Source organism: Schistocerca nitens, chromosome 2, assembly GCF_023898315.1.
Source record: "Schistocerca nitens isolate TAMUIC-IGC-003100 chromosome 2, iqSchNite1.1, whole genome shotgun sequence".
Classification (NCBI taxonomy): domain Eukaryota; kingdom Metazoa; phylum Arthropoda; class Insecta; order Orthoptera; family Acrididae; genus Schistocerca; species Schistocerca nitens.
Window position 1 is genome coordinate 1,059,287,037 of NC_064615.1, and position 72,089 is coordinate 1,059,359,125.

General features: G+C 42.0%; 1 long non-coding RNA gene across 1 annotated transcript; it reads right to left on the minus strand.

Annotated features, from left to right (window-relative positions):
• Positions 1–34,468: 34,468 nt before the first annotated feature.
• LOC126234787 (uncharacterized) lies at positions 34,469–46,859 on the minus strand. Its single transcript, XR_007544775.1, has 2 exons — positions 46,730–46,859; positions 34,469–34,775 (listed from the first exon to the last, which is right to left on the minus strand). It is a non-coding gene; the product is annotated as an uncharacterized LOC126234787 (long non-coding RNA).
• Positions 46,860–72,089: the final 25,230 nt, after the last annotated feature.

Sequence of the window (72,089 nt, forward strand, 5' to 3'; positions counted from 1 at the left end):
AGCCGAAATAGAAGGAAAAGAAAACCTGGCCTACGTTTCTAACCCCATTCAAGTGAAGTACGGGCGGCGCGTTGCGTACATGCGACTGTGTCGGGAGAGGAGACAACGACAGCGGTTGCTGGCTCCTGCAACTCCCCTGGAAAGAGACGAGTGTCGCAGGCGTTCATTCGTTCGTTCGCTCGCTCGCTCTCCTCCGCTGCTTCCCGTTACGCCGGCGACGTGCAGTTACTACTCACTACTTGTCACAGAGATTCGGTATTTTTATGTGGTTTACAAAATAAATGGTGTTTAGTATGTTGTCGACACTTTGCGTTTCTTGTTTTTGAACATTTTGTTTGGATTCGAGTCATGTGTGATTCAGAAATAACTGACAGCGACAGTGAAAAAGTAAAATACAAAAAGTGTAAACCGATGTGTTCCAACCGGCAAGAGTTGGAGAATTCGCCCCCTTTTTAGAAAAAATTGATACAAAAGTGCGTAAACCTTTTTGCAGTGTGTGTGTGTGTGTGTGTGCGCGCGCGCGCGTGTGTGTGTGTGTGTGTGTGTGTGTGTGTGTGTGTGTGTGTGTGTGTGTGTGTGTGTGTGTGAAATCATTTGTGATCTCGCCTCTCAAGCGCGACATATTGCCGACAAAAAAAAATGGCTCAAATAGCTCTGAGCGCTATGGGACTTAACTTCTGAGGTCATCAGTCCCCTAGAACTTAGAACTACTTAAACCTAACTAACCCAAGGACATCACACACATCCATGCCCAAGGCAGGATTCGAACCTGCGACCGCAGAGGTCGCGCGGTTCCAGACTGTAGCGCCTAGAACCGCTCGGCCACTCCAGCCGTATTGCCGACAGAGGAGCAAAAAGTGACAGCTGCAGAGTTGACAAAAGATTCCCATGACGTAAACCACAACGTGTCGACGAATTCTATGGACTGCGATTCAGAGTTACGCTCCGTGATATTTAATGATTGCCTAATTGCATCAAAAATATCGCTCGGTAGAATTAAGGCGTCCTCTGTAATTTAAAATATTTTGACTCCAGCATCAGTTGAAGATAGCGTGGACAAACTAATGTCAGGCTTGTTTTGCAGCAATTAGACAGATACGTCAAATCACGGACATATACAAGTGTCTACAATAATTGTCAGATTTTACCCTCCATAGAATGGATTCAGCACCTCCTGCTTGATTTTTATGAGAACGCGGATGAAAATAATATAAAAATAATATAAAAATAATATAAAAAATAGGCTCAATGCAATGGATTTAGATTTCACAAATGTATCTGCTTGCTCAGTCGATAACGTCACTGTTAATTCTGGTGAAAATACTGCAGTTTACATATTACTTTCTTAAGATAAAGCCAACATCTTGGCTGCAGTGTGTTCATCGCACATTGTACGCAATTCCGCAGCTCATTCTATGGAGAATTGCGAGTTTGACGAGGAGAATTTGTTCTTAAAGTGTATGGGCACTTATACTATCACGCCCAGAGAGTCCAAACTTTAAAGGAACACTTTGCTTATGCTGGAACAGAACACAAAGTATTATAAGACATGTTACAACAAGGTGGCTGTCATTGCTTCCTGCTACTGGTAAAATTCTACGCGGGTTTCCAGCGTTGAAGTCATATCTTGTAACTCTTGGAGATAGCTGTCCAGTTGTATCAGGTAAATATTTTGACGACAGTGACGCAAAGAAAATAGAAAGTTTTCTTGGATTTCTAGATAATTCTTTAAAAATATCTCAGAATGCCATCATGTTTTTGGAAAAAGATAAGACTTTATCTTGCGCAACCTACGACATCCTAACAGATTTAGGCCTAAAAATAGAGCAAGGAATTAACGACTAATTCTTTGGATTCATTTGCTCAAATGTCTTCAACAGTTTCATAACTAATGAACAAGCGTCAACCAAAATAGTTTTGATAAAAAAAATGCATTGAAATACCTGGACAATCGCTTTAATTTTTTCGGAAAATAATAATTTGACAATAATGCGAATATTCGCTTTGGAAAATACATTTATTTAGAAGGGTATGTCTTGCGAAAAATTATCACTCACCCATTCATAAACACGGACGAACTTCCTAATGAGTTCTGCAGTGTTAAGGAAATAGTAAATAAAATACTGAGGAGCGTAAACGAACACAATTTTCAGATGAAAAAAAAAATGTGAAACTTGACATGAGGTATTTCAGCATTCGAATATAGCGAACTTATTAAATATTTTCCAGTTTGTTGTGTACGTTCCATGTTCTAAGTCCGCTGCTAGAGGGCAGTTTCATTTTGTGGAAACGCCTGGACTGATTTGAAAAATAGACTGCGTGTTTAACACGTAAAGGAGGAACTGCAAGTACAAATGCAAAGATTTTTCTACTTATGTTTTGAAGAATAATACATTTCTCAAATGTGACAAATCTCAAGACAAGAACTTCTTCAATAACAAAAACTAATTGACTGATCGAAGTGCCTTATTTACAGATTTGGGTTGAAATTTTTTTGATGGTTACTTTGTAATAGCGAAGAGTTTGTTTTATTAATTTTGTTTCAAATTTTAAATAAAACTGATAAGAAATGATACCTGCCGTTTTTTCTTGTTTCTGTATTTGGAGGTAGGTGCCTTTTTTGTTGTCAAGTTTCGCACATAATTTTTCGGTTTCCCGCATATGCCTGAATAATAGTTGGCAACCCTATTTCCAACCCTCCTCTCGCACCTTGTACGAGCTGGGCATGGTAGGCCACTATCAATGTCTTGTTTCCTTTCAATATAATAAAGTGATGAAAACTGGTGTTTAATCACTTTCTTACTGTGCTTTCACTACCATTATTGAATATAAAAAATTCTGACATTATTGCGTAAGCAATAATAAACTCGCGCGCATTTTTTGTGGTGGTAAGTTCGTATGGGACCAAAGTGCTGTCATCGGTTCCTGAGCTTACACACTACTTAGACAACAGACACACACCCATGCCAGAGGGAGGACCCGAGACTCGAACCCCAACGGAGGGATGGGGAGGGGAGCTGCACCCACTGTGGCAAGGCGGCTATCCCGCGCGACCCTCGCGCGCAATTCGAAAACAACAGAAACAACAATCGGCACAAAGCATTGGAACCCGAACCAAAGGAGACTCTATTAGCCAGCACCCGCACATCACCTTGCTGATGCGCAAATCCTCCCGGTAGCTGGCAATCGATGCACCAGGCCTTTCGGTACCTGGCAAGCGCACCTCACTGCTGGCGATGGACCAACACGGGTTCACGTCAAACCGAATTAACCGAGTTGAATGCTTGCATAAACCGAATTCAAACCAAGTTGGGACTAGAAAACTAAGACAACATTTAATGCTGTTCACTATTTCATGTCCGTTCAGATTACGATTCAGTTCAGTTAGCCAACCCAAGCTTCGTGGTTTCCCAATAAATATATAGTCTCAAGCTTCATTGATACTACATATGGCGCTATGTTTGGTCTTTCGGAGTGAAGTTTTGAAGGTAGACATGTCAGAAACCTGTAACATGATGCCTAAGTTAGCCAAATGGCTGTTCACGATCATATTCTTTTGGTCTGAAACTTTGAAAATAGATTTGTTGAAACATCCAAGATTCACAGTATAGGTTTTGACAGCCGTTGGTGTATTGTAAGGTGGCCAAAAGCCTTTTCACGAGTATTATTACATACTGCGTGCAGGCCGCAAATTGCGAGTCTTTTAACATCAAATTTTGAAGAGGGTGATACACCAACAATTTGCTATAAAAGTCTAACCTGACGATCTTAGGTTAGCCAAATGCTCTGCATGAGCACATTACAGGCTGTAATCAGAAAATACACTCATGAGACACTCTGCTGTCAGAGTTGTACGATGATCGGTCGAGCTTAAGGTAGCCACATGCCTCTTCAAAAGCCTTTTCACGCTAATGTTTTGTATAGACCCATTTGTAAATAACACTTATGAAACGATTCTCGAATGTCACTCAAACGAAAGAAATCATAATAAGTACTGCACTTCATCTACATCTACATGTACATGGATACTCTGCAAGTCACACTTCAGTGATTGGTAGATGGTTCATCTAACCACCTTCACAATAACTCTCTATTATACTAATCTCAAACAGCGCACAGAAAGGAACGGACTCCTATGTCTTACTTTTAAAGATCACAGTGAGCGATGTCCCTTTTTGTAGGCACAGACTGAATTCGCTTTAGCTCGGGTACAGTCGACGCGGCGGCTGTGAATTACAGCCTAGTGCAAAATCGCGTGAACACAACTTGAGTTGGTACTAGTCTACCTCGGGTTGACTTGACATACCGTCAAACCGAGCTATTCCGGTTTGGTAATTCGAGCTGACCCATCTCTACTCACGGCTGTTATAGGCGCGCCGATGTTCAGCGCGTAGTCCTGTGGTTACAGACGTCAAATTACAATGCCCAGCAAAAGTTATCGTCTTAGGTTCCCGCCCAAACACACACTCGGACATCGCAATATATTTCGAAGTAAACAGCAAATACTTGTGAAAAGGAAGGAATTATAAATATGTCACCGCTGTTCGTTTCTCTCGCAGCGATTCAAGTAGTACTCTTATGTTCCTGTCTAACCAAATCCTAGGATATATATATATACAACAGAAAGTCAAAGCAAGAAAAATTCCATATTTTAGACATTGCCTAGGCATTGTATACTTGGTCGCATTGTCTGCTGGCAAAATGTATAATAAGCCTAATCCCGCTATTTTTTCTCGCTGCCTCTGTTTCCTGTGGCGTTCGAGTCTTTGTTTAATGGCTGCGAAGACAGCGTATTGCTGAGCGACGTTCAGTTATCTCGCCACGGGTATCGCCATAATAGTTTTCCATTGTATAGTATCCGCCATAATAATTCTCCAGCGTATAGTATCCGGATGAGGTTTCACAGACACTCTCCCGTCATCCTTTCTCGTTGTTCTTGTACCACCATGTCGGAGGGGTGTGTAGTGATAGGACAGGAATCATGCCATGCTGACATGCAGCGACGGTTCCGGGATGAATTACATCAATGAAGAGCCAATGCAGATACAAATTGTATTTTTCTAATCGAAACCAGTCGCCATAAGTTAGTCAACGACGTGAAAAAGTTTAAGACGACCATGACGAAGGAACTATGGGACTATTGGCTGCTGAAACACTTTGACGTAATGATGGTCGGGAATACGACTAAGTCGACCTATCCTGTTATAGAAGGTACGAGTGATATTCAATTTTACATGTGTGCGAGTTCTTTGACATACTCCAAGAGGCCCATTTGGCTGTTAGTCATGGAGGGCGGGACAGGATGTTGAACAACTTTCACCCAACTATAAGAACATTACCCGCCATGGTAGCGAGCTGTACACTCAACTTTGTCAGCCTTGTCAGAAGAAGCAAAATGTTGTAAAGTGGCTATAATTTCGCACTTCACAAGAACTCATCCACATATTTTGCCGTGATATACAAACACAATTAGGTATCACGTGATAGATTGTACATCGTATATATGAATATATAAAGGAGACTGACATTGTTACGTACATCTTGTAAATAATTGTGAACGCTTATTGCATGAAAGGTGACGGAGTGTCTTTATTATAAAAACGGCTTAATCAATGATTGCCTATACTAGTAGAGGTTGGAACGCCAATGGAGATGAAACGGCAGGCAGAACTCAAGCTCTGGGTGGAAGGCCCGCAATGGTGTTCGTCCTGCTTAAACACAGGAAGCTTGAACTCTGGAGCACTGGAGCTCTGGAGCACAATAGGGTGACGGCTGGCCGCTATTGTAGTAGGGGTCGGAAGGATAACCAGATAATACTTCCGAACACTGAAAATCTTGGACGCAGGTGAGAGGAACGAAGAAGCGGCACCTCGGAAACCACGAAGGCAGGGGTTATTTCCAAGGATTTTTACTCAGAAGCGTACCGTCGTACGAGTATAGGTTGTTCCTTGCGAACTTTCCGTGCTGGACGACAAAAGACTAAAATATGGTTTGTCGGCGTTCAGAAGAATCTGTAGAGAGGGAGAATATTCCGTGGTTTCGGGAATATGATTCGATAGGATCAAGCAGGAAATAGTGGTGAGCAGAGACTTGCAGGTTTCAGGGTTCCGTAGTCCAGTGAAGTTTTTCGAAAACTTAACCAAGAGAAATCAGTATTTGGACGACCCATGCACACAAGCTGAGATTATAAGATTATGTTACATGAAGTTGCCAATTTCCTACCAGTAAACGCTCGTCGGCCAATGTGGCAGTGATACAGAAGGGTTCAAAGGTATCCTAAGAGAGTTGGAGTACGCTTTCAACGGGCAGAACGCGCGAGAAAAACTTAGGCAGAAAGACGTGTAAGGTGAAAGAAGGGAGAACAACGGAGGGACTAACAGAGGCCATAATTGGCAGATCAATTTAAATCGTCCGCCTCACCAAAACATGGACCAGAGAGATCGTAGTGGGAATAATGGACAGTGGAGGAAGTATGGCTGAGAATGTAGGCAACAAAATGACCGGAGATGGGAGACACAAAACAATGGCGCAACATGGGGCGACAATAGAGATACTCGTCAACGGTCGGACCAAGGATAGGGAGGAGTGAATAGCAACAGGAATTGGGAACACTCAGTTGGAATTAGACCATCCAACCCTGGGAGAGTGCGCCAAAATAGCGTAGAATAAGGAGGAAGAATGAAAGTGAGTTGGTATGGCGAAAGTAAAGTATTGTATATAGTTAGCAATTAAGTTAAGTATTACACTGAAGGCATCTGCAGATGTATCAAATTTTCTATAATATTATTATGTTAAAAGAGGCACTACAGTACATAAAAGAGCAGGATGTCGTGGGTAAGAAAATTAAGGTATGTTTCTTGATAGGTTATAACTATGTGCACAGCAAGCTGAGTGTACAATTTTAAAAGCTGTTTAGAGTTCAAGATGTGCTATCTGTCCATGAAGAAATAAAGTGAAGTTGAGAGACATGTGGTACTGCAAAAATGTTGTAAAGATGTGTGAATAGATAAAAAATTTTAACCAATTGATGCGGAACGTGTGAGGAGAGAAAGTAAGCAAAAAAAAAAATTGAAATGAGTGTCTATTTTACATGTATAGCAATCGGATCATAAATGAGTGACTTGCTAATAAGGTTTGCGGTGACACGCTCGTGTGTCGTCCAAGTATAATTTGTCTCCATTCAAGTAAAACGGGAGTTCAATAGGTGGTCAGCTCCACGCGTCTACGCGAGAGCGTATCGTTATTTGTATGGGAATGTTGTATTTATGCTGTCCAAAGAGACGGAATAATTGCGTACATGGTGGCCAGTTCTGCGGAATCCGAAATATTATTTGAGTGCTAGAGGATCATGAAACAGAAGTGTAATAATGGGATATAGACATGTAAAATGTAATAAAGGAAAAGTACGATCAAAGCACAGGACAGAGGGTAATACATAAGGACATGGAAGTCTTGTTGATGAGCAGTGATTTTATATGTTGTTGTTGTGGTCTTCAGTCCTGAGACTGGTTTGGTGCAGCTCTCCATGCAACTCTATCCTGTGCAAGCTGTTTCATCTCCCAGTACGTATTGCAGCCTACATCCTTCTGAATCTGCTTAGTGTATTCATATCTTGCTCTCCCTCTACGATTTTTACCCCTAGTGAGATAAGCCTCTGGGTCCTTAGATTTGTCCTCTATCCATGCCTCCATAGCCATTTCGCACTCCCTGTCGATCTCACTTTTGGGATGTTTGTATTCCTTTTTGCCTGCTTAATTTACTGCATTTTTATATTTTCTCCTTTCATCAATTAAATTCAATATTTCTTCTGTTACCCAAGGATTTCTACTAGCCCTCCTCTTTTTACCTACTTGATCCTCTATTGCCTTCACTACTTCATCCCTCAAAGCTACCCATTCTTCTTCTACTGTATTTCTTCCCCCCATTCCTGTCAATTGTCCCCTTATGCTCTCCCTGAAACTCTCTACAACCTCTGGTTTAGTCAGTTTATCCAGGTCCAATCTCCTTAAATTCCCACATTTTTGCAGTTTCTTCAGTTTTAATCTAGAGTTAATAACCAAAAGATTGTGGTCAGATTCCACATCTGCCCCTGGAAATGTCTTACAGTTTAAAACCTGGTTCCTAAATCTCTGTCTTACCATTATATAATCCATCTTAAACCTATCAGTATCTCCAGGCTTCTTCCACGTGTACAACGTTCTTTTATGATTCTTGAACCAAATGTTAGCTATGATGAAGTTATGCTCTGTGCAAAATTCTACCAGGCGGCCTCCTCTTTCATATTGTACCCCCAATCCATATTCACCTACTACGTTTCCTTCTCTTCCTTTTCGTACTATCGAATTCCAGTCACCCATGACTATTAAATTTTCGTCTCCGTTCACTATCTGAATAATTTCTTTTATCTCATCATACATTTTTTCAATTTCTTCGTCATCTGCGGAGCTAGTAGGCACATAAACTTGTAATACTGTAGTAGGCGTGGGCTTCGTGTCTATCTTGGCCACAATAAGGTGTTCACTATGCTGTTGGTAGTAGCTTACCCGCACTCCTATTTTTATATTCATTATTAAACCTACTCTTGCATTACCCCTATTTGATTTTGTATTTATAACCCTGTATTCACCGGACCAAAAGTCTTGTTCCTCCTGCCAACGAATTTCGCTAATTCCCACTATACCTAACTTTAACCTATTTCCCTTTTTAAATTTTCTAACGTACCTGCCCGATTAAGGGATCTGACATTCCACGCTCCGATCCGTAGAATGCCAGTTTTCTTCTCCTGATAACGACGTCCTCCTGAGTAGTCCCCGCCCGGAGATCCGAATGGGGGACTATTTTACCTCCGGAATATTTTACCCAAGAGGACGCCATCATCATTTGACCATACAGTGAAGCTGCATGCCATCGGGAAAAATTACGGCTGTAGTTTCCCCTTGCTTTCGGCCGTTTGCAGTACCAACACAGCAAGGCCGTTCTGCTTAGTGTTACAAGGCCAGATCAGTCAATCACCCAGACTGTTGCCCCTGAAACTACTGAAAAGGCTGCTGCCCCTCTTCAGGAACCACACGTTTGTCTGGCCTCTCAACAGATATCCCTCTGTTGTAGTTGTACCTACGGTACAGCTATTTGTATCGCTGAGGTACGCAAGCATTCCCACCAACGGCAATGTCTATGGTTCATGGGGGGGGGGGGGGGGAGGTACTAAAATCTTCATATTTCCAGGTACCATCAATAAAATAAAATGTAACTTTATTAACATGAAAAGATGAGACCACCAGAGAAAGGTAACAGCAACAGACCGGAGAAAGGGTTACGGGGAAGACAAGGTATTACTGAGTAAAACCATGAGAAAAGGTACGTGAAAGCGTGACTAAAATAAGAGATATCAGTAAATGCACTAAACTTGCTATGTAGTACGATTGTCCACAGGAAGCACGCCAGAAGCATGAAATGAAGAAGAGACCCACCTAATCATTCATTTGTGTATGTTTGTGTGTGCAGATGTGCACTTTATTGTTCACAGATATTCACAGTGGCATAAAAAATGTAAGCCAAGAGCCATGAGGTCGGATGATCTTGTGATACCCATGACACTGTAGTAGTTAGACTTTTATAAACATCTTACTGACCATTAGTTAACAGTAATTTAACAAGTAGTTACGCAAGTATTATTTGCAACTATTAACATTGAGATTTGTTGAGGATTAATTCTATTAGTATATGAACAATTAAGTTGTTGTTGTTGTTGTCTTCTGTCCTGAGACTGGTTTGATGCAGCTCTCCATGCTACTCTATCCTGCGCAAGCTTCTTCATCTCCCAGTACCTACTGCAACCTTATTGCTTCTGAATCTACTTACTGTATTCATCTCTTGGTCTCCCTCTACGATTTTTACCCTCCACGCTGCCCTCCAATACTAAACTCGTAATCCCTTGATGCCTCAGAAAATGTCCTACCAACCGATCCCTTCTTCTGGTCAAGTTGTGCAACAAACTCCTCTTCTCCCCAATTCTATTCAATACCTTCTCATTAGTTATGTGATCTACCCATCTAATCTTCAGCATTCTTTTGTAGCACCACATTTCGAAAGCTTTTATTCTCTTCTTGTCCAAACTATTTATCGTCCACGTCTCACTTCCATACATGACTACACTCCATACAAATACTTTCAGAAACGTCTTCCTGACACTTAAATCTATACTCGATGTTAACAAATTTCTCTTCTTCAGAAACGCTTTCCTTGCCATTGCCAGTCTACATTTTATATCCTCTCTACTTCGACCATCATCAGTTATTTTGCTACCCAAATAGCAAAACTCCATTACTACTTTAAGTGTCTCATTTCCTAATCTAATTCCCTCAGCATCACCCGACTTAATTCGACAACATTCCATTATCCTCGTTTTGCTTTTGTTGATGTTCATCTTATATCCTCCTTTCAAGACACTGCCCATTCCGTTCAACTTCTCTTCCAAGTACTTTGCTGTCTCTGACTGAATTACAGTGTCATTGGCGAACCTCAAATTTTTGTTTCCTCTCCACGGATTTTAATACCTACTCCGAATTTTTCTTTTGTTTCCTTTACTGCTTGCCCAATATACAGATTGAATAACATCGGGGAGAGGTTACAACCCTGTCTCACTCCCTTCCCAACCTCTGCTTCCCATTCATGCTCCTTGACTCTTATAACTGCCATCTGGTTTCTGTACAAATTGTAAACAGCCTTCCGTTCCCTGTATTTTACCTCTGCCACCTTTAGAATTTGAAAGAGACTATTCCAGTCAACATTTTCAAAAGCCTTCTCTGTTGTTGTTGTTGTGGTCTTCAGTCCTGAGACTGGTTTGATGCAGCTCTCCATGCCACTCTATCCTGTGCAAGCCTCTTCATCTCCCAGTACCTACTGCAACCTACATCCTTCTGAATCTGCTTTATTGATCTCTTGGTCTCCCTCTACGATTTTTACCCTCCACGCTGCCCTCCAATGCTAAATTTGTGATCCCTTGATGCCTCAAAACATGTCCTACCAACCGATCCCTTCTTCTAGTCAAGTTGTGCCACAAACTTCTCTTCTCCCCAATCCTATTCAATACCTCCTCATTAGTTACGTGATCTACCCACCTTATCTTCAGCATTCTTCTGTAGCACCACATTTCGAAAGCTTCTATTCTCTTCTTGTCCAAACTATTTATCGTCCATGTTTCACTTCCATACATGGCTACACTACATACAAATACTTTAAGATACGACTTCCTGACACTTAAATCTATACTCGATGTTAACAAATTTCTCTTCTTCAGAAACGCTTTCCTTGCTATTGCCAGTCTACATTTTATATCCTCTCTACTTCGACCATCATCATTTATTTTGCTCCCCAAATAGCAAAACTCCTTTACTACTTTAAGTGTGCCATTTCCTAATCTAATTCCCTAAGCATCACCCGAGTTAACTCAACTACATTCCATTATCCTCGTTTTACTTTTGTTGATGTTCATTTTTATCCTTCTTTCAAGACACTGTCCATTCCGTTCAACTGCTCTTCCAAGTCCTTTGCTGTCTTTGACAGAATTACAATGTCATCGGTGAACCTCAAAGTTTTTATTTCTTCTCCATGGATTTTAATACCTACTCCGAATTTTTCTTTTGTTTCCTTTACTGCTTGCTCAATATACAGATTGAATAACATCGGAGAGAGGCTACAACCCTGTCTCTCTCCTTTCCCAACCACTGCTTCCCTTTCATGCCCCTCGACTCTTATAACTGCCATCTGGTTTCTGTACAAATTGTAAATAGCCTTTCGCTCCTTGTATTTTACCACTGCCACCTTCAGAATTTGAAAGAGGGTATTCCAGTTAACGTTGTCAAAAGCTTTCTCTAAGTCTACAAATGCTATAAACGTAGGTTTGCCTTTTCTTAATCTTTCTTCTAAGATAAGTCGTAAGGTTAGTATTGCCTCACGTGTTCCAACATTTCTACGGAATCCAAACTGATCTTCTCCGAGGTCCGCTTCTACCAGTTTTGCTATTCGTCTTCTCTAAGTCTACAAATAATAGGAACGTAGGTTTGCCTTTCCTTAATCTTTCTTCTAAGGTGAGTCGTTTGGTCAGTATTGCCTCACGTGTTCCCATATTTCTACGGAATCCAAACTAATCCTCCCCGAGGTCGGCTTCTACCAGTTTTCCTATTCGTCTGTAAAGAATTCGCGTTAGCATGTTGTAGATGTGACTTATTAAACTGATAGTTTGGTAATTTTCACATCTGTTAACCCCTGCTTACTTTGGGATTGGAATTACTATACTCTTCTTGAAGTCTGAGGGTATTTCGCCTGTCTCATATGTCTTGCTCACCAGATGGTAAGAGTTTTGTCAGGAATGGCTCTCCCAAGGCTGTCAGTAGTTCTAATGGAATGTTGTCTACTCCCGGGGCCTTGATCCGATTCAAGTCTTTCAGTGCTCTGTCAATGAACAACTAATGAACATGTACTTTTATAGGGATACAGGTGCCGACTGATATTTAATAATTCACTGACATAGGTGCCGGCCGCGGTGGTCTCGCGGTTAAGGCGCTCAGTCCGGAACCGCGCGACTGCTACCGTCGCAGGTTCGAATCCTGCCTCGGGCATGGATGTGTGTGATGTCCTTAGGTTAGTTAGGTTTAAGTAGTTCTAAGTTCTAGGGGACTGATGACCACAGATGTTAAGTCCCATAGTGCTCAGAGCCATTTGAACCATTTTTTTGAACTGACATAGGTAGAGGCATATTCCTTTATAAGTAACATTAACTCAGTATATAAAAATATTTTCAATAAATAATAGTAAATACGTGTCTTGGCTAATAGTACAAATAGAACAATAATAAATGTAAAGGTAAATGACCTCACTAGTGAGTGCATCTTAAAATTTTATATTTCATAAATATCAATAAATTGTGTTACGTATTGTATATATTTTGATGTAAATCGGAAACTAATTGTGGGCATTAGTGAGGACAAGATGCGCAAAATTCTTGGCGAGACACGCTGGCAGCAACAACACCGTTAGTGGACGGAACGGTCCAGAAGCAAGGGGCGCGGTGGATGTGAGGACGTGAACTATTCATCGGCGACCTGAAGATCTCGGGCGGCAGACAATGACGGCACAGGTAACAGGCGGCAGCCACAACAGCCCTGCTCGTTCGGGGCAACATGGGTATTTAAACGGCCACTGATGACTTGTCTCAACTGTTGTACTGCACGATGGAGACAAGATAAGCCAATTGTACACATAATACAGTCAAATAAGCCTACAGCAACTGCTAATAGCTGTGCGGAACTGTCAACTGTGTTAGCCTTGGCCGGCCGGTGTGGCCGTGCGGTTAAAGGTGCTTCAGTCTGGAACCGCGTGACCGCTACGGTCGCAGGTTCGAATCCTGCCTCGGGCATTGATGTGTGTGATGTCCTTAGGTTAGTTAGGTTTAATTAGTTCTAAGTTCTAGGTGACTGATGACCTCAGAAGTTAAGTCGCATAGTGCTCAGAACCATTTGAACCATTTGTGTTAGCCTTGTTCTGCGGTCCTCCGCCGTCTTCTGCAGTCACCTGGCATTGACTACTGAGGAATCTGAGTCACACACTACGACTCAAGTTCCATGTATAGTGTCACTAAACAGATAACCTACCTGTGCACAATTACCAATAACCAAAATACAATAGTTATATGAACAGAACGAAGCGACATTAAGAACAGAAGAGCAGAAACACAAATATAGTAAAAAAAGAAACACGAAGAACTGAAGACCAGATACAATTACACTTCTCTTAGCCGACGCAGAAGAATTATAGCTGATTGTACCTTCCGCATACTGTATGCAAATTCGACAAAAATCTTGGCTGTTTCAAAACATTCACCCACTTACCTGGCTGTATATTCCGAGGACCCTTCCGTATCATCAGCTCTACGAGAGGCTAGTAACCTGACGGGATCAACAATGGGCTCAGGGTCCAAAGACTGACTTGCAAAGGAAACCTGTCCCATCTCGAACAATCTTTGCATCCTAAACTTCACAAAAAAACTGTAGCTTTCATCCCCGTACACCAATGAAGACGAAAGTGTGTTGTAAAATCCGAATCAGTGTGCGACTCTTGATAAAAAAGGTGCTTAATATAGTGAACACTGAACAGTTACACCCACAAACTAACAGTTTTCGATATCTATCATTTCTGTGAAAATTTTATACTTATTTTTCAGGGAAGTCTTAAGAAAATTTTTGTGTATTTATTCATGTAAAATATTGTTTGACATTCTCTTTGATAAATATGGGATGTCCTTCACTGTTTTTATATATTTGTGTATTTCCAGAATTTTGTTTTGTGTATGTATTTATGTAAAATTATTGTCTGTCATTTCTTTGTTAATGATGCTATGAGTTGTTAATGTTTCTGTGTATTACATTTTACACACTGTGAACAAACACATTAGTTAAAATTGGTGGTCAACCCGAAATCTTATTACAAATATTGATTGTCACAGTAAATGTAAATGCAGTTTGTCAAACAACGCTTTCGAACACAAGAGTTTGGAAATATTAAAAGGGTATACACGTTAAGGAAAAAAACTAGTCTTGGTCAATCAGTTTGTGAAATGATGTTTTCTTTTGTAATGTAAGCCAAGAGCATAAATATGACCAGGTGAATTTACGTAGGATGTTTCACAGATTTTTATATAGTTGTATATTGACCAATAGATAACCTCTTGAGTAATTGACATAACTGCTTATTTTTGTATATCAATGGCTAAATGAAACGCATGTAATTTATTGGGCGACCACTTTGGATAGATTAGGATACTTTACTTTAATATTTCTTACCTCAACCTATGTCTTAGGTATGGATGAATGACAGAGAGCGTGGGCCCTAAGTCAAAAGAAAGATGGGAACTGCAATTTTTGAAAGAGCATAAAAAAGTTTTGTAATGTTAGTTAAATGTCTTTTGATATTGTATAATCCAATTGTCACGCGTCGGAAAAATGTTCCGAACATAAAGGGTAGACAGATTATAATAACCATGTAGTAAGTAAATTTATGACAGTAAATCCATGAATGAATGCAGAATGACTGTAGAAGAACATATAATGATTCAAGTGTTCCTCCGCCCTCGTATGCTTACAAGTTCGCTTGTACAGACAATAGATGGTTATATGATTTTGTACTGGATGAGATAATTCACTAAGAATTACTCCATCCTAGTACAAAATAGTTCGTTAGGTGGGGATACTGTAAGGTGGCTACAATTTCGCACCTTACAAGAACTCATCCACATACTTTGTCGTTATATACAAACACAATTAGGTATCATGTGATACGTTGTAAATCGTATATATGAATATATAGACTGGCATTGTCACGTACGTCTTGTAAATTATTGTTAATGCTTATTGCATGAAAGGTGGCGGAGTGTCTTTATTATAAAAACGGCGTAATCAATGGTTGCCTATACTAGTAGAGGTTGGAACGCCAATGGAGATGACGTGGCAGGCAGAACTCAAGCTCTGGGTGGAAGGCCCCCACAGGTGTGTGTTTGTCCTGCTTAAACACAGGAAGTAGCTTGACGGATGTCGTGGCACCTGAGCTCTGGAGCACAATAGGGTGACGGCTGGCCGCTATTGTGGTAGGGGTCGGAAGGATAACCAGATAAAACTTCCGAACACTGAAAATCTTGGACGCAGGTGAGAGGAACAAAGAAGCGGCGCCTCGGAAACCACGCAGGCTAGGTTATTTCCAAGGACTTTTACTTAGAAGCGTACCAGTGTACGAGTACAGGTTTTTCCTCGCAAACTTTCCGCGCTGGACGACAAAAGACTGAAATATGGTTGGTCGGCGGTCGGAAGAATCGGTAGAGAGGGAGAATATTCAGTGGCTTCGGGAATATGATTCGTTTTAGGAATTACGATGTTGGGGAGCAAGCCTTGCTGGGAGGCCAGCGCTAGAGAGACGTGGTCTTCCGTTTTGAGCTCCCGTGTGTGACGCTCGCTCAGCTTCTTGTTGGTACAGACGGACTTGCTGTCTTTGCTCTCACGACATTTTATAGTTAGAACGATTAGGCACTGTACTGTTGTGAACTTATACGTTTCTGGACTTCGCTTACTGGTTGGAAGTCGTCGTTGAGTACGCAGCGTTCAGTGACGGAGAGCACTTCTTTTGCCTATACTTACATTGAAACGTTATCTGAATTCCGTCCTTGTGGCTGGGAGTTCGAGTTTCTCGTCTGTAGAACACAGAGAGGAGAAGACAGTATTATAGTAGTCAGAGGACCGCCTTCAGCCGTCCTATTCCTTGAAAGAGTTTATTTTGTGGCTGGAGTTCTTCTATCGTCGCAGACAACATTTGTATTAAATGTTGTTTTTAATATACAATAATGTATAAGCTGCAACAACGTTTATCATTTAGTATAATTAGTTCCTTAATCATTCATTTCTGTTTAGGTTGGAATTTATATGTTAAAGAGCATTGAGAGATCCTAAGATCTGCTTCAGGGGGTAGTCAGACATGGCCAACTCTTCGTTATAGCGTTTCTTATTTTCTGTTGCGCACAACCCGTAAACACCCGCCTGGAGTAGCATCTTGGAGGGTTTAAAAAAAAAAAAGGATTTGCTGTCAAGCTAGTGGTTTTTTCGGAGTTCAGTTCCCGTAGTCATGCCGATCTCATCGATTTTCAGTCCCATCCTAATAAAGAGTACAAGTTCATAATGGTCTTCCAAGATCATCTCACTAAGTTTGTTGTTCTCAGGGCTCTGAAATCAAAAGAAAGCGGAAAAGTACCCTACAACCTTATCGACGAATTTACGTTGCTTGGTGCTCCAACGATTCTACAACCTGATAACGGCAGAAAATGTGCAAACAACGTGGTAAAGATGTATTGGTCCGCCTTGAAGATCACCCATAGAAACCGAGCCACTAACAAAGTCAGTGAAGCGTCAAAAGGGCAAACCAGAACGTGGTAAATATGCTGTGTGCTTGGATGCAAGGTGAAAAACCTAGCTGCTGGAGTGACGGACTGCAGTTCGTCAAACTGGGATTAACAGGTCACCACACAAATGTCTGTTGGACTGCAAAGCTAGAGTAGGTCTGTTGTGTACATACACTCCTGGAAATTGAAATAAGAACACCGTGAATTCATTGTCCCAGGAAGGGGAAACTTTATTGACACATTCCTGGGGTCAGATACATCACATGATCACACTGACAGAACTACAGGCACATAGACACAGGCAACAGAGCATGCACAATGTCGGCACTAGTACAGTGTATATCCACCTTTCGCAGCAATGCAGGCTGCTATTCTCCCATGGAGACGATCGTAGAGATGCTGGATGTAGTCCTGTGGAACGGCTTGCCATGCCATTTCCACCTGGCGCCTCAGTTGGACCAGCGTTCGTGCTGGACGTGCAGACCGCGTGAGACGACGCTTCATCCAGTCCCAAACATGCTCAATGGGGGACAGATCTGGAGATCTTGCTGGCCAGGGTAGTTGACTTACACCTTCTAGAGCACGTTGGGTGGCACGGGATACATGCGGACGTGCATTGTCCTGTTGGAACAGCAAGTTCCCTTGCCGGTCTAGGAATGGTAGAACGATGGGTTCGATGACGGTTTGGATGTACCGTGCACTATTCAGTGTCCCCTCGACGATCACCAGTGGTGTACGGCCAGTGTAGGAGATCGCTCCCCACACCATGATGCCGGGTGTTGGCCCTGTGTGCCTCGGTCGTATGCAGTCCTGATTGTGGCGCTCACCTGCACGGCGCCAAACACGCATACGACCATCATTGGCACCAAGGCAGAAGCGACTCTCATCGCTGAAGACGACACGTCTCCATTCGTCCCTCCATTCACGCCTGTCGCGACACCACTGGAGGCGGGCTGCACGATGTTGGGGCGTGAGCGGAAGACGGCCTAACGGTGTGCGGGACCGTAGCCCAGCTTCATGGAGACGGTTGCGAATGGTCCTCGCCGATACCCCAGGAGCAACAGTGTCCCTAATTTGCTGGGAAGTGGCGGTGCGGTCCCCTACGGCACTGCGTAGGATCCTACGGTCTTGGCGTGCATCCGTGCGTCGCCTCGGTCCGGTCCCAGGTCGACGGGCACGTGCACCTTCCGCCGACCACTGGCGACAACATCGATGTACTGTGGAGACCTCACGCCCCACGTGTTGAGCAATTCGGCGGTACGTCCACCCGGCCTCCCGCATGCCCACTATACGCCCTCGCTCAAAGTCCGTCAACTGCACATACGGTTCACGTCCACGCTGTCGCGGCATGCTACCAGTGTTAAAGACTGCGATGGAGCTCCGTATGCCACGGCAAACTGGCTGACACTGACGGCGGCGGTGCACAAATGCTGCGCAGCTAGCGCCATTCGACGGCCAACACCGCGGTTCCTGGTGTGTCCGCTGTGCCGTGCGTGTGATCATTGCTTGTACAGCCCTCTCGCAGTGTCCGGAGCAAGTATGGTGGGTCTGACACACCGGTGTCAATGTGTTCTTTTTTCCATTTCCAGGAGTGTAGTTCCGCGTAGTCAGCGCGTACACAACTTTCCCACTAGAGCGCGCTCCACTAAGCACAAACCGCGCTGGCGCAGCGCTCGTCCGTCTCCGCACTACGAGATGGCGCTGTCTTAGAGACGGACCAAATTCTGCTTCCGCCGATCCGCGTATTAATATGTCACGCAGCCAATGAGATTGCTGCTAACGTAGGACCTTTTCTCCTCGCGGATCACACTCGCGCAGTGATACCTGAACGCGCGAGGTATTATAACGAGTGTACAGACCTCCGATTAGTCAGTCTGCATTGGTCTGTACCAGTCTGCATTAGTCTGCATTTGTCTGTACCAGTCTATAGTCAAGTTTCAGTCTGCGCCTAATAAGATTATTATATTCCTGTACATAACCATGAAGAGAAATGTATAGACACTTTGTCAAGTATCAGAGATATGTGAGAATAAGATTAACGTACCAAGACCAAAGGAACTTCAGATTGTCAATTGTAAATAGCATCCAGAATCAAGTTGAGTTATTTTTATGCTTGTTATTATTTTAATAAATGTATTTGAAAATTAATCAAGTTCTGCTAAAGTTGGTCACCGTCAATCTGCTACTCTAAGCGTGCAAGTGGCATTTCTATTGTCTGACCTAACGGCAGAAGATAAACACGCCACGATAAGACCACGAGACATATTGCTGACACTCCCCTACTTCGCTAGAGCGACAAGTCAAATAATCTGATGGTGTGTGTACCGAAGGTCACACCACAAGGTCTCATGACGTTGTCCCTACTTGACGACGATTTAGAAGACGTAGAGACTGAGGCAGAGCTGGGAGAAGAGCGTACAAATAACACAACAGCAGAAAGAAAGCCATTAAGTGTCAGTGCAAGAGGCACAGCCCCTTCAGAAGACATAGAATAGAATGCGATCCATGATCGAGGAAACCAAAACAGAGATGAAGCCATGTTGCCGGCCGTTGGTGGCCGAGAGGTTCTAGGCGCTTCAGTCTGGAACCGCGCGACCGCTACGGTCGCAGGTTCGAATCCTGCCTCGCGGATGGATGTGTGTCATGTCCTTAGGTTAGTTAGGTTTAAGTAGTTCTAAGTTCTAGGGGACTGATGACCTCAGAAGTTTAGTCCCATAGTGCTCAGAGCCATTGGAACCATTTTGAAGCCATATTTACCGAAGTGTCTTCCATTTCTGTGGTTACCGAAAATCCTTCTTCGGATATCTGTAGCGTCTGATTAAAAGAAGGTAGCGGTCCTCTTACATGCCAAAAGTGTGGCCGAAACGTTCATGCACCTGCGGACATTCTCCTAAAGACTACGACGGTGACGAACTAGAATGTTATGGGGTTCGCATTTTTTGCAATGTTTGCTTCAGTACTGAGAAAGCTATCCTAAGTAAAACAGAATTGCAATCGAACCTTGAGATTCAGGCCAAAAAAATGAAAAGGGATTCTGACAAAAGATTCCTCCTGCATCTTTGGGTGCGACAGTGCGAATTCCGATTTTCGACGTCGACAAAGGGCGGAATGGGTAACGTAATCTGCTGCCAGTGGTTATGAACGTGACAGAAGATGGTTTTTACCGACTTCCAACTGCAGAAGGAATCTTGAAGCAGCTCTATGCAAGATCAGAATTCACCGTATGTTCAAAGAACTTAATGAGAATTGTCCACGAAATACCTCTCCGATCTGCAGCTACTTCGTAGTACACAGGAACCGACCGCTTATTTGTCATGTGTATGTGTCACACGAAATGCTAAAATATGAGGTGCCTTTCCGTGAAAAAGAAAAGTAAGTGCAATTCAAAGCGTCACTCTATCCTTCCATGCTGCAAAAAGTAGGTCATGACAGTTGTGCTTGGTGTTTTACCTGTTACAATATTGTGTTCGGATTCGTCTTTAAGAAGTGAAATTTATGTACAACATCAAACTGCCAAAACATTAAAGTTTTTTGGGGTAGAAGAAAAGAAACTACTTACTGTAACAAGTACTTAAATCACAGTTTTGCTTTCATGGTTTTCCGGTAAGCATAACCTGTGCTTCATGTCGTAGTTTTGTGTTTTGCCGTTTCAAATGCGTATTAATTAATAAAGGCTTCTGACCTTGTGTCCTTTTAACACTTTGCATAAATGGTACTATTCATTCTGTGTAGTGCCTAGAAATTGTATAGAATGCGTAGGAAAAGTATGTAACATTTTCAGAAAAGAAGTAGATACCATGTTTTGCGTAAAACCATCAGGCATTCTAAGAAATGTCGGTAAGATATATACGAGTGAAAGGAAATATCCTGACTGACTAATCATCGCCTAGCCCAAACAACCGAGGATAAAAACTTGAAACTTAGAAAGTGTATTTACCTTATACTGTAGCCATCGTTTAATAAGGTAGTTTTTGAACTTTCACCCCTAAGGGGGGAAATAGGTAATGAAAGAATTCTTTGAAAAATATCACTAATAAGTCAATTTTTAAGCCATAACTATCTGAAAGATTTTTTTAAAAATAAATCTTTAATAAAGAACTACTAAAGCAATTTAAAGCTATATCTATGGATACTGATATTTGACTTCTCGGTTAGAATTAAAAAAAAAATACTTATTTTAGTGTTTTTAGAAATTCAATGCCTAACGAGGTGAAATAGACGTAGAAAACTCTTTTGAAAGTATTTCGTTATATTAAAACATGGAGGGTGCTGATCTTACACTCTAGGCATCATTTAAGAGGGAATTTTTCGAAATGCCACTCCTAAGGGGGAGTAATTGGGATTAATGGTTTTTTGAAAATGTGTCACTACCAGGGCAATTCTGAACTAGAACTACGAAAATTAGTATTTGAATTCACGGTCAGAAATGAAGAAAGTACGTGTCAGCCAGTAAGGAAAGTGCGTGAAAAACTGGATCAAAGTTTTGTTTAAAAATAAATCATTACTAAAGTACTATTAAGGCATTGTGAAAGCTCTGTCTACGACAATCGGTAGCTGACTTCTCAGAAATAAGAAATACGTCTATCTCTATTTTTGGAAATTCAACTTCAAAAGGGGTGCAAGAAAGCACAAAAATTATTATGAAAATTATAATTTATATTAAAACATTGTAAATGTAAGTCTATGAAAATTGGTTTTTGACTTCTCGATAGAAACAAAAAAATATGTTTTGGGATGAAAGTTTCTGTGTAGATATCACCACAAGAATTCAAAAGACAGACTTAACAGAAACCTCCGACTCCAGCTACCAAAATCGCTATTCGCTCAGAATTACATTCGGAGGAGTCTGTGCTTGTATTGCCTTAATCTGCTTGAAAAGTTTAGAAAGTTTTGCAATTTGTGAACTAAATCAAAGAAAGCGATTTAACACTCACCACCAACACACGACTTTGTCATAATTGCATAGAACAAGAAAATTTAACAGTCACCACCAAAAATCGACTGTGTCATAATTGCATATAACAATAAATGATACTTTAATACACTAATTTTTCTGTAGGATAATATACGTTTATTATTTATGTTGTTGTAATATCCACGCGAACTAATCATTACTGATGACAACAAAGATACCACGTTTAAATACAGTTCCACGTATAGGAATATCCGTTTCAGAAGATCAGGTGCACTGTTTCTAGACGGTGGATTTCTATATGAACAACGTGGTTACGAATATATGAAATAAATTAAAATTTTCTTATGTGTGCAAGTCTTACACGAAGAATTGCTTTATTAAATTTTTATACTGCGCCTACGGCTTAGTCTGCATAGACTACATGCACTCTTCACAGTGTGTAGACTTGCACATGCGGAATCGGTGTGACAACATACAAATCTGATTAAAGTATATATTGTTGTTGTTGTTGTGGTCCTCAGTCCAGAGACTGGTTTGATGCAGCTCTCCATCCTACTCTATCCTGTGCAAGCTGCGTCATGTTCCAGTACCTACTGCAACCTACATCCTTCTGAATCTGCTTAGTGTATTCATCTCTTGGTCTCCCTCTACGATTTTTACCCTCCACGCTGCCCTCCAATACTAAATTGGTGATCCCTTGATGCCTCAGAACATGTCCTACCAACCGATCCCTTCTTCTGGTCCAGTTGTGCCACAAACTTCTCTTCTCCCCAATCCTATTCAATACTTCCTCATTACTTATGTGATCTACCCATCTAATCTTCAGCATTCTTCTGTAGCACCACATTTCGAAAGCTTCTGTTCTCTTCTTGTCCAAACTATTTATCGTCCATGTTTCACTTCCATACATGGCTACACTCCATACAAATACTTTCAGAAACGACTTCCTGACACTTAAATCTATACTCGATGTTAACAAATTTCTTTTCTTCAGAAACGCTTTCCTTGCCATTGCCACTCTACATTTTATATCCTCTCTACTTCGATCATCATCAGTTATTTTGCTCCCCAAATAGCAAAACCCCTTTACTGCTTTAAGTGTCTCATTTCCTAATCTAATTCCCTCGGCATCACCCGACTTAATTCGACTACATTCCATTATCCTCGTTTTGCTTTTGTTGATGTTCATCTTATATCCCCCTTTCAAGACACTGTCCATTCCATTCAACTGCTCTTCCAAGTCCTTTGCTGTCTCTGACAGAATTACAATGTCAACGGCGAACATCAAAGGTTTTATTTCTTCTCCATGGATTTTAATACCTACCCCGAATTTTTCTTTTGTTTCCTTTACTGCTTGCTCAATATACAGATTGAATAACATCGGGGAGAGGCTACAACCCTGTCTCACTCCCTTCCCAACTGCTGTTTCCCTCTCATGTCCCTCGACTCTTATAACAGCCATCTGGTTTCAGTACAAATAGTAAATAGGCTTTCGCTCCCTGTATTTTACCCCTGCCACCTTTAGAATTTGAAAGAGAGTATTCCAGTCAACATTGTCAAAAGCTTTCTCTAAGTCTACAAATGCTAGAAACGTAGGTTTGCCTTTCCTTAATCTTTCTTCTAAGGTAAGTCGTAAGATCAGTATTGCCTCACGTGTTCCAGTATTTCTACGGAATCCAAACGGCTTCTACTAGTTTTTCAATTCTTCTGTAAAGAATTCGCGTTAGTATTTTGCAGCTGTGGCTTAATGAACTGATTGTTCGGTAATTTTGACATCTGTGAACACCTGCTTTCTTTGGGATTGGAATTATTATATTCTTCTTGATGTCTGAGGGTATTTCGCCTGTTTCATACATCTTGCTCACCAGATGGTATAGTTTAGTCAGGACTGGCTCTCCGAAGGCCGTCAGTAGTTCCAATGGAATGTTGTCTACTCCGGGGGCCTGGTTTCGACTAAGGTCTTTCAGTGCTCTATCAAACTCTTCACGCAGTATAGTATCTCCCATTTCATCTTCATCTACATCCTCTTCCATTTCCATAATATTGTCCTCAAGTACATCGCCCTTGTATAGACCCTCTATATACTCCTTCCACGTTTCTGCTTTCCCTTCTTTGCTTAGAACTGGGTTTCCATCTGAGCTCTTGATATTCATACAAGTGGCTCTATTCTCCAAAGGTCTCTTTAATTTTCCTGTAGGCAGTATCTATCTTACCCCTAGTGAGATAAGCCTCTACATCCTTACATTCGTGCTCTAGCCATCCCTGCTTAGCCATTTTGCACTTACTGTCGATCTCATTTTTGAGACGTTTGTATTCCTTTTTGCCTGCTTCATTTACTGCATTTTTATATTTTCTACTTTCATCAATTAAATTCAATATTTTTTCTGTTACCCAATGATTTCTACGAACCCTCGTCTTTTTACATACTTGATCCTCTGCTGCCTTTACTACTTCATCAAATAGATTGTGGTCATAACCAATACATTGTGGTCAGAGTCCACATCTGCCCCTGGAAACGTCTTACAATTTAAAACCTGGTTCCTAAATCTCTGTCTTACCATTATATATTCTATCTGATACCTTTTAGTATCTCCAGGGTTCTTCCATGTATAGAACCTTCTTGCATGATTCTTAAACCAAGTGTTACCTATGATTAAGTTGTGCTCTGTGCAAAATTCTATGAGGCGGCTTCCTCTTTCATTTCTTAGCCCCAATCCATATTCACCTACTACGTTTCCTTCCCTCCCTTTTCCTACACTCGAATTCCAGTTACCCATGACTATTAAATTTTCGTCTCCCTTCACTATCTGAATAATTTCTTTTATTTCATCACACATTTCTTCAATTTTCCGTCATCTGCAGAGCTAGGTGGCATATAAACTTGTACTATTGAAGTAGGTGTGGGGTTCGTATCTATCTTGGCCACATTAATGCGTTCACTATGCTGTTTGTAGTAGCTTACCCGCATTCCAATTTTCCTATTCATTATTAAACCTACTTCTGCATTACCCCTATTTGATTTTGTGTTTATAACCCTGTAATCACCTGACCAGAAGTCTTGTTCCTCCTGCCACCGAACTTCACTAATTCCCACTATATCTAACTTTAATCTATCCATTTCCCTTTTTAAATTTTCTAACCAACCTGCCCGATTAAGGGATCTGACATTCCACGCTCCGATCCGTAGAATGCCAGTTTTCTTTCTCCTGATAACGATATCCTCTTGACTAGTCCCCGCCCGGAGATCCGAATGGGGGACTATTTTACCTCCGGAATATTTTACCCAAGAGGACGCCATCATCATTTAATCATACAGTAAAGCTGCATGCGCTCGGGAAAAAATACGGCTGTAGTTTCCCCTTTCTTTCGGCCGTTTGCAGTACCAGCACAGCAAGGCCGTTTTGGTTATTGTTACATGGCCAGATCAGTCAATCATCCAAACTGTTGCCCTTGCAACTACTGAAAAGGCTGCTGCCCCTCTTCAGGAATCACACGTTTGTCTGGCCTCTCAACAGATACCCCTCCGTTGTGGTTGTACCTACGGTACGGCTATCTGTATCGCTGAGGCACGGCAAGCCTCCCCACCAACGGCAAGGTCCATGGTTCATGGGGGGGGGGGGGGGGGGGGCGGGGATTAAAGTATATAAAAAATAAAAAATATGAAGACAGTACTCGAGCGAAGTAGCGGGTGCTAAGCTAGTCACAGTATATTAGGAACAAACTGCCAAATGTGTCTGACAAGAAGGACTACAAATGTCATCGAGGGTTCCAGAACCTGTTAGAATCTCGAAGATAAAAAAGAAGTTATCATACAGCAGGATGTGAAACTTCTTCCTTCAGATCCGTAACTTCGACATCTGTAACAGCATGACAACGATGAATAAGGATAGTTGGGTAAAGTAATATTATTAATCTCACAATTCCCTGAAGGCCTTTACGCCATCATGAACTGACATTAAACTTTAAAAAATCTTACAAAGAGTGCACCAAAAACAACTGGGAGTCGCGGGTGTTGGGTACCAAGAGACTTACCGTATGAGCAACGTGATGTGCGGGTGCTCGCTGTACAGTCCCGTCCGAACCAACGCCTTGGGCATGTTTAGCGTATGCGCTGTTCCAGGGAGTGAAGCAATCGAGGTGTTGGAAACAGATCAAGCGCCCTGGAGGCTGACATGGCATGTGCTTAAATGCTTCGCAGTGCTGCGTGGCGAGAGGGTACGCAGTGACGTCACAGCTCGCAGGCTGCCTGCGCGTGACCCTTACCGTTTGTTCTAGTATCCGTGGCAGTAGTTGACGATTCCGTACAGTGCGGAGAGTAACTATAGTATATGGAGAGGAACAATGAATTATAATGAAAGGAAAAACACTAGATACAATGAAACATAATAATTTTTTTTTACTTTATTTGGGCGTTGACATATAAAAGAAAGTGATCTGTTTCGTTTCTCACAAGGTTCCCCTGAACAGATGCGTAAAAAAAGGTATGTAAATGTATTATTACATTGTCTTTTTTGATGCAGTTTCATTGTTTCTCATTCTTATTTTACTTCAGAGAGGATAGGCCTATAATTATATTTTAAGAAAATTACAAATATAAGACTCTCCTAACTGTCGAACTTTGTGACATACGTTTTTATGTACGTCTGTGTATAAAACAAAACTTATAGAGACTGAACACATTTGTAACAAAGTTATACGCATGTGCCATAAAGAAACATTAAGTCATCTTTGTGAAAGATGAATTTAACTTTACCATATCTGTCTTAGCCATCATCTCACAATGGCGTCCTGAGTTGGTGGAGGGGGAGTGACTTTGTGAAATATAGATTAGATTCTTTTTATATGTTTTCCTGTTGAATTCCGTGTCAATTCCTACTCGTCTTTTTAATTTATAACGGTGAAATCAATATATTCTCAAAAAATGAACGGTGACAATGGGTATGCCTTACATTTTTTATTGTTTTGAAGATGTTCGCTTGTCTGAGCACTGATAACTACGAAAATTCTGGATTTAACACCGTTTGGCTAGTTTTTAAGGTTGTCCACTATCTTTTAATGTACACAACAGTTTATGGAAGTACATATTGACGAAATAGTTTTCGAAACCGAAGAAAGCTATGTGTCTTTCGATTATATTCACGTAGTTCCTTTCATATATGATGAAAAATAAATACTGTATCACGAGTAGTGCTGAGTAAAATCTGATTTTTCCATGATGTTAGATCTCAGTTTCATTATTTGCATGTACACAGTGTTCTCAAGTAATTTCTGAGATTTATTCCTCTGTAAATATTTTAATATTGACATGTAGTTTTCAATATTTTAATTACACTCTTTCAGCACAGCAGCTAGTCATTATCTATTTTATTACGTGATTTCTTATTTTCGTGTTTTCAATCAATCTTTCAAATCTTCTGAGATTTTTAGATGCATTTCCACGCCAGCTCGTTGTTCGTTAAGTAACATGAGGCAGTAATATAAAAACTTTAATTGAAATAGAACGGTACTACTGTGCTACTAACCACTCTAACAGCGACACAAGTCATCTGTTGATAGGAGCGAAGGTATAGACGCAGACTATGAACAGATATATCATGGGACGCATAATGACTTCTGTTTGTGTAAGGAGTTACTGGTGTACAGAATTAACACTAAAAACATAATGGGACATAAGTTCAGTCTTACGAATTCCCCCATTACATAGGCTATTCTCAGCAGAAACAATGTCTAAACGTAGCAATTACGCCAAACGTACGTAGTAGGTTATTAAACAGATTTTCGTGATCTGCTTTACTATCTTTGATGTTGTGTAAAGAATCGACGCTAGAAGAATGAAGATGCCAGTTTAGTTGTTAGCGTGGAGGTTATCTGTTTTCTCAACATCCTGGCTCAAAATGCAAGCAAAAACTATCACTACTGACAAATGGTAAACGATAAATATTTCACTATTTACAGTGACTGTGTTTGTAAGTACTTTTTAACAAGTACATCGTAATTTGACAGAACTGGCTCCTTTTTTAATGGGAACATTAGGGAAGGTAATTCGTACCGTAGCAGTCTTTTATGTCTGTTACAATTTCTAAAACAGGCTGACTACGATTTCCACGACAAGTTCTCGAAAGAAACTTCGGTGTGAAAACTACGTAGTCGATAGTAACTTCTCCAGAGATAGATATACTTTTTATTTCGATGGACATACTAATATCTGTAATGGGTGTACATCTGGGTCAGAAAATTCCCAAGAGAGACGATGCCGCAAAACTGAATGAGCTGTGGGCTGCATAATGATGAAATGTAGACAGTTCTGCTTATGCTGAAAGAAGAATGACCGTATTTGCTTAGCTTGACATCTTTCGACTGAAGCTCGCCAATACGTGATGGATCAGAGAACTTTATTGGGTACCAAGATAATATGTCTCGCGACTATCATTACTTTCTGCGACGTCAGTTAAATAACGTCTAAAAGAGTCGGAGCTGCTTACTCGTTTAACGTCTCATTTATCTGTTTAAGCATATTAGATAATTTAAATTGCTGTATTTCTTGAAACACTGTTTCTAATGCGAAGAACGGTCCTTGAGATGGAGTTAAATGTAAGAAATGTCCTGTCGCGTCACAGGTAACACCTGAGTCGACTTGAAGCGATAATCCCTCGTGGGAGCAAAATACATAATAAGGAGAACGTGTCTGCGCAGGTGCTTCTCTTCTTATTGCTCTGTCTGAGTGTGGTTCATTGCTGCCTTTTCAAATTCAGAGTACTACTACATTTCTCTTCCCTTTCAGCTTTCCGAGAACCTCATGCACTTACCTATCTCATGTAGGAACTTACCTCATATGTACGATATAACAGCTTCAGCCTAGGATCATGAGATGTTTCAGGTAACATGATAATCTTAGATGCATAAATTAGAGCTTCAAATGTAGCATACTGATAGGCAGTGTAAAAAAGTTAAATGTAATGAGGTAGGTGTAAATAATGTAGTGCAATGACTTACTTCTTGTTAAGTTAAGCAGAACAAAATTATTCACTATAGAGTAGTTGGGAAAACGTTGGTTAAATATCGAAATTCTGAAAATGCTAAATTCTAGTCAGGCATTCTGCTGGTATTCCGTTGACAACATTCTATTCCGAAGTGTGACAAATACATTAACAGGGACAGAAGTCTGTCTTCCCATTAAGATGAGAGAAGCATGTGTACACGAAACTTGAGGCTGTTGAAGACGCGAAAACATCCATTCATGCAAAGACCCTTTCAGAAGTACATAAAGAAAACCGTCTTCATGTACATGAGTATGGTACGCGAAAGAAGGGAAAATGCAAAATCCGATGCCTTCTCTAGAAGGACAATAAGTCATTCGTCCAAACATTGTCATCGTAGGAACGAGTGATCATGTGTTATTTGCAACATTGCACTCAAACTATTGATCAAAAATTGTTAGCCATAAGCTCCGCTAATAACATTGACGTCATAGAAACTTCATTCACGCCCGAGAATCTAACCTGACATCTCGTCATAGGTAACATCGAACTAGCTACAGAGTTGTTGAGGAATTCTTCTCCTCGTGATTTACAGATTTTTCCACGCTTCAGTTAACTGACAACCTTAAGCTCCATGCAAAACTATAGACGTTGCCTTGTAAACGTTTTTAGGTTGAATGACATGTATTAAGGAGAGTTTGCGTAACAGTGTAGTAAGGAAGAAAACTACTCTTTGTGGAATCTCTGGTTTCTGTGTTCGTTTGTGTGGTGACAAGGTTTGGTGCTTTGAAACGGTAAAGTTCTCCTTAGCAAGCTCAGATCGATTTCAAATACGCCTGTCTGGTGGTGAAAGGCATTTGCGGAAGCACGTCCTAGGGATTGTAAAGCATGTCATCCGACATAACCTTCGTTTCCGCTCCCTTACCTGTACCCATAAACATTGCATTTCTCGATTTTGAAGCTTACCAACGCCCCCCACCCCATCCCCCCACCACCACCAAAAAAGAAAAAAAAAAAAATCGGACGATTCTTCTGTGACAACTGGAGATAGAGGCGGTAGTACCCCACGGATGACGAAATATTCGTTTACTGTGATTAAAGCGCCACTGAAAGTAAGTTGTAGCTCCATATGCTTTCTGCGACACTATGAATCGTATAATATTTTACTTGTTATTCTTTCCGTTAATTAAAAGACAAAATCCCGACCTTCATTTCGAATGAACGTTGGTTCTGTAATCGACTAAGTTCAGGTTCGAATTTTGCTGTTGCTGTGTTAGTATACTCTCACCCTTGTCCACAAAAATTTCAGGTTGAATAACAGTAAGGTATTAATCACTGAAACATTCTTTGAAAAATGTATTTCCCAGAGGATTTTATACTTATTAACTACAACAGCTCTTCTTCTTTTGTTAAAAATTTTAAATATACGAAATGAGTTGTCTCTAAATTTATTAAGATGATTAGTAGACCCGACAGTTGAAGAGCTCTGCAACTGTACAGTGAAAGGTTTCCTCATTAAGTACGGGAGCTCTTATGCACACCAGCCTTTCATACAAAAAGCGAAGCGAAAAGACACAATTATATCCATCTTCCTGTTAACCTACTTCCATATCTGTAATTATTTAATTGAAACGTTAATCGTCAAACATGGGGCTGTATTCCTTCAAACCAGCATACAGCTGCGTGCCAAATACAACAATTCCAATAACACTTCCTCTAACCATGTGATGCATCCTGAATCAACTCCATAAGATTATGGCCGTTTCGAGAAGTTACGTATATCCAACTTAAGCAGTTAACACATTTAACTGTTAAAATAAGACACAGTATCGTCGGTTGTATGCGATGTTTATGTTCATACTTGGTTGGGCAGCTCAGGATCATTTGTTTCCTTCTCGTTGACATTTCTTTTCATTTTCTTTTATTTTACTGCAAATCGCTGCAATGAAGATTTTTGAAAGAGCGGAAAAGGAACTAAAACCTGACGCATCAAACAGCTGCCTTTTCTCATGTACGACGTAACGCAGAAATCCACAAATCGACAAACAATTTGGAGCAGTTGATATCCTATGTTGGTTGGGTGCTTTTCATAGATAAATATGAAACTCGACTGTGCCATTGTTACATGCGTAATAGATCACAAAGAACTAAGATGAACAATAATTGAATAATCAATTATTGTCCGTGAATACCAATTGTTCGAAGTATCACCCAACACATAGAGAACCGTCGAATAGAATTTCGGAAGTACACAATTTAGAAAGAAGCATGGAAGTATGGTCTTAGTTTAACATGTCTATATCGACTTCACTTGTGGTTGGCTCTGGCACGGTTTGACAACACGGAAATGGGAACAGAAGAAGTATCATGTCGTTCTTCTGAAGTGATTTACCGTTTCCACGAGAAAAGCAGGTTTGCCTGTAGAGGATTCGAACCCAGTTTCTTTAGGATACACGCCCTGTGACGTTTTCACTGTGCCACATCTCTAGTGTCGTTGGACAAATACTGTTATAAAAAACTGGCTGCCGTAGCCAATACTACGTGGCAATATAATTTATGGGTATTAAGGTATATTACATTATGATCAGTTGCAAAATCAGCCTCTAAGTTTTTAATCTCTTATAAACCGGTAGAGGAACATACTACATTCCAATCCATGAATATTTAATTACTGTATTACTACATTCCAATCCATGAATATTTAATTACTGTATTAAAATACCTGTATGTCAAAAACATATATTCCTGACTTCAAAATAGCTAGTCAGCACCTTTGAAGAAGTGACTTCACAATTATATATCAGTAACATGCTGAGTATTGTGAATTCTATAACATAAGACAAATTGCGTTGCCTTTATGAGGCGATTCAAAATGCCATTTACCTCTTTACAAGACTGGTAGGAAGGGAGTGAGAGGGAAACGATTTCACAGTTTTATATTTACAGTACATTGCAGCAGCTGTTTCAATGTGATGCGAATTTCTAAATGATTTTCCCAGTATCTCAACCCCCCTCGTTTCTGCTAGTGCGAGGGATTAGCCAAGCGGTCAAAGGCGCTGGAGGTTCGAGTCCTTCCTCGGGCATGGGTGTGTGTGTTTGTCCTTAGGATAATTTAGGTTAAGTAGTGTGTAAGCTTAGGGACTGATGACCTTAGCAGTTAAGTCCCATAAGATTTCACACACATTTGAACTTTTTTTCTGCTAGTGATGATTTTTAAAGCTTAGAGCTGGCTGGAATCCACATAATATAATAACTTAGTAAGCAGAAACGACAACATATTCATAATGAATCCCCACGTCTCCAAAGCGAAAGCGTCCAGTTAAGAGAACTTCAAACAAGTAAACATGCTTATAGGATATAGCGTCTTTTCTGGGGAAGCGGCGTTGAACTACACTCCTGGAAATTGAAATAAGAACACCGTGAATTCACTGTCCCAGGAAGGGGAAACTTTATTGACACATTCCTGGAGTCAGATACATCACATGATCACACTGACAGAACCACAGGCACATAGACACAGGCAACAGAGCATGCACAATGTCGGCACTAGTACAGTGTATATCCACCTTTCGCAGCAATGCAGGCTGCTATTCTCCCATGGAGACGATCGTAGAGATGCTGGATGTAGTCCTGTGGAACGGCTTGCCATGCCGTTTCCACCTGGCGCCTCAGTTGGACCAGCGTTCGTGCTGGCCGTGCAGACCGCGTGAGACGACGCTTCATCCAGTCCCAAACATGCTCAATGGGGGACAGATCCGGAGATCTTGCTGGCCAGGGTAGTTGACTTACACCTTCTAGAGCACGTTGGGTGGCACGGGATACATGCGGACGTGCATTGTCCTGTTGGAACAGCAAGTTCCCTTGCCGGTCTAGGAATGGTAGAACGATGGGTTCGATGACGGTTTGGATGTACCGTGCACTATTCAGTGTCCCCTCGACGATCACCTGTGGTGTACGGCCAGTGTAGGAGATCGCTCCCCACACCATGATGCCGGGTCGTATGCAGTCCTGATTGTGGCGCTAACCTGCACGGCGCCAAACACGCATACGACCATCATTGGCACCAAGGCAGAAGCGACTCTCATCGCTGAAGACGACACGTCTCCATTCGTCCCTCCATTCACGCCTGTCGCGACACCACTGGAGGCGGGCTGCACGATGTTGGGGCGTGAGCGGAAGACGGCCTAACGGTGTGCGGGACCGTAGCCCAGGTTCATGGAGACGGTTGCGAATGGTCCTCGCCGATACCCCAGGAGCAACAGTGTCCCTAATTTGCTGGGAAGTGGCGGTGCGGTCCCCTACGGCACTGCGTACGATCCTACGGTCTTGGCGTGCATCCGTGCGTCGCTGCGGTCCGGTCCCAGGTCGACGGGCACGTGCACCTTCCGCCGACCACTGGCGACAACATCGATGTACTGTGGAGACCTCACGCCCCACGTGTTGAGCAATTCGGCGGTACGTCCACCCGGCCTCCCGCATGCCCACTATACGCCCTCGCTCAAAGTCCGTCAACTGCACATACGGTTCACGTCCACGCTGTCGCGGCATGCTACCAGTGTTAAAGACTGCGATGGAGCTCCGTATGCCACGGCAAACTGGCTGACACTGACGGCGGCGGTGCACAAATGCTGCGCAGCTAGCGCCATTCGACGGCCAACACCGCGGTTCCTGGTGTGTCCGCTGTGCCGTGCGTGTGATCATTGCTTGTACAGCCCTCTCGCAGTGTCCGGAGCAAATATGGTGGGTCTGACACACCGGTGTCAATGTGTTCTTTTTTCCATTTCCAGGAGTGTATTAGTTTGACCATTCTGATTCTACTTCCCGTGACCTTTCAGAATATTAGGATAGTTGCTTGTGTAGAACTACTGCTGATTTCTATTTTACGCAGCTCGAAGCAACTGAGCTGACGAGCTACACTATATTGTCGACTTTCCTTTCTTTTATGGAAATTAATAAACTGAGACGGAACGCAGATGACGAACGTCGAACCTGGTTCACAACTGGATTGCGAAATGATGTTGTGGTATGTACCAGATGCAGGAAATATTTCTTTCCTTGTGGTGTTTATGTTTATTTTCATTTACTTGATGTGTAGTTGTCACAGAATAATCTTAGCATCATCAGTTTATTCTCTATCTTAAGTGTGTTTGCAATGGTTATATGAAATCTAATTGGAAAGGCAGCTCTGATTTTGCCAGAGCAGCTTTGAACAGACACCTGAAAATCACACCCAGGATGGCTGGCGTGTAACGTTTGTGTACATTAATCCGGCATTCGTCTTCCATATGGGTAGGGTTGTATGGCACCTCGTCGGAACACTCTCAGATGGGGGTCTAGAAATGAAGTAGAAAATTTATTTAATATAATTACTTTTTACTTAGAACACTATTACATGGAACTTGTTGCGGCAGAAGTAATTGGTACACCATATTTCTCAGATGGGGGTCTAGAAATGAAGTAGAAAATTTATTTAATATAATTACTTTTTACTTAGAATACTATTACATGAAACTTGTTGCGGCAGAAGTAATTGGTACACCATATTTCTCAGATGGGGGTCTAGAAATGAAGTAGAAAATTTATTTATTATAATTACTTTTTACTTAGAACACTATTACATGAAACTTGTTGCGGCAGAAGTAATTGGTACACCATATTTCTCAGAAGATTTCACCTTTTTCAGCTCATCTTTTTTTTTTTCTTTTACGTATATATAAGACTCGATGCAAGTCAACTTGTAATTAAACTGGCAATGTGAGACTGATTCCATAGTCCGTGGCAGCAGTCGATTCCTTTCTACACTCTACTGGGCCGACATCAGCGAAAATACTCTTTCCACAGTGGCTTTGTGTGCGGGGATGGTGTTGTGACTTGGCACGACAGCCAAGCCACTGTGAGATAGCCGAAAGGCACGCGTTTAAGCTCACGCAGGCTGGCGTGAGGTCTGGAACAGGACAATGAAATGAGACTAACAAAAAACGTACGTAGCTGCTGGAATACTTAACTTTAATCCATAATTGGTGAACATCGGTCTGACGGTATAAATAGCAAATGATAATGGCGCCTTGCTAGGTCGTAGCAAATGACGTAGCTGAAGGCTATGCTAACAATCGTCTCGGCAAATGAGAGCGTAATTTGTCAGTGAACCATCGCTAGCAAAGTCGGCTGTACAACTGGGGCGAGTGCTAGGAAGTCTCTCTAGACCTGCCGTGTGGCGGCGCTCGGTCTGCAATCACTGACAGTGGCGACACGCGGGTCCGACGTATACTAACGGACCGCGGCCGATTTAAAGACTACCACCTAGCAAGTGCGGTGTCTGGCGGTGACACCACAGATGGAAAACAAATACTGGTATAATTTTAGCTGTTGACATTTCCGTACGTTCTTTTGCGACAAAAGACCACTCTTTTGTATTATCATCCGAAAAGTGACATTTCATCTTCCCATAGTTAGGCATTTTCGTAAGCTATGATAAGATAAGTTTATTAGACTGTAAACAGTCGACAGTAAGACTTTAGTCATCAAAGTACATTTCATTATCCACTTCACGTCCTATATACCCACAGTAAACACTTCAAATATTACTGACTTGCACTCAGTATCCGTATTAGGTTTAGAAAGAATCGCCTAATCATATCACTATTCTAATGGAACCGCCCGATTCTTCCGCGTGGCGCTACTTAAATAGTTCTAGTCCCGTACTAATGGAGAAGTCCGGTATTTTCTCGAATGTGGCGCTTGATCTAGAAGGTTCTTGCTTCTTCGATGCAGGATACGCAACATGCAACGCCATCTATGAGATACCTTGTTAACATAAACTTGCTGACATAATAAAAATGAGACTGCATTTACATGTTGCGCTAACAGATGACGTTACTTCACTACTTGAGCCAAGCTCATAACAGTATTTTGCTAAATCTGAACGAAACAGGATAAAAGCCATTCAACAGGCCAAGTACGCATAAATTATTCCTTTATCTAAGACAACCGGTTTCAACAGACTTCCATGTCATCATCTCTTAAACTTTCTTTGTTGTAAAACATGTTTATTTTAAGCTGAACCTCACGCACAAAGTCGATAAATGTGCTGATTTACATGCACTTGACATCTTCTTCGTAAGTATGTGTAAAATGAACTTGTTTTACAACAAAAAGTGTTTTAAGACCTGAAAATGACAGCGAAGTCTGTTGAAACCAGTTGCCTTAAACAAAGAAATGTTTTATGCAATCTTGGCTGTGGAATGATTTTTTACAGTTAAAACATGTCGTGCTTCAGTTCTCTCAAAATCAGAAAATTCTAGCAAAATTGTGTCTCGTCTGGAAGTCGGGACAAAAATGTCCGTAACCGTGACACCCTGCATGTAGGTCGCATACGTGCTGCGTTGCACTATACCAATAAATCTTTCTTCATGTCGACAGTGTATGGTACAAATATAAAAATTTATCCTGCACAAAGATATAAACAATAGAGTTTACAGATGCCGTTTCAACAATGCTTTCGCTACTAATGGAAACGTCAGGAGCGGACGCATCAGTTTCCACATACAGCACCATAAGGAACTACGCTTGCGGTGAAAGTGAAAAATTATCTCTCACAAATACGTACAGAAAAATAAGGAGGGAGACAAATAGCTGCTCACAACGATCTCAATGCTGTCCTGTGTTCTAATCAGAGTCAAGGAGGGATGGTTATTTGGAAATTTGTGGTAAGTTCCTAAGGGCACAAATTGCTAAGGTCATCGGTCCCTAGGCTTACACACAACTTGATCTAACTTAAACTAACATACGCTATGGGCAACACACACACACACACACACACACACACACACACACACACAGACACAGGCACATGCCTGACAGAGGGATTGAAACTCTGACAGGGTTGGAGACGCGCTAACCGTGGCAAGGCACCCTAGACCGCACGGCTACCCCGCGCGACGAAATAGTTATGTTTAGCATTCTTTCGACGCTGTGGTCGTTATACAGAAGTTGGATGACGGAAACGAGTGCTCTGTGTTATTTTAAAGTACTGCGGTAACAATCTCCTGGAGTGGTTTGGGAAGCCCACGAAGATAGTAAATAAGGAGAACGGGACGGGATTTTGACTTTTCTCCCCCCCCCCCCACCCCCTTTCCGTAAACTATACGAATGTCTTAAGTACTGCACCGCCTTGCTGGATAAGACAGAGAATGACAGAAATAGAGACGCGCGTATGGTACTCCATTACAAGCGTGTCCAGTGCATGTCAAGTGCAGACTGGTCTGGCCTACGAACACGCCAGGCTTTAGTCCACCACCAACGATAAAAAGAGTGAAGTAACTATAACGTTATGATACAATTAAACAGATCTCTGGAACGAAAAATTGTTACAGCTACAATAACTTTGTAGTAGGTACGTTTGCAATATAACAAGGGTACTTACAAGGCCGATCAAAAAGTTTTCGTTCTAAGCCCGTACTGTCCAGAATCTGTATGCCAATAAGCAAAAATCGCCATGAGTGTTGAGGCAATTGTCCCACCGACACACCAGCTTTAAATACCCTTTTGATAAAACACGGTGTCCTATTGCGTGCGGAAATCTGAAACTGCGAGCTGCACATCTTCGTAAGGCAGAAATCATCGACCAATCAAGGTTTTCGTAAGGGACCGAACGCGTGATGGTCGCATGGGGAGAGATCAGGTCTGTAGGATGGGTGCTCAAGTATCTCCTGCTTTAGTTGGCATTGAGGCAATACTAACCTTACGACTTATCTTAGAAGAAAGATTAAGAAAAGGCAAACCTACGTTTCTAGCATTTGTAGACTTAGAGAAAGCTTTTGACAACGTTAACTGGAATACTCTCTTTCAAATTCTGAAGGTGGCAGGGGTAAAATACAGGGAGCGAAAGGCTATTTACAATTTGTACAGAAAGCAGATGGCAGTTATAAGAGTCGAGGGACATGAAAGGGAAGCAGTGGTTAGGAAAGGAGTGAGACAGGGTTGTAGCCTCTCCCCGATGTTATTCAATCTGTGTATTGAGCAAGCAGTAAAGGAAACAAAAGAAAAATTCGGAGTAGGTATTAAAATTCATGGAGAAGAAGTAAAAACTTTGAGGTTCGCCGATGACATTGTAATTCTGTCAGAGACAGCAAAGGACTTCGAAGAGCAGTTGAACGGAATGGACAGTGTCTTGAAAGGAGGATATAAGATGAACATCAACAAAAGCAAAACGAGGATAATGGAATGTAGTCTAATTAAATCGGGTGATGCTGAGGGGATTAGATTAGGAAGTGAGACACTTAAAGTAGTAAAGGAGTTTTGCTATTTAGGGAGTAAAATAACTGATGATGGTCGAAGTAGAGAGGATATAAAATGTAGACTGGCAATGGCAAGGAAATCGTTTCTGAAGAAGAGAAATTTGTTAACATCGAGTATAGATTTAAGTGTCAGGAAGTCGTTTCTGAAAGTATTTGTATGGAGTGTAGCCATGTATGGAAGTGAAACATGGACGATAAATAGTTTGGACAAGAAGAGAATAGAAGCTTTCGAAATGTGGTGCTACAGAATAATGCTGAAGATAAGGTGGGTAGATCACGTAACTAATGAGGAGGTATTGAATAGGATTGGGGAGAAGACAAGTTTGTGGCACAACTTGACTAGAAGAAGGGATCCGTTGATAGGACATGTTCTGAGGCATCAAGGGATCACAAATTTAGCATTGGAGGGCAGCGTGGAGGGTAAAAATCGTAGAGGGAGACCAAGAGATCAATACACTAAGCAGATTCAGAAGGATGTAGGTTGCAGTAGGTACTGGGAGATGAAGAAGCTTGCACAGGATAGAGTAGCATGGAGAGCTGCATCAAACCAGTCTCAGGACTGAAGACCACAACAACAACAACAACTTCTACGTCACGACATTTGCAATATGGGGACGTGTTTTATCAAGAAGCAGGGGAGTATCCCTTGGAGCTGCATTCCACCACGATGGTTTTCGATAGACATGCTGCTCCATGGACATTCTCCATTCACGGATGAATGTATGTTGGTGTTTGCCCTTAGGCAGCCAAGAAAAGAATAACAGCACGTTTGCATGTTTGCGTATTAACCACACGCACGTTGGGAAGACGTGAATGACACTCTAATCCCTTGCCTTTTTTTTCTTTACTTTCATTTTCATTCCTCATCAGGGGCCGACAGGTAGCAGCATAAGCACTGCTCTTCAGCCGAGAGACATAAATAGACAGGAAGACATTTAAAAACAATATAAAGAAGATAACATGGCAGAATATAGAAGCAAAAAAGGCGAAACAGAAGAAAAGAAGGAATACAAAGCGGTGACTGTAAATCGGTGATAAAAATCTAAAAAAGTATGGTACACGAAAAACTACACACTACATTAAAAGCCACCAGGCAAAGTACTGCTGGAGCACAACAATTCGTAGGATGAGTAAAACAGCCATCTGATGGACGGTGTAGCAAGGAACAGTCACGGACGAAAAACAGGATGAGCACACAATTAAAACCACATCACTAGATGACATTGTATAACGGCACCAAAACACAGCCCTAACACAACACACTGATAACGATTAAAAATCTGGTAGGATCTGCAAGCATGTGGGACAAGGGAAATCAGAAGAAGGGGAAAGGAGGCGAAGAGGAGGGGAGAGAAAGGAGGATGAGGTGGGGGGCGCCCCAAAGGAGGGCTGCGGAGGGAAGGGACAGGAGAGGAAAACAGCTCAGGGGGGGGAGGGGGAGGGAGGTGCAGGTCTTAGGGAGTGAAGGAGAAAAATCCGGTCTGGGAGGAGCAGGGGAGAAGAAAAAGTGGGCCCTGGGGAGGGTGGGGGTGGGGGAACAAGGCCAGGTTACAGTTGGAAGGAAGAGTAGATGTCACAGCAAAATTCAACATTCGGGCGAGGGAGTTTCTGCAAATTGCCCTGATGAAAGATATGGAGGGTGTGAAGTGGAGAGAGTGAGGGATACAGTGATAGAGGCACCGCAATGGGTGGGGTGTGGAGAGGAGGGAGGAAACCAGGGGTTGGGGGGATCAAGCCTGCACACAGTGTAGAGGATGCGGAGATGTTGGAGGAAAAGGAGGAGGTGGGGGAAGGGCATGAGGTCATACAGGAGCCATGTGGGGGAAGGAAAGCAGATGCAGAAGGCAAGACAGAGCGCATGGTGTTTGAGGATTTGGAGGGCCTTGTAAAAGTGGGTGGGGTCAGAGATCCAAGCAACGCTGGCATAACAGAGGATAGCACAGATGAGGGATTTGTAGGTATGGAGGATGGTGGAAGGTTGCAATCCCCATGTCTGGCCGGACAGGAGTTTCAGGAGGCAGAGGCAGCAATGGGCTTTCTGCTGGATGGTCAGGAGGTGAGTGGCCCAAGTGAGGTGACGGGTGAGGGTGAGGCTAAGGTATCTCAGAGTGGGGGTGAGCTGGATCGGATGACCATAAATGGTGTAGGAATCCTGGAGATTGAAGGAGCAGGTGGTGCGGCCTATGATGTTTGCCTGGATTTTGGAGGGGTTGAGATGAAGGAACCACAGGTTACACCAAGTGGTGAACTGGTAAAGGTGGGTTTGGAGAGTGCACTGGGAGTGTTGAAGGGTAGGACAGAGAGCCAGGAAGGCAGTGTCATAAGCATATTAGAGAAGATGGACAGGGGGGGGGTGGCTTGGGTATATCAGTGGTGTATAGGAGATAGGGGAGAGGATGGAGCCCTGGTAGACGCCAGCAGTGTGATAAAAGATACAGGAGTTGGTATTGTGGAGGGTGACATAGGAAGGATGGCGTGAGAGGAAGGAAACGAGCATATGGAGAAAATTGATAGGCAGGGCGTAGATTTGGAGTTTAAAGACGAGGCCAGGATGCCTTACATAGTCATAGGCATTTTGGGGGTCGAGGGAAACAAAAATTGTGGAGTGACAGGAGTTAAGCTGGAGGGAGAGAAGGTGGAAGAGGTTAAGGAGTTAGCCTTCGGCAGAGAAGGAGGGTCGGAAGCCACACTGGGTGAGGGGGAGGAGGTGGTGTTGAGTAAGGTGCTGATGGATACGAGGGGAGAGGATGGATTCAAAGACCTTACTGGAAACTGAGGTGAGGCAGACGGGACAATAGGAAGAGGCGTCGGGCCGGCCAAAGTGGCCGTGCGGTTAAAGGCGCTGCAGTCTGGAACTGCAAGACCGCTACGGTCGCAGGTTCGAATCCTGCCTCGGGCATGGATGTTTGTGATGTCCGTAGGTTAGTTAGGTTTAACTAGTTCTAAGTTCTAGGGGACTAATGACCTCAGAAGTTGAGTCCCATAGTGCTCAGAGCCATTTGAACCATTTGAAGAGGCGTCGGAAGGGAGTTTGTTCCTTAGGAATTCAAACACATTTGCACAAAAGTACCCATGTGCACGAGTTGCTTCCTGTTGACCTGCCAACAAGGGTGACCTTTGCTTTAGAGACAGGCGAAATACCATCAGACTTCAAGAAGAATATAATAATTCCAATTCCAAAGAAAGCAGGTGTTCACAGATGTCAAAATTACCGAACTATAAGTTTAATAAGTCACGGCTGCAAAATAATAGCGCGAATACTTTACAGACGAATGGAAAAACTGGTAGAAGCCGACCTCAGGGAGGATCAGTTTGGATTCCGTAGAAACGTTGGAACATGTGAGGCAATACTGATCCTACGGCTTATCTTAGAAGCTAGATTAAGAAAAGGCAAACCTATGTTTCTACAACTTGTAGACTTAGCTTTTGACAGTCTTGACTGGAATACTGTCTTTCAAATTCTAAAGGTGGCAGGGGTAAAATACAGGGAGCGAAAGGCTGTTTACTATTTGTACAGAAACCAGATGGCTGTTATAAGAGTCGAGGGACATGATTGAGATGCAGTGGTTGGGAAGGGAGTGAGACAGGGTTGTAGCCCTCCCCAATATTATTCAATCTGTATGTTGAGCAAGCAGTAAAGGAAACAAAAGATAAATTCGGAGTAGGTATTAAAATCCATGGAGAAGAAATAAAAACTTTGAGGTTCACCGATGACATTGTAATTCTGTCAAAGACAGCAAAGGACTTCGAAGAGCAGTTGAACGGAATGGACAGTGTCTTGAAAGAAGGATAAAAATGAACATCAACAAAAGTAAAACGAGGATAATGGAATGTAGTTGAGTTAACTCGGGTGATGCTTAGGGAATTAGATTAGGAAATGGCACACTTAAAGTAGTAAAGGAGTTTTGCTATTTGGGGAGCAAAATAAATGATGATGGTCGAAGTAGAGAGGATATAAAATGTAGACTGGCAATAGCAAGGAAAGCGTTGCTGAAGAAGAGAAATTTGTTAACATCGAGTATAGATTTAAGTGTCAGGAAGTCGTTTCTGAAAGTATTTGTATGGAGTGTAACATGGACGATAAATAGTTTGGACAAGAAGAGAACAGAAGCTTTCGAAATGTGGTGCTACTGAAGAATGCTGAAGATTAGATGGTTAAATCACATAACTAATGAGGAGGTATTAAATAGAATTGCGGAGAAGAGGAGGTTGTGGCACAACTTGACTAGAAGAAGGGATCGGTTGGTAGGACATGTTCTGAGGCATCAAGGGATCTGCAATTTAGTACTGGAGGGCAGCGTGGAGGGTAAAAATCGTAGAGGGAGACCAAGAGATGAATACACTAAGCAGATTCAGAAGTATGTGGGCTGCAGTACGTACTGGGATATGGAGCAGCCTGCACAGTATAGAGTAGTATGGAGAGCTGCATCAAACCAGGATTGAAGATCACAACAACAACAACAACCAAATATTTAGGTATGGAAGTGTTTAACGCATAAACATTATGTAATAACGTTATAGCTGATTTAAAAAGCTATACAGATTCGTAATATTTGAAAATCACGTGAAGACTCTGCCACATTTATGCCTAAACACTCGATAAGGACTAAATGAGCCTAAACTAGTTGTATTACGAAACATTACTCAAAACAAATGCAGCCTAAATGGAAAGATGACGCCTTAATTTTGGTTGGTGGGTATTTCTAGTTACAGGCTACTTGTAAGGTTTGACGGGGGTGAAACTAATAGCTCCGTTATCGGTAAGTGTGCAACAGTGGGCTTACCAATATGTTCCAAAAACGCCGCGCACAAAAACTAAATTGTTCCCAGTGCTCATATTTCAGGTTCTCTTTGTGATCGCAAGTTAGGGTGAAGTCTTTTGGATAGCCCTCGTGTTAGGGACCTTCTGTATAACCTTAGAAGGATCTTCATAGTGTCACTATCCGACAGAACAGGGTCCAAGTACGAATACGAAACACTTCCCTCAGCTTAGACAAGTGGAGGAAATCAGTTCGTTCTTTTTGCCTTTGATCAGATCTACAGAGGTTTATGGAGGTACAATTAGTGACACGATTAGTTCACGGGTGGTTCCTTAGAAAACCTAAAGACAAGCTGGTTTTACCATCTTTTCCGTACTGAAACCAGGCCGGGGGTTCCAAAAGAGATATGACCAGTATATAGCTGAAATTTTTCTTTATAATCCTAAAATCCTTATTTCGAAGAGGATTGAAAATGTTCTAGATTTCGTTATCCATTGCCGTGGTACAGAATTTAAAAGTTACCCTACGCTACACGTAAAATATGCACCAAAATCCGATAAAAAGCGAAATCTGAATAATAAATAAATGCAGAAAATTTCTCAAATTTTAACGATATATTTTCTAGGCATTTATCCAGAAATACCATCTTTCCGTTTTCTAATATCTTTATCCATTATCGAGAAACACTCCAAAAACTTGCTTTTTGGGTAACAAAATTGAGCTCTGATTCCTAGACGGCTATGTACAACAAACGGCTCTAATTTTTGCACTATATTTCTAAGATCTCAATCTCGAAGAACCTTACAAATTTTCTTGATACCTTGGTCCGTTTGCGAAATACAGACGTTCAAAGTTGTATACGTAAAACACACACGTAAAATTCGATGTGAGGCGAAAATGTAGTTTATAAAGTGACGTAGCATGGAAAAATATGCTATCATGTGTCTCCATTATCATAAAAAGGGTTCTGGGAACCACATGTTGTACTTGAGGCATACGCAAAATTGTTTTGCACGTAATATCCAGTCCACAGGTGAAATCAGTTTTGCGTTATTTCAATTACATATAAGTAAACTATCACCTTTACTCACCCGAAAAGATCTTTTTATATGAGTGAAAGAGGGAAATCAGAGGAAAAATGCTCCTATCGGAGCACAAGAAATGCGAATATGTTCCTGTTTATTTATAAGACTCTGACTGACAAGTGGGGTACAAGCTGCCTCATTCTGCCTTCGTCAGCAACTTTAAAATTTTTCCCAAAAGTTTTAGCATGCGAATATATTGTGATGAGAGAGAAGGATACAGTATCAGTGGGAAAGAGATGGAAAAGTGTTAAATACTGGAAGTTATAGACAAAAGTGTAGAAAGAGTGAAGGAGACAATGACAGTGTGGGGGAAAGAGAGGGACTGAGTGAGTGCAACAGTTGACAGTGACAGAACAGTGCTAAGAAAACTGTGAAGGATTAGGAGCCAGAGGGAGTATAATAAAGAGAGGGGGAATGAGACACCGAGTATATGACGATGACAATGAGGAAGAGAGATACGTAATAACAGTGAGAAGAGGCAGCAGCAGTGGGAAGGAATGAATGAGAAAGTAACACTGAGAGTTAGCAAAGGGGAGACAGCGACAGTGAGAGAGTGGGATGGAACGAAGGAGACTGCGGCTGTGAGAGACAGTGACAGAGAAATACAATGAGATAGTGACAGTGAGTTTGGCTGAATGAGTGAGTGAGAATGGGCAAGTAGGAGTGGATCGGTATGAGCGTCTCACGGCGATGGATTAACGGATGTGAGCGAGTTACAGCGAGGCGTGCTTGTGGGAGTTACATGTTACTTGCATGTTAAAAAAGGGCGTGAATAAGTTAGCATGCTAGAATGCTACAAAGATCGAGAAAATTTTTAAAGTTATTGAGAAAGGTAGAGTGAGGCAGTCACTTTTCAGTCACAGTCTTTTTTAAATGAACAGGAACATATTCACACTTTTTGTACTCCGATAGGAGCAATTTTCTGCTGGTGACGTATGTTATCCTGTGTTTATACTGGTGTATTCCCCGAAAATAGGAGTTAAACATTAAAGCCTTCTTGATCAACTCATAGCTCATTCCAATTTTATAACGGTGTTTGTTTTAACGCGAGAGAAATAAATATCTCCAAAACGACGCATCGTATGATAAAATGTTCTAGCTGAAAACTTAATACTAGTTAAGGAGACATATGCCTGTGCTACAACTGGCCACCTCGTAAACATCCCTCCTGCGTCACCGGGGTCAACTTTGCATTTTCAAATGGGAACACCCTACCCCCGTCCCAATTTTTATTGCGTTTTCGGATTCTAGGCCAAAACCATTATTTCCCATGCATGACAGGTTACGCTGTAATCGACAAATATCAAGTGTGTCTGTTTTTGCAATTACGAGCCAACGCATCTGATTCTGCATTTCATTTGTAATTTAAATGTAAACATATGTCTTCTAACGGTTGATGCTGATGTTCAACCGTTACTTGAATGTTGCAAATGTGATTGCACAGTACAAATAATATGACTAAACATAAACTTCTTGTGATGTAATGTAGTTTTCTACTCCCTCCGGGGTTGATTGTGATGAGTCCCCAAACCAACGGGAATACTGTACTTGATTTTGGCCAACCTCGACCCCGCCTTCAACGTGAGTGGCTCCGGTGTGTGTTTCCATCCAACTGCCGTAACTGTCGCGGTATCTGCTATACGGCTACGGCGAAATACAGACCACAGCGATTGCAATAAGGTAAAATGTCCATCAAGTGACAGTAACTGGCGCACCTGCGATGGATACTCAACGAAATGAAGCACCCCAATGGCAAGAGGCAAGGGGATTCACCGAAATCAAGCATCCTATCGGAACAGAAAGCTATCACATCCACGTTGTTGTTTCTGGATCGCGTTAAACGTAGTTTATAAACAGTCATTGAAACGGCTTACCAAAGTGCACTGGAAAATCAAATATGTAACAATAAAGTAAATTTAGAACATAAATATCAACTGTTAGTACACGAGGGTTTATATTTACATCGTAAAAGAAATGTGGAATGGCTCAAGTGGCTCTGAGCACCGTGGGACTTAACGTCTCACGTCATCAGTCTCCTAGAACTTATAACTACTAACTACTAACTAACCTACGGACATCACACACATCCATGCCCGAGGCAGGATTCGAACCGGCAACCGTAGCGGTCGCGCGGTTCCAGGCTGAAGCGCCTAGAATCGCTCGGCCACAACGGCCGGCAATGGGGAATGAAATACGTCTGTTCTTAATTGTAAAACCTGGGAATTTGATATTTGTTGATTATAGAGCTATCTATCACGAATGGGAAACAATGATTTGAGTAAACCGTACGTATTTTTGGCGTAGAATCCGAATATGCAATAAAATGGAAGGGAGAGGGGTTCCTATTTGAAAATACGAAGTTCCCCCCCCCCCCCCCTCGCAGTAGGGGTGTTTAGGATGTGGCCAACTGTAGCACAGAAAAAGGGTCCCCTTTACTAACATTAACTTTTCACTTACAACGTTTTACTCTTCCTACGATGCGTCGTTTTGGAGATATTTAATTATCTCACATGAAAACAAACATCCTGCATAGTGATGTACAATAATAGACGAGGAAATGAAACCTGTTTGAACACGATGTAATGTAGACAACGCAAAATTTCAACAGAATTTCGCCGTTTGTAACGAGGACAGCGCGATCGACGAAGTCTCCTTCGCAATATACCGGGAAGTTGGTGCCCAGTTTCGTAGTAAGAGAGCTACCGGATCGGTAGCAGAACTCGTAGCCAACGCACACAGTGGAGACTGTATACCTACCCCCAGTGAACTCGAGAAGAAATCTCATCACGCCACGGCGTACTGCGCCGGCGCAGCTTGCCAGATGGTGCGCAGCTCTGCGCGTCCCCAGGGTTTAAAAGGAGCCGCTCGAGCCTCCCCTCCTCCTCCTCCTACACCACCCACTCCCACACAACCTCCGGCACTCTTATCTTAGCGGCTGATTGGCATGCCCCGCCTTTGGTGGGAGAGAGCTGTATTCTGATTGGTTGCATGCTTCGTTACCACACAGCTGTAGTCTCTTCTTTATCGTGCGTCGCCTCCAGTATCACTTGCTTCTTGTTTGAGACACTGGTTATTATCTCTCTTGATTTCTGATAATCACAGGGACTCCTGCGGAAGCCTGTCGAAACTGAAGGGAGTGCCGGAAGATGGTGCTGACAGTCAGTTTGGAAGGGATTTGTCTGTTCAAATTATCTGTTACGTTTCCGAAAGCGCCGCATACCAGTAACAAGCGCTTATTAGATTTTTTTTTTGCATTCTTGTATTCATGTGTTTTTCTATGAATTTAATAAAATATGATTTGGTGGATTAGCACATTCTTCGTCCAAACGCTTGAAACCTTTTTTTTAAAAAATGTTCTCTGGAACTAAATCCTCGACCTTTTACACCCCATTACCAAGTGCTAGTGCCGGCCGGAGTGGCCGAGCGGTTAAAGGCGCTACAGTCTGGAACCGCACGACCGCTACGGTCGCAGGTTCGAATCCTGCCTCGGGCATGGATGTGTGTGATGTCCTTAGGTTAGTTAGGTTTAAGTAGTTCTAAGTTCTAGGGGACTTATGACCACAGCAGTTGAGTCCCATAGTGCTCAGAGCCATTTGAACCATTTGAACCAAGTGCTAGTGCTCGTTTTTAACAATACCGTAATTTGTCATTGTATTATCCGGCATGTGTAGTAGTCACAGCACATCTCAGAATAAATGGAAAAACTGTGGGTCACGACGTGTCATTGGCTGATTATTTACGAAATAGGTTCAACAGAAAACTGTACGAGTCTGCCATTTTGATAACAGACTAAAATGTTCTTCTAATAATTCAGTGAGCAGCACGGATACTTCGCATTGTATAAAAGTTCGTACCACTCACTTCTCTTTGTCAACCGAATTCCAGTGTACATCATGTGACAAAACAAAAATACGCAATTGATAGTATGCTAAATATTGTCATTTAAAAACGGCGTAATCATATCAATACGCCACAACTTGGAAGCAGCCCATACGAACGTCGCATCGCCGACTTGATTCATATTGACAGTATGAAGGGTACGGGGAGGACTTCAACATATGTGAACGGGAAGACGCAGCTCTCAACCGTTTTCGAGAAAAGCCAGTTTGAGAATCTTAGGTATGGTTACATACTTCTTATAGTCGCTAGATAGGTATGTGGATTGAATGCTGTTCCCAGTCCTACGTTATTTTAATTCCCACGTAATTCTAACAAAAGCCGGCCGAAGTGGCCGTGCGGTTAAAGGCGCTGCAGTCTGGAACCGCAAGACCGCTACGGTCGCAGGTTCGCATCCTGCCTCGGGCATGGATGTTTGTGATGTCCTTAGGTTAGTTAGGTTTAACTAGTTCTAGGTTCTAGGGGACTAATGACCTCAGCAGTTGAGTCCCATAGTGCTCAGAGCCATTTGAACCATTTGAACCATCTAACAAAATATATGCGTAGTACGGCACGAAACTGCCTGATGACCGAGAACCGTCTACGAATGTAAACTAACATTGTTTTGCATTAGATACACTGAGAAAATCATGCACATGGAAACATTCTGTGCTGTTGCTGTATGTCGCAATAATTGTCAAAAAATGTTCAACTGTGTGTGAAATATTATGGTACTTAACTGATAAGGTCATCAGTCCCTAAGCTTACATACTGCTTAACCTAAATTATCCTAAGGACAAACACACACACCCATGCCCGAGGGAGGACTCGAACCTCCGCCGGGCCAGCCGCACAGTCCATGACTGCAGCGCCCGAGATCCCTCGGCTAATCCCGCGGGGCAATAATTATCTATTGCTGCGTTTCCATGATCAGTTTCGTCCTGATTCATGCACTGCACCATAGGTTACACATTCAGTCTGGAACCGCGCGACCGCTACGGTCGCAGGTTCGAATCCTGCCTCGGGCATGGATGTGTGTGCTGTCCTTAGGTTAGTTAGGTTTAAGTAGTTCTAAGTTCTAGGGGACTGATGACCACAGATGTTAAGTCCCATAGTGCTCAGAGCCATTTGAACCAAAATATTAAATTAAACAAGCAAATAAAATAAAACTTAGTCCGTCCTACATTCACTGCTATGAATGAATTGGTAGGTTTTAAATATTACCTCATATAATGTCGCTTTTTAGTTATAGCTTCTCCCATTTATAGTCTTCCAACGCAAATGGAACTTTGTACTTCTCTGATGCCACACTTTGTAACATACTTCCGGCCTAGGAACGGTGCCATTCTGTAATACAACTACTGTCCGGCGACGACTGTGACAAACGACCGTGTACAGCAGTTGGGGCGAGTGTCGCACATCGCATGTATATGCATCTTCAGACCACGCTACATGGTAACTGGTACGACCCGTTCTCACCGTTTAATTATGCCAGTACCTCCTCCCCTGCCTTCCAAATTTCACAGAAGCTCTCCAGAAGATTGTCCGTGAACGACAAAGGTCCCGATTTCGAGTCTCGGTCCGGCACACAGTTTTAATTTGTCAGGAAGTTCCAAATCAGCGCACACTCCGCTACAGAGTGAAAGTTTCATTCTGGAAACATCCCACACGCTGTGGGAAAGCCATGTCTCCGTAATATACTTTCTTCCAGGAGCGCTAGTTCTACAAGTTTCGCAGGAGAGCTTCTCTGAAGTTTGGAAGGTAGGAAACCAGGTACTGGCGGAATTAAGGCTGTGAGGGCAGGTCGTGAATCGTGCTTGGGTAGCTCAGTGAGTAGGGCACTTGCCTGCGAAACGTAAAGGCACCGAGTTCGAGTCTCGGTTCAGTCCAGTCGGCCTTAGGCTGTGGAGCGGTGCAGTACGTCGCGACCGCGGTGTGTTGTTTACCCCGCTAGTGTTTAGTATTATAGTTACGTTCCTGACAGCCGATGACTCTTTCGCATCGGAAAGCCACGATCAAGCTGCAGTTTGACATTACGTACTCTAGACCCAAGGAACACGAAGTAGAGAGATTTTTGCGCAACGTGATACGTGTTGACCCAAAAGAGCTGCTAGGTATCCACTTATCTATCGTCTCCAGCACTGTATTTCTTAAGTTCACTGATGATGAGGCATGTGACAAATATCCCAGACGCTTGACTGAAGGTTATAAAACGCCCTCAGCTGATCAGATTCGACCGTCGATAGCGACCGCTATGCCTATTACGTATTTAGCAGCGGCGAGACGGGAGACGCCAGCTGTCTATGACGACCTTTGTATATTGGTGGGAGCCTTGGAGGCCCCTGCAACAGTTCCTGGGCAGCTCCCAGCGTCTTCCAGCACCGATGCTGCTGTTGCACTCTCGTCGATCCCAGGCGCACCGCCACAACGACAAGCCGACGGTGCGGTAGAAGCTGTGTATGGAAGAGTTTAGACAAGAAGAGAATAGAATCTTCTGAAATGTGGTGCTAAAAACGAATGCTGAAGATTAGATGGGTAGCTCATGTAACTTACGCTAAGGTATTAACGAGAACTGGAGAGAAGAGGAATTTTTGGCACAACTTGCCTAGAAGAAGGGTTTGTTTGATATGACACATTCGCAGGCATCAAGGGAGCACCAGTTTAGTACTAGAGAGAAGCGTCGAAGACAAAAATTGTAGAGGGAGACCAAGAGATGAATACAGCAAGCAGATTCAGAAGGACGTAGTTTCCAGTAGTTACTCGGATATGAAGAGGCTTGCACAGGATACAGTAGCATGGAGGGCTGCACAAATCAGTCTTTGGACTGGAAAGCACAACAATCTTCCTCTACTGTTCCTTAATCTCCTCCAGACCACTCACATTCTTTTGTGGGTATGATTCCATTTACACTGCTGCCATATGCTTCTTTTAGATGTCATTTCAGACGTGACGAAAAATTATAGGAGACAGTGTCATCTGGACATTTCTGAAATATCAAATACTCATTAATATCTACACGTAGTGACTTTGAAAAGTTAAGTTACACGTGTCGCACCCCCCCCCCCCCCCGCACCACCACCACCAAAGACCATTTTGTATCAAGAATGGTACGTTGTTAGAATAGAGTACATGTGAATGGTTTTCAGCAAAGAGAGCTTTGCTTTGTTCCTCACAACAGAAACATCACAATAAGAGCATACTCCAAAGTTGAAGTATGTAAGACAGTGCGATTCCTCTGGGCAACACGTCTAAATTGCACACAGATTCACCGTGAAATTCTAGCAGTATATGGACCTATCGATACGTCCCGTCCAGTCGTAGTGAAATGACTTCAATTTGACAAAGGCTGCACAGCCGTGGGTGATGCTTATCTGGAAGAAAGACCTTGCATCGCCCAATTTCCATCTTTTCGGCAAACGGTTAGAACATCTGAAGGAAAATAACTTTTCCAACGACGAAGGCTTTCGAATAGCGATTCTCGAATCGCCCCATTACGATGAAGCGTATTTCTGTCGTCGAGGGATTGAACTATTAGTAGAACTTCCGACCGTTGTTTGTAGAGACTTATTGATTACGCTGGAAAAGAGTGTCGTGTGTTTGTGTCACTTTGATATGTACTGCAGCATTTAATAAAAGTTACCTGCCATGTCACCATGTACTGTGCATGTTGTGATGATAACTTCAATAATAATAATAATAATAATTATTATTATTATTGTTATTATTATTATCTATTACTAATTGGTATTATCACGTGTGGTCTAAATAGTAACATGTTTTGTTAACCAAGGGTGTGTGATCAGATGTAGGAAAAGGTTTGAGGCTCTAAACCTGTCAGGGAAAACAAATACCTAGTTAATAAATAAACAATAATTCTAGGAAGGAAAATAAATGGAATTAAGGTAAACTGCCTGGTTTTTGCAGAGGATTTTGCAGTTTTTCACAAAACCTGATAGACGCAGTTATTCGAATACACCTCCTGGAAGAAATTGCAAATAGAACTGGTCTCAAAATGTCAGCTGAAAAACACAAAGTTCACGAAAAATGTAAAAATACACCAAAATTGATAGAAACGCAAATACTAAAATAGAGGCATAAAATAAATTTCAACATCTTGAAGAAACTATACAGCAGAATGGACTTGAAAAATTTGCAGTAGATGTAACAGTTAACAAACTGGAGAGAAATACCTACACCAAGAAAAGCTTAAGTAGAAAAACAAAACTAAAACGCCATGCCGCGGTGATACGACCACAATGTTTATTTGGATGTGAATGGCCAACGATGAACTATAAGCTGGATAGAACTGAGGTACTTGAAAGATAGATAATTAGAAAAATAATGAGTGCAATACAAACTACAGATGACTGGAAAACGAGAAGTAGTGAGGAGATGAATAAAAATACAGGGAAAACAACAGAAGTAATGCCTAAACTGCGATTAATCATTTTTGGACACCTCTACCGATTGAATGAGAACAGGCTAATTAAACAAATATTCCTATATTTCTGGAGAAAGAAAACGAAGATTGCATGGATTATAGAACTGAGGAAAGAACTCGAAAGAAACAACATCAAAGAGTGAGAAATAACAATCACGATCCTTTTTCAGAATAAAACAGTAAATTTAGAAGGGTTTTATTGCAGAAGAAGTAAGAAATCGGGAACCACAAGCACAGAAGAGAGGAAAAGACAAGATGAGGAAAAAATGAGGGAGAACTGCGAAAAAGGAAACAACAACAGAGAAAGAAGAGGAATTGAAGTTTTCATGTGATCCTAGTTGGTCAGTACCAGAATAAACAAAAATTTAACTTCCAATCCTTCGTTGCACAGCAAGTGTACCTTCTGTCAACACGTGTTACTTTAATTAAAGAGAGTGCGTACCTGCTACACTCTTTTATTCACGAATAAAAAATTCTTGGAGTACAAAACATAGATTTTCGGTATCTTCCGCCATACACACAACTACGAAAAGAAAACTAATGTGGATTATTATGAAATAAACTTTTTTTAAGCAATAACGATTTACAACGCTCTACACAGCAGACTATTTCTGAAAAGTATTACGGAATCAGCTCGTGACGTAAACAACGCGCAAGTACATAGTTCGTCGGGATGGGGGGGGGGGGGTGACTGTAGATTAAAGATTCCTTGATAATACAGCATACTGTCAAGGTTTCAAGCGCCGCGTCATCTGGGAAGGGCCGTAAGGCAGGATACCCGCTACGAAGGCCGAATCGCGCACAGCGTACTTGACCTCCTGATAAGAGACGAATCAGCTGGACTCGGAAGTTCACAGCGGAGCCACAGGGACACGGGCCGCACGTGCCGGGGACATTCCGCTCACAAGGATGATCCCAACAGAAGGGTTACAACAAGCCGGCAGCCTACATTTCGACCAGTATGGCTTGCAGAAAGTGGCACGATTCTATGATGGTTTAAGTGAATAGATTAATAATTTATCTGCCTCCGTAACAGAGACTGTTAACGCACGAAAGACCAACGCGTAGCTTGTGCGGAGAACATTGTACATAACCGTGTTTCTGTCTGACCACTCTCTAATTCGTGATACTGATTGTAATAGTAAGTTAGTTTGGTTATATTTTTATACAACGTCTTTAACTGTAATCAGAAGTACTCTGACCCATGTTAAGATAGTTGCTCTATAGAACCATTTGGTTCAAATGGTTCTGAGCACTATGGGACTTAACTTCTGAGGTCATCAGTCCCCTAGAACTTAGAACTACTGAAAACTAACAAACCTAAGGACATCACACACATCCATGCCCGAGGCAGGATTCGAACCTGCGACCGTAGCGGTCGCGAGGTTCCAGACTGTAGCGCCTAGAACCGCTCGGCTACTCCGGGCGGCAACCATTTGCTAATAAAACATTATGTACATCATGCAATTAAAACTGTGCATTGGACCGGAAATCGAACCTGACACATCTGCTTTCACAGGCAAGTGCTCTACCGACTTAGCTATCTGGCCGCTGTTTACTTCGTCTTTCAAAAATGTAAATTAGTCATTGTTTCTCCTTTTACTTTACAAACTTCATAGTAATCTGGCGCTGTTTACTTCGTCTTTCAAGAATGTAAATTAGTCATTGCTTCTCCCTTTACTTTACAAACTTCATAGTACTTCTTCTCCCTGTTTACTAGAACTAATAAATACTGAGCAAGAAAAGATAAGAATTTTTTGCGTATGTTCATTCGACCCCCCCCCCCCATGAACCATGGACCTTGCCGTTGGTGGGGAGGCTTGCGTGCCTCAACGATACAGATAGTCGTACCGTAGGTGCAACCACAACTGAGTGGTATCTGTTGAGAGGCCAGCCACACGCGTGGTTCCCGAAGAGGGGCAGCAGCCTTTTCAGTAGTTGCAGGGGCAACAGTTTGAATGATTGACTGATCTGGCCCTGTAACACTAACCAAAACGGCCTTGCTGTTTTGGTACTGCGAACGGCTGAAAGCAAGGGGAAACTACAGCCGTAATTTTTGCCGAGGGCATGCAGCTTTACTGTATGATTAAATGATGATGGCGTCCTCTTGGGTAAAATAGTCTGGAGGTAAAATAGTCCCCCATTCGGATCTCCGGGCGGGGACTACTCAGGAGGACGTCGTTATCAGGAGAAAGAAAACTGGCATTCTACGGATCGGAGCGTGGATGTCGGATCCCTTAATCGGGCAGGTACGTAAGAAAATTTAAAAAGGGAAATGGATAGGGTAAAGTTAGATATAGTGGGAAGTAGCGAAATTCGTTGGCAGGAGGAACAAGACTTTTGATCCGGTGAATATAAAGTTATAAATACAAAATCAAATAGGGGTAATGCAGGAGTGGGTTTAATAATGAGTAAACAAATAGGAGTGCGGGTAAGCTACTACAAACAGCACAGTGCACGCATTATTGTGGCCAGGATAGATACGAAGCCCACACCTACTACAATAGTACAAGTTTATATGGCATCTAGCTCTGCAGATGACGAAGAAATTGAAGAAATGTATGATGAAATGAAAGAAATTATTCAGATAGTGAAGGGAGACGAAAATTTAATCGTCATGGGTGACTGGAATTCAACAGTAGGGAAAGGAAGAGAAGGAAACGTAGTAGGTGAATATGGATTGGGGCTAAGAAATGAAAGAGGAAGCCGCCTGGTAGAATTTTGCACAGAGCATAACTTAATCACAGGTAACACTTGGTTCAAGAACCATGAAAGAAGTTTTTATATATGGTAGAACCCTGGAGATACTAAAAGGTTTCAGATAGATTATATAATGGTAAGACAGAGATTTAGGAACCAGATTTTATACTGTAAGACATTTCCAGGGGCAGATGTGGACTCTGACCACAATCTATTAGTTATATACTGTAGATTAAAACTGAAGAAACAGCAAAAAGATGGGAATTTAAGGATATGGGACCGGGATAAACTGGCAGAACCAGAGTTTGTACAGAGTTTCAGTGAGAGCATAAGGGAACAATTGACAGCAATGGGGGAAAGAAATACAGTAGAAGATGAATGGGTAGCTTTGAGGAATGAAATAGTGAAAGCAGCAGAGGATCAAGTAGGTAAAAAGAGGAGGGCTAGTAGAAATACTTGGGTAACAGAAGAAATATTGAATTCAAATGATGAAAGGGGAAAATACAAAAATGGAGTAAGTGAAGCAGGCAAAAAGGAATACAAACGTCTCAAAAATGAGATCGACAAGGAAGTGCAAAATGGCTAAGCATGGATGGCTAGAGGAAAAATGTAAGAATGTAGAGGCTTATCTCATGAGGGGTAAGATAGATACTGCCTACAGGAAACTTAAAGAGACCTTTGGAGAAAAGAGAACAACTTGCATGAATATCAAGAGCTCAGATGGAAACCCAGTTCTAAGCAAACAAGGGAAAGCAGAAAGGTGGAAGGAGTATATAGAGAGTCTATAAATGGGCGATGTTCTTGAGTACAATATTATGGAAATGGAAGAGGAGGTAGAAGAAGATGAAATGAGAGATATGATACTGCGTGAAGAGTTTGACAGAGCACTGAAAGACCTAAGTCGAAACAAGGCCCCGGGAGTAGACAACATTCCATTAGAACTACTGACAGCCTTAGGGAGTGCCAGTCCTGACAAAACTCTACCATCTGGTGAGCAAGATGTATGAGACAGGCGAAATCCCCTAAGACTTCAAGAAAAATATAATAATTCAAATCCCAAAGAAAGCAGGTGTTATCAGATGTGAATATAACCGAACTATCAGTTTAATAAGTCACAGCTGCAAAATACAAACGCGAATTCTTTACAGCTTTACAGACGAATGGAAAAACTGGTAGAAGCCGACCTCAGGGAAGATCAGTTTGGATTCCGTAGAAATACTGGAACACGTGAGGCGGTAGAAGCCGACCTCAGGGAAGATCAGTTTGGATTCCGTAGAAATACTGGAACACGTGAGGCAATACTGACCCTACGACTTATCATAGAAGAAGGGTTAAGGAAAGGCAAACCTACGTTTCTAGCATTTGTAGACTTAGAGAAAGCTTTTGACAATGTTGACTGGAATACTCTCTTTCAAATTCTTAAGGTGGCAGGGGTAAAATACAGGGAGCGAAACGCTATTTACAATTTGTACGGAAATCAGATGGCAGTTATAAGAGTCCAGGGACATGAAAGGGAAGCAGTGGTTGGGAAGGGAGTGAGACAGGGTTGTAGCCTCTCCCCGTTGCTAATCAATCTGTATATTGAGCAAGCAGTAAAGGAAACGAAAGAAAAGTTCGGAGTAGGTATTAAAATCCATGGAGAAGAAATAAAAACTTTAAGGTTCGCCGATGACATTGTAATTCTGTCACAGACAGCTAAGGACTTGGAAGAGCAGTTGAACGGAATGGACAGTGTCTTGAAAGGAGGGTATAAAATGTACATCAACAAAAGCAAAACGCGAATAATGGAATGTAGTCGAATTAAGGAATTTGATTAGGAAATGAAAAACTTAAAGTAGTAAATGAGTTTTGCTATTTGGGAGCAAAATAAGTAATGATGGTCGAAGTAGAGAGGATATAAAATGTAGACTGGTAATGGCAAGCAAAGCATTTCCGAAGAAGAGAAATTTGGTATATCGAGTATTCTGAAAGTATTTGTATGGAGTGTAGCCATGTATGTAAGTGAAACATGGACGATAAATAGTTTAGACAAGAAGAGAATAGAAGCTTTCGAAATGTGGTGCTACAGAAGAATGCTGAAGATTAGATGGGTAGATCACATAACTAATGAGGAGGTATTGAATAGAATTGGGGAGAAGAGAAATTTGTGGCACAACTTGACTAGAAGGAGGGATCGGTTGATAGGATATGTTCTGAGGCATCAAGGGATCTCCAATTTAGCATTGGAGGGCAGCGTGGAGGGTAAAAATCGTAGAGGGAGGCCAAGAGATGAATACAGTAAGCAGATTCAGAAGGATGTAGGCTGCAGTAGGTACTGGGAGATGAAGAGGCTTGCACAGGATAGAGTAGAATGGAGAGTTGCATTAAACCAGTCTCAGGACTGAAGACCACAACAACAACAACATGTTCATTCGAATTTTTTTTTATTATTATTTTTTTTTTGTCACAGGAAGATTGCTTTAAAGCTAATACAGTGGCACAGATAACGGTGTACACATAAGCGCTTCTTAACGCTAACGAGGTTCTCTTTGCAGAAAACATGTGAAAATGATATTCAGGTCTTTTTTTTTAAACAAAAAAAAGATCGGAATTCTGCTGTCTGTTTTCTTCTTCTTACCGACAGTGTAGCTATTTTTGCTTGAATGCTAAGTGTATTTCTTGACTGGAAATGTAGTTACGAGTTAATACAAAGTGTGTTCATTGTATTTATAGACTAGAACCGTTTGGTGAAGAATTACCATAAATACGGAGTATAAATACGCGTAATAATGTAAACTATCCGGGTGGCTGTCAGCGCGTCGTCCACTGTTATGTAAAAACATAAATCTCTTTTATAAATGACCTACTCTGTATAGAAATTGTAGGTGTTTGTTATTTAATGACGCGCACTATAGGCGTAAACGCAGCCGCACATTGCAGTGTAACATTACGAGTAGAACAATAATAATGCAGTCCACATATTGGAAAATATTCAGATTTCTTCCAATCAAAACTTTATACAAAATTATCATTTTCTTTTTAAAAATCACACTACTGCAGCTTGCAGGACTAACACTCATGACGTGTGTGAAACTAGATCGTGAGTCGTGCTTGGATAGGTCAGGCTGTGTAGCGCTTGCCCGGGAAAGGCAAAAGTTTTATGTTCGAGTCCCAGTCTCGCACTTAGTTTCAGTCTGCTAGGAAGTTTCAAATCAACATACAATCTACTACATCGTGAGAATTAATTCTATATAAGTCATTAGTTTGATATAGGAGTTACGTTTGATGGTGCGGATAGCGTAAAAGGAACATTTGCACTGTGTTCGTGTCAGAAAAAAGTAAACCTCCCTGTACATGCCCCACTTCTTTGCCTATAGAATTAAATGGCATATATACCAGCTCCTATTGCTCCTTTTTTATTATTCTTATTTTTGAATTCGTATGTATAACACACACATATGTTTTCAGTCGCTTCAATTGGTTGTTAACTGTCAGAACTGGAGCAATCTTCTGAACCATTCGATAGCGCACAGTAACGGATCACGTATCAGTAACGGCATGTACGATGCATGTAAGATACAGGTAGACATCCGAAACATTTTGTTATATAAGCAACAGAGACTATTTTTGCTTTGTTTCACCATGTTACTATACTGTACTTTTGTGAGTGCAGTGATGTTTTAGCTAGGGCTAACGCAAAATTATGAACCGGTAGCATGTGTGTTAATACTGTCACTACAGGACCGACTGCAGGAACACCTTAGAACATATGTTCACTAACTGCCTGCTTTGGTTGAGCACCTACAGTAGAAGCCACTATTAAAGGTAATCTTGCATTTTGACTGAAATAGTAAGTCTAAAACCGTTTCACTACAAAAGGTCATATTACGCACCTCTATTCAACCGCTGCACAAAAATGTAAATAATAGACATAGAGATAAATGACCGCGAGACAGAAAATAATATAAAATCACTCAATAGAGGAAAGACTACTGGATCTGATGGCATACCAGTACGAAAGTATGTAGGTTATTTGGAAGAACGTAGCCCTGTTTTAGCAGCAGTTTCTCGCTTGCCACTAGAGCGACCAATTGATTCAAAAAAGAGCTCACATCTATCTTGTTATCAAGGTGGGTCGTTACGAAAATTAGCATAACTTTTAACGTATATAAATCAAATTACTAAATGTCACTCGCATTTTTGGAGGGAAAGGGGAGGGGGTGGTCTTGTTAAAGATTATGCAATTACACATTATTTTTTTTACGATAAACACTCGATAAAGACTCGTTAAGGGAAGAGAAATTCCTATTGTTAAACTATGACAGAAATATACCCACATCGACGCAAGAGCTAGTACCTGATATACAGTACCTCTAGTGAAAGTGTCTACTCAAATGGGATAAATTATAGTCTCCGATTCCACTCGTCGTCTTTAACCAGTGACGTCATACCAAAGGCACAGACGCTGCATAGAGGAAATCTATAAAAGGAACGGATCGTATCCGTAAACAAACGAATATAGCATACGAAGAAATTACACTCACATTTAACGCGACTAATTACGCACGAATTACATGTAAAGAGTTGAAGATAAACGAAATAAATAAGAAAAAGACAGGAAAAATTTATGTCTGATTAGAATTATTATCATAATTTATGCGAGTACAGGCGCACTGGATTGCAGTGCAGCGTATGTTGAAATCGTACAACTATAAAATTGCGTTAATTGTAATATTAGTTATTGATGCAAACGGGAGAAGCGCATAAAGTTGGAGTTTTTCGGCGAGGAGAAACTAAATTACAACAGAAAGATCTAATTAATCAACTATCGAGTAGGTCGAATAGGCAACTAGAATTGCAGCCCCTATAGGTCAATTCTAGTTGCCAATTCCAATGTCTGTATCTGTTTCGTGATAGTCCGGAGAGCCATTGCAAACGGAAAACTTTGAGACACCTGCTGGAAAAAACTATCCAGGTAGTGAACCATGGAATTGTTGGCATAGGTAACAAGAACTGCCATTATATATAAGTGAATTCTAGTTACAGATTCCAATATTACAAACTTTTCCGAAGAAGTTCAGATAGCAGTTACCAGTGCAAAAATGATATTATATCTAACACACGATATGGAAAAACGATCTAATTAATGAACTATGGAATAGCTGAAATGCGTAGCTAAAATTGTCCTCCCCTATAGGTCAATTCTAGTTGCTGATTCCAATGTTTGTAGCTGTTTCGCAATAATTCAGAAAAATTATCCAGTTAACAAACCATCGAATAACTGGAATCGGTAACTAGAACAGACCTCATATAAAGGTCAATTCAAGTTGCTGATTCCTATGTTACTAACTTCAAAACAATGCAATTAATGAACCATCGAATAGTTGGAATCGGTAACTAGAACTGACCAATATAGGGGGTCATTTCTAGTTACCGATTACAATATTACTGTTTCGTGGTAGTTCAGAGAGCAATTACAAGGGCAAAAATCTTATTACATTTGGCAAACCTGCATAAAAAGCATCTTGTTAGTGAACCATTGAATACAACTAGAATGGACCTACATAGGAGGTCAGTTCTAGTTACCGATTCCAGCTATTCAACCACAGAATGGTTGGAACCGGTAACTAGAATTCAGCTATATATGGAAAAAAGATGTGCGCAATGAACCACGGAATATTTGGAATCGGTAACTACAATTGACCTATGCACCTAAATTCCAGTTATCAGTTCTACGCTTTCCATTATAAATAATATATCTAGATATGTCAATTGCAGTTACCGATTCCACGAATCATTATTTTTAAACTTCTTTGCAGTAATTATATGCAGCAGTAGGTTGAAGGATTTCCATTTCACTGATACTTTCTGTATTACTGCAACTAATAAATTATTTATTTGTCACGGAAGTACAAAGAAGAAAGTAGCAATGGAAATACTGGAAGAAACCGCTGCGAACACACATTGTAAAAACGCAGATCTTGCATACCTTGGAATTGACAAAAGAAGTCACTTACATAAGACAAATTTACTAATCCATATCAAAGAATATTGTTGTCAAAAGTAGTACAGAAAACATTTCCAAAAATGAAATTCTTTGCAAACATTACTGCACTGCTACAGTAGCTCGAAAATAACAGACGATAGAATTGATGCCTCAGGAATGAGAGTAAAATTAACAGAAGTACAGCAAAAACGTCGAAAAAGAAAACAAAATTGACAACATAACAAGAAACTTACCACAAACAATGCACTTGCGAAATTCTGCAATAACGCCCAATAATTGAAAAAATATAGATCTACGGTCACTGTTAAGGAGAGTTTTCGTCGTAAACGCAACTGAGTCATCCCTAATGAAAAGCAATTGCGTGAGAAATCAGGATCTTACAAATCACGAATACTTTCATCAAGAAATAATACCGAAAACAAATCACGATATGAAAACAAAACGATGTACATCGGATTTTTAATATACGCGCGTAATGAAGAAATCATTTAACATTCATAGCTACAATCTGCGGCATAAAGAAATAATATCACACATTACGTTATTGGTCAAAGCCGACGGGTGAAGTCGGACACTAGAACTGTCCCCTCAAATGTATTAATTACAGCACAGAACGTGGAATATGGAAATTCACTTACCCCAGCGAATCTTCAGCTCTACACATAAATGTGTGTGAATGTAGACAGTGAATACCCCAGTATAAATAACACTTATGGAACATTACAATTATCTCTTTAGAAGGTGTAGAGAGCGATAACATAACACTGGCAGTACAAAGTCGCAATTTTTTGCGCACTCATCTGTTTCGTGATCCAGCGATATTAATTATACCAGGAAGTAGAGCAATTTGCTATTCCCATTGCTGCTGCCACCGCAACACTACGTCCTCAAGATATCTGTGCCGTAAATTGACACATATACTAATTTGTGGCAAACTTTTACTAACAAATATTATGAGTGATTTAAAAGAGCACATTCTAAAGCTTCAGATTTTATGGTCTGCATATTGGTTTCTTAGTGTCAATCACCATCCAAATAACAACATAAAATGTAACACATACATGAAATTAAGTCACGGTGGACACTACACTCAGATACCATACTAGCATATATTAACAAGCATACGGCAACTCGTTGGGCATGAGAAGAAACCGAAGGCTGGTATCGTCATCCTTCATTGTTTTAACGGCGCCCTGTGCGACAATGAACGACAACGGTAACTGCAGCAGCAGTTACCATTGTTAAGAAATTTATAAAGTCAGCACTTTAAATGCAGTTTCTCGAGATTTAGTCTGCTAAATAATCGTTCGACACGCTTAATGGATAGAGTGCCTGATTAGCCACGTAGCAGGAGTTTGCAAATATTACGGGCCGCGCGCCTGGGCGTGAAAACTCTTGTCGCGTTAGGTTTTTTTTTCCTTTTTTTTTTACAGTCATTACAAGTATAGCATTTGTTTGCTGGAAGAACATTAGTGAAAAAGGTGATTTATCTCACAATTTGGCTAAGTTCGCAACATTCCTACAACTTATTAATGTTTCTGGCGTCACGATGAGGAAGGGGGTAATCGGTGCGTCGGAGCTAACCCCGATGGCCAGCAATAGCTTCTTAGTGACAGTTTAAGCAAGAAACCCATTGCAAGCAATCAACACCAAACAGCACAACAATTGGAAATGTAAAAGCGCGGGAGCGTTGACGCTGGCAGCAGCGATTCAAAAAGGGCAGTCAACACAAGTCCCGAGAGGTACAGACATGTAACAATCGGTGCTTGGAGGCCAACCGTCAACTTCGTTTACAAAGTAGAAGGTTATTAAGTGGATAACATGGATTTTACATAGTGATTCCAAAGCTGCTGTCTGAAAAGAGACAGCTACTGAAGCATTAGGTAAGGCTCTTGTTTGCTCATATATACGACGAAGTTTAAATAATGAAAAAGTATGTTGGTTCTCGGTATGTAACTATGTAGGAATCAGCCATTTGTGTTTGATGTCATTATCAAACACTGTAGTTTTTGACAAACTGGCTATTGGCTTCTGTCTCTGGTTCTTCGGCCGACGTTCATCTAATGATTTTTCTGACGTTTCGCCAGCACGAGTGCCTGGCATTGTCAAAGCTTCACCCTCCATTGCCGGTGGTGAACTGGAGGCGAGCTCGCGGCCGCAGACTATATGTACCTGGCGCGCCAACGTCCGAGGGCTTCTCCGCGGTCATTTCCGGTGCGGTTCTCCTCTTGCTACCTGCGACGGTCGTTCGCTGCAGTACGGGAAGCCAGGATCCGTTTACCTTAAGGCTTTCCTCTTTCTTGTTGAAACTGTTCGCGTCTTTTTGTATTTCTACAGCTTCTCTGAACAAGCGCGTGTGATAGTGCTTCTCTACAGCTAGAACTTCCGTGTCGGCGAATTTTATTACGTGGTCGGTCCCATTCAGTGCGTGCTCTGCCACGGCCGATTTCTCCACCTGCCCCAACCTGCAATGTCGCTTGTGCTCTTTGATCCTGGTGTTAATTGATCGTCCAGTCATTCCGACATAAACTTTTCCGCATGTGCATGGTATACGGTATATTCCCGACCTTGCAAGTGGGTCTCTTTTCTCCTTCGCCGATCTAAGACACTCTTTGATCTTCCTTGTCGGTTTATAAATCGTCTTTACGCCATGTTTGCGCAATGTACGGCCGATTCTGTCCGTCACTCTGGGAATGTATGGCAGAAAGGCCGTACCCGACATTTCTTTTTCTGGGTCCTTACTTCGCCGAGTGTTGGGCTCTGTTACACTTCTAATGTAATTTGTGGAGTACCCATTGCTCCTCAGAACAGTTTCCAGGTGTTGCATTTCTCGTTTGAGGTGTTGTGGCTCACATATTCGTCCTGCTCTCGTTACGAGCGTACTAATCATGCCTCCTTTCTGGCTCGGGTGGTGGTTTGACAGTTTGTGCAGGTATCGGTCCGTGTGTGTCGGTTTTCGATACACGCTGTGTCCCAGGTTTTCGCCTTCCCTTGTGACCAGCACATCTAGAAATGGCAGTTTCTTATCCTTTTCTACTTCCATGGTAAATGTTATGTTGGCATGGAGGCTGTTCAAGTGTCTTAGGAAGTCACCGAGCTGTTCTTCACCATGGCTCCACACCACGAACGTATCATCGACGTACCTGTACCACACCTTAGGTTTGCAAGTCGCTGAGTCCAGTGCCTGTGCTTCGAATTGTTCCATGAAGAAGTTGGCCACCACTGGACTGAGAGGACTACCCATGGCGACGCCGTCCAGCTGTTCGTAGAAATCGCCATTCCACGTGAAATAGCTCGTGGTGAGACATGCATGGAAGAGCTTTTTGATGTCTTGCGAAAACCGACACACACGGACCGATACCTGCACAAACTGTCAAACCACCACCCGAGCCAGAAAGGAGGCATGATTAGTACGCTCGTAACGAGAGCAGGACGAATATGTGAGCCGCAACACCTCAAACGAGAAATGCAACACCTGGAAACTGTTCTGAGGAGCAATGGGTACTCCACAAATTACATTAGAAGTGTAACAGAGCCCAACACTCGGCGAAGTAAGGACCCAGAAAAAGAAATGTCGGGTACGGCCTTTCTGCCATACATTCCCAGAGTGACGGACAGAATCGGCCGTACATTGCGCAAACATGGCGTAAGGACGATTTATAAACCGACAAGGAAGATCAAAGAGTGTCTTAGATCGGCGAAGGAGAAAAGAGACCCACTTGCAAGGTCGGGAATATACCGTATACCATGCACATGCGGAAAAGTTTATGTCGGAATGACTGGACGATCAATTAACACCAGGATCAAAGAGCACAAGCGACATTGCAGGTTGGGGCAGGTGGAGAAATCGGCCGTGGCTGAGCACGCACTGAATGGGACCGACCACGTAATAAAATTCGCCGACACGGAAGTTCTAGCTGTAGAGAAGCACTATCACACGCGCTTGTTCAGAGAAGCTGTAGAAATACAAAAAGACGCGAACAGTTTCAACAAGAAAGAGGAAAGCCTTAAGGTAAACGGATCCTGGCTTCCCGTACTGCAGCGAACGACCGTCGCAGGTAGCAAGAGGAGAACCGCACCGGAAATGACCGCGGAGAAGCCCTCGGACGTTGGCGCGCCAGGTACATACAGTCTGCAGCCGCGAGCTCGCCTCCAGTTCACCACCGGCATTGGAGGGTGAAGCTTTGACAATGCCAGCCACTCGTGCTGGCAAAACGTCAGAAAAATCATTAGATGAACGTCGGCCGAAGAACCCGAGACAGAAGCCAATAGGCAGTTTGTCAACAGGTGGCCACGAAAGCCTTAACAATACTGTAGTTTTTATTTGGATGATTCCATATACAGTAGAGATTTATTTAGCGCTCAGAATCCGTTCGCCCTTAGTACTGGTATATAATCATTTATAATACCACAGTTTTTAATACCACAATGGAACGTGATCGACCTTGAGGTCATACTTTAAAGAGGAAAACAAAACAGTGGTGAAATAACAACCTTGCAATCGATTTTGGGTCAAAATTTGAGCAATAATTTTGAAAGTGCGCAGCTTTGACCATCTGTGATGTACATTTTAAGCACCCCACATATCCTTTTGATGGTAAAGCGTGAAGCACGAACACAGCTACTTGGTTAAACAATTATTTTAGTAACAGGTTAATAATTTTCATTTTATAAATCCGTAGCGTTGAAGAATAGTGTAGCTCTTGAATCTGTACTTCACTTTAACATTGTCAGCTTTACAATTCAAAGGAAGTTTTCCCTTAACGGTACCTCTAACAGTTGTTCGAAGGATGGTGCCCGAGAGTGACGTCCACCCAGCTACTCAAGATATTGCCAGCGAACATCATCATTCAATTTTGGACATAGCTTTGCTGCATAAAAGCCGGTACTCTTTGAATTATACGCTAATTGGTTACCACTGCATTGTGAATTTTACACATATAATACAACTGTAACTTGAAGATCTGTACGAAGAAGATATTTAAGAAAACTGAATATGAGGGTGTTTTTTATAACAGCTATCGAAGAGAAAAAAATTTATATTTAGTATTTTTGTGTGCATGTCTGTACGCGCACCACGCAAAACTAAATGCACGGAATTGGATACGATTTTCAGTTATATTTTTGCAGGTCTAACTTAAAACGTGATACAGCTTTCATTTTGATTCACCGTGTAGAATCAAAGTTATCGCAATTTTGCCATAAAGGCATGTGCTGTTACACACCATAGGACAACGCAAGGGGGGCCCGGGTTCGCCTCCCGGCAGAGAGGGTATTATGTGTCCTTCATCATCATTGACACGCAAGTGGCCGAAGTGGCGCCAACTAGAAGGACTCGTAATACGGCGGCCGAACCCCGAAGGGGTTGCTGCAAATAATCAAATGTGCCCGCAGGGCGGCAAAGCTGAGTGAGCCGCCGCCAGCGCCGGCGTGTTTTATGCCTGGACGAAGTCACGGGTAAAAGCTAGACGCAGTATTAAAATGTACAAAGCAAAGATGTCTCTGGTACCAGTTACAGACAAACAAAGCAAGTGAACAATCTCAAAACTATATTTCGCGGCAAGTGGTGAGAAAAATGTGTGTACAGGAGAGCGATTAAGTGTGCGTTGCTTTTTTAGATGTCCCATGAACGAAACTACGCACACAACTGTCACAATTTAGTACATTTTTAGCAAAGAGCGTTTATTAATGTGTTGTTTTCAATCAGTCTAATTTCTCCGACAATAGAAACAAGTCTGGGATTATCTCAGACAGTCCCTCCCCGCAATGGTCAGCCTTGGTTGCGGTCAATGCGAAGACAAATCCGGAAAAAGCCAGACTTGTGACAACTCTAAGCCAGTAGGCAATTTTCTTCCACCTGGTTTTATCGTCATTCTGGAAACGGCAGACTCTTTAGTTCCACGTTCTTCATTTATTGACAAGGTTTTAGACCTGAAAACTCCTACGGAATGAAAACTAATCTACTGTAACCTTGTATGATTTTGGAAAACACGCCCTCTAGTGACATCCGTCAGTATTCCTTGTCTATAAAATGACCTGTCTGCTAAAATGTGATCCTCATAAAACAAGTTTTGCAAATCTCGTGCCACTGGTATGCACCTCGCTTCTTTTAAAAGTAGAAACAGAGGCGACAGCAAGTGTCGAATCTGTAGTTACCGCCGGTATGTTGTGTAGCTTTACACAATATTACCAACGCACAGATTACACGAGTGTGTTGTCTTTCGTCCCATTATGATAAGAGGACGACCACCCTTGATTTCTAAAATGAAAATACGCTTATTCATATTCTGTCTATCGAAAACTCACATAGGCATAGCCGCTAGGGTGTCGATGAAAAACTCTTCATACATAGTAAATATGACTGTTTCGTAACGATACCTAATTGTGTTGTTGTAGTAAGATGGGCTACCTTTCGCACCACAATAGAACTCTTATTGAATACGTACACCTACATAACAGATTACTGTAAAAATTTGGGCCCACTTGTATTGTGGCTATAACGTCCCATTGCACAATTTGTTAACGTCGCGTACCGTCACGTTATTGTAGCATACATTGTTAAATTTATGTAGATCGATTATGTTAACCTATGAAAACATTTGCACACGCATACATCGCTTTCTACTCTATTTACTGTTAATTTACAGATCTTTTTGTTATAATAATTAAAAAATCTTCTTAACCGCCCTGAAAGAATTTCTTCTTTTTAGTTTTCCAGAAAGTGACAGATCGTTTTGTATACTTCTTCGCTATCATCTAGAGCTATTACTGATGATTTTAAATCTTCAGAACAGTCTTCATTATCGCTTACTTCCCAAGTTCAGCATCCATTGTCCTTACCACCTTTGGAGGTTTCAAAGAAGCATCGAAGGTTAGTACATTATTTGCAGTACATTACTTGCATCTTCATTTGGAAAGTTGTCGATGATATCTGCAACGAAACTAAATCGAATAAATAGTAGCGCAAGGAAAAACCCATACACTTTCACTTGCATGTGAAATAGCCAGAAAATAATGGTTTTAGTCAGTCATGTCTTTACAATCTCTCGCTATTTTACATTCAAACTTTTCAATTTGACCGTCCTTCCACTCAAATCCAGGAACTGCCGCACTGTAGGGCGTGGGTAGCCGGTAAGTCAAGGTTACATATGTACTTCGCGCTTAGACTTCTTTCTCAAGCAAGGTCGTCTGTGGGAGCCGACATTTTACCAGCGAGCTGCCATAGTTAAATATCAAACATGAAGCCAAGTGGATGATGTTTTGCTGAGAGCGCTAATTACGAATAATATAACCCATAAGCAATATGGTGGGGTCCTGGGATCCCCAGCCAATGTTGTTTTTTCAGAAATTCCCATAAGGGTCGCTATTAGGAGCTGTGGTTCACAGTAGCTTTCAGGCAGTAGCTTCTGAGCTGTTGACAGAAGTGGTTGTTCTGCAGTAAGAGATTTATAAATTTTATTCAGTTATTAGTGGAGCGTGGGGTCCGTGTGACCCCACCATACCATTAGTGAAACTTTTTTAGTAAAAATAGTTGATATTGTTCCAGTCAAAAATGGCATATTCGCAGCGACAGTCCATGAATGTTAATGATCCAAATTTCCTGGAATGGCTGGAAGCTGCTATCAGCGACTGTGTAAGTGACCAGAATTTTGATCCAGATTTGGAAAGTGACCATGATTCGAATTAGGGTAATATTATGAGACTGATGATAATCAGGAACATGAAACCGAATCAGATATTTCTTCGGAAAATTTAGAACAAGGATGCGGTGAGCAGGAAAATGCAGCATATCAGGACATGACAGCCCAGAATTATTTTGGAAAAAATAGGTTCAAGTGGTGTTCCACTCCACCTGCCATAACTGTACGAACCCATTCCGACAACATAACTGTCCATTTACCAGGAGCTACAGGCCCTGCTAAACTACTTGGAAAAAGTTGCTCTGAGATATCTGCTTGGTCTTGTATTTTTACAAATGATATTTTAGATGTATTAGTATTACGCTGAAATAAAAAAAAATTGAAGCCATAAGAAACAACTTTATAGAAAACAACTATTTGGTAGCAGATACTGATATCGTGGAACTGAAAGAATTCCTTCGCCTTCTCTTTTTCACGGCTATATTCAAATCGAATGACGAGGATTTGAACTCAATATTTGCAACTGATGGGACTGGCAGAGAATTTTTCAGATGCACTATGTAGGATGCATACACTAAGCAGATTCAGAAGGATGTGGGTTGCAGTAAGTACTGGGAGATGAAGAAGCTTGCACAGGATAGAGTAGCATTGAGAGCTGCATCGAACCAGTCTCAGGACTGAAGACCACAACAACAACAACAATATAGAATAAAAAATTTGCAATGATTCCAGATGCCCTCCGTTTTGATGACTGAGTTACTAGACAACAGCGTACAAAAACGGATACAACTGCAGCAATTTATCACATATTCAATCTATTTCTAAAAAAATTATAAAGAAAATTATTCTATCAGTGGAGCTAATTGGCTTTCGAGACAGGTGTGAATTTATAAGTTACACACAACAACAAAAAAATTGCATTACCTCGGTTCCGAGAGTGCCGGAACCTGTCGAGAAAATTGGAATAGACATCAACATAAACAACATTTTATTGCTCATGAAAACCACACATTGCATGTTGTACCACCATATAGCGAGACCTACAGAGGTGGTGTTCCAGATTGCTGTACACACCGGTACCTCTACTACCCAGTTGCACGTCCTTTTGCATTGATGCCTGTATTCGTCGTGACATACAATCCACAAGTCCAAGGCACTGTTGGTCCAGATTGCCCCACTCCTCAACGGCGATTCGGCGAAGGTCGCTAAGAGTGGTTGGTGGGTCACGTCGTCCATAAACAGCCCTTTTCAATCGATCCCAGGCATGTTCGATAGGGTACATGCCGTGAGAAGATGCTAGCCATTCTAGTCGAGCGATTCCGTTATCCTGAAGGAAGTAATTCACAAGATGTGCAAGACGGGGGTGCGAATTGTCGTCCATGAAGACGAATGCCTCTCCAATATGCTGCTGACATGGTTGCACTATCTGTTGGAGGATGGCATTGGCGTATCGTACAATCATTACGGCGCCTTCCATGGCCACCAGCGGTGTACGTCGGCCCCACATAATGTCACTCCAAAACATCAGGGAACCTCCACCTTGCTGCACTCGCTGGCCAGTGTGTCTAAGGCGTTCAGTCTGACCGGGTTGCCTCCAAATACGTCTCCGACGATTGCCTGGTTGAAGGAATATGCAACATTCATTGGTCAAGAGTATGTGATGCCAATCCTGAGAGGTCCATTCGGCATGTTGTTGGACCCATCTGTACCGCGATGCAAGGTGTCGTGGTTGCAAAGATGGATCACGCCATGGACGTTGATAGTGAAGTTGCACATCATGCAGGCTACTGCGCACAGTTTGAGTCGTAACACGACGACCTGTGCCTGCACGAAAAGCATTATTCAACATGGTGGCGTTGCTGTCAGGGTTCCTCAGAGCCTTAATCCGTGGGTAGCGGTCATCCACTGCATTAGTAGCTCTTGGGCGGCCTGAGCGAGGAATGTCATTGACAGTTCCTATCTCTCTGTATCTCCTCCATGCCTGAACAACATCTCTTTGGTTCACTTTGAGATGCCTGGACACTTCCCTTGCTGAGAGTCCTTCCTGGCACAAAGTAACAATGCGGACACTATCGAACTATGCTATTGACCGTGTAGGCATGGTTGAATTACAGACAACACGAGTCGTGTACCTCCATCCTGGTGGGATGCCTAGAACTGATCGGAAACTTCCTGGCAGATTAAAATTGTGTGCCAGACCGAGACTCGAACTCGGGATCTTTGAAGCTGTGAGGACAGGTCGTGAGTCGTGCTTGGGTAGCTCAGATGGTAGAGCACTTGCCCGCGAAAGGGAAAGGTCCCGAGTTCGAGTCTCGGTCCGGCACACAGTTTTAATGTGCCAGGTAGTTTCATATCAGCGCACACTCCACTGCACAGTGAAAATCCCTTTCTGGAACCATCCACCAGACTGTGGTTAGCCATTTCTCCGCAATATCCTTTCTTCAAGCAGTGCTAGTTCTGCACGGTTCGCAGAAGAGCTTCTGTAAAATTTGGAAGGTAGGAAACGAGGTACTGGCAGAATTGAAGCTGTGAGGACGGGTCGTTAGTCGTGCTTGGGTAGCTCAGATGGTAGAGCACGTGCCCGCGAAAGGCAAAGGCCCCAAGTTCGAGTCTCGGTCCAGTACACAGTTTTAATCTCCGAGGAAGTTTCATATCAGCGCACACTCCGCTGCAGAATGAAAATCTCACTGTGGAACTGATCGACTGTCGGACCCCCTCCGTCTAATAGGCGCTGGTCATGCATGGTTGTTTACATCTTTGGGCGGATTTAGTGACATCTCTGAAGAGTCAATCCTCTGAAAGCTGATGTTCATCTTACTGGCTAGAACATTTGCACAACATTCCTCGGTTTCGCTATAACATTTACATCAAGGACTTACAAGGATTACAGCTTTTGAATAATGTGGCACGTTGAGTGGCTGATCATTGAGATGTATGGAGAGAAGCTATGTATCCAGAATGGAATCCTGAGGCATCACCACATCAAAAGGTTCCAGTCAGATTCATATCTCCCAACTGCTTGTTTACAGTAGATGACAGACTCCTGCTTCCTACTTTCCAGATACGAGGGGTACTATAGTTTATCTTTTTTCCTAATCCAGTAAAGTTACGAAAAATTACACCATTTTCCACACAATGAAATGCTTTTGTTAAATCATTGAGAATACCTGTTGTTTAAACATGTCATGTAGCCCTGCTGGTGTCTCACACACAAAAGAATAAATTTAGTTTTCTGTGGATGCTCCTTCTCCGAAGCCAAAACGTGACGCGGATTTTTCAGTCACTTTGTAAAATACTGATAACAAGGAAAATGGCCGGTAAGTCTCCAAATTAGTCGACTGAAGATACAATTGTTACTCTTGAGAATGCCTCCTGTAGCTGAGTACGTGGGTGTGTCGTCTCTATCACCACTTGGGAACATTGGGAACACATTATTTAATTGTGCACGCTATTTGAAACAAGTTAGTGCATTAT